Below are 72,089 nucleotides of genomic sequence, written 5' to 3'. Positions count from 1 at the left end.
ATATATATATATATATATATATATATATATATATATATATATAATGGAGTTATGCTGTGTTTATGGTGTTATGCTGTGTTATGGCGTTATGCTGTGTTTATGGAGTTATGCTGTGTTATGGCGTTATGCTGTGTTTATGGAGTTATGCTGTGTTATGGAGTTATGCTGTGTTATGGCGTTATGTTGTGTTTATGGAGTTATGTTGTGTTATGGCGTTATGCTGTGTTTATGGAGTTATGCTGTGTTATGGAGTTATGCTGTGTTATGGCGTTATGCTGTGTTTATAGAGTTATGCTGTGTTATGGCGCCAAAGATGGGGTGGCGACCATGTTCACCGAGTCCCATAATGGGCCGGGTATGATATATGATATTGACATGCATGATTTATGTTTCAAAAGGGCAAGTGTTTTGATATTCTGAACATTGTACTTGTCTTCTATACTTCCTATTTCGGCTATGATTCTTTTACTGTATTTCATGCTTTATATACTCAGTACATATTCCGTACTAACCCCCTTTCTTCAGGGGGGGGGGGGGGCTGTGTTTCATGCCCGCAGGTACAGATAGTCAGTTTGGTGACCCTTCAGCATAGGACTTCTACTCAGTTGTCTTGGAGAGCTCCGTTGTTCCAGAGTTTAGAATTTTGGTACAGATATTATGATATATATATATATATGTATGTTTATCCAAGGGTACGACGGGGCCCTGTCCCGTCATATTTCACTGTTAGTACTCTTAGAGGTCTGTAGACATATGTGTGGGTTGTGTATAAGTTTTGTTCAGCTGTGTCTACACGGTGTGCTATGATATGATGTCCGTCTGTAGTGGCAGCCTTGCCGGCTTGCATATGACATGATATTGATGTGTAGTGGCAGCCTTGTCGGCTTGCGTATCATTTTATGATTTGATCAATTGTGACTCCTCAGGAGAAAATTTATCTAAATATACATATATGATGACGCTATGAACTTTCGGAGTTCTTTTGTAAAGTTCCATATTGCTCGTAGTTTCAGTTTGACTATATCTGATAGGTATGTATACGGGTGTCCAGGTCGGGCACTAGTCATGGCCTACGGGGTTGGGTCGTGACAAAAGTGGTATCAGAGCAGTTCATCCTCGGAGTGTCTACAGACCGTGTCTAGTAGAGTCTTGTTTATCGGTGTGTTGTGCACCACATCTATAAACAGGAAGCTACAGGACATTAAGGATGTTACCTTTCTTTCATATCTAAGATCGTGCGATAGAGCCCAGCCATAGGAAATGAAATTCTTTATACTAACCTTTGATTTCAGCTGAAGAACTACATCAGCAGAAGAAAGCGACCGATGATATTGGAAGTTACAAAGTACACAGGTAAGTAACAGTGCGAAAGAGGCATGTCGTATAAGGTAAGAATATTGAAATATGATTGAATGTAAAGTTGGAGGATGAAAGAAAAGGTGGATAGGAAAGTATAACAGAACAGACCATTAAAGGACCAGGTACGTCTCGAGGTGCGATATGTGAGGTAAGTCCCTACACCTTTATACTTTTTACTGGAAAGTAGGAGCCCTGTGTGGCTATGATTCGCTTTGATATATATGTATATATGTTGGCCCTGTGAGGCATGGTTGGTATTTCCTGCGTGCAAGTTTTGGGATAGTAAGAAGTATAGAGGAAACTCTGCCCAAATTTTCCCAGAAATAGGAAAAAGGGAGAGAATGAGATATAAGTTCATAATATGTCTTGAAAATCGATACCGATGGGGTAAATTTGATATGTTGGACTAAAGCTTTAAGAGATACCCTCCATGTTATCCGTAAAGGGCACCATTCTTATCTGGAAAATGTTATTTCGAAAAAGCATATATGAGCAACAAAGTTTGGAATTCATTTGGACGGACCAGGATATGTTCCAACCACATTTTGCACTAAGAAGTCCTGTGGTGCTTGTTGGATTCTAGTTTTCTTCTGGTGGTGGTTGGAGAATGCTTCATAGTAACATTTTATTAGTTCTTAATCAACTAATTGGAGATGGAATTTGTGGAAGGAAAACTTAAACTTATGAGCTGTCCTGGATCATGTGTTCCACGTGTTATTGATGAAATGCTAGGATGATTCGCAAGGGCTTGTGATACTAGGGGATGATTTATAAAAAGGTGGCAACTCATAACAGAACATTTTATTAAGGTTTCGAGTGAACCGATCAGTAGGGATAAATTACGACGAGTTTATAGTTGAAAGGAGTAATAGTATGATTGAGATAAAAGTACGGAGGAGGAAGAGTTATGACGAATTATGAAGGTATTGATAAGACAGCATGTGAGATATTAAGGGTAAGATCGATCAGAAAGGGTAATGGGTTTAGTACTCCTAGTCCACAGAGTGTAATTAAAACATAGTAAGAATCGTGAATAAGAGCAAGAAGTGTTACGTTATAGGATGGATTACGAACAGGATGTAATGTGAGTACCATAAGGATTGTAATAGAGATGAGTAAAGCCTAGCAAGGAAGTAACTAAAGGATATGATGTGATTAGTATGAAACGGAAAAGAAAATGTAGAATGAATATGAAAGACTTACAGAGTCCTATGGGGAAATTTCAGAATAGAGATCAAATGGTAACGAAAGTGAAAGCGAGCGCAGGAAGAGAAGGGGATAATAGAAGGAAGAAGAAAAGAAGAAAGCGAGTGGGATTACAGTGCAGCGATGTGTTATGACGAGTATAGCTAAGAAAACGAGTAATATAAGCGACAGAATTGTGAAAGACCAACCTAAAGGAAGATGAGCAACGAGACAGAATGAATGCCAGGAAGGACCGGTACGATAAGAACAAATAGGTCATACAGGTTTAAAAAGAGAAGGATTTCAGTTTGAATATACAGGGAAAGGAACAAAAACCAAAGATAGCAGAGCCACTCACTGATAACCCGAGCTGTGCATCATCGCCATCGGAGATCTTTCACAGGTCGGCGGCAAGGAGAGGGGGAACACCTCCAAGGAAGAGAGAGAGCCGAAAATTTAGGGCACAAATTTCATTTAGGAAATTGCTAATTTTGTTTCGTTTTTGTTTCTTTTTTTGTTTTGCATTTAGGTTGGGCTCGTTTTTTGGCCTGACCTTTTGTTTCTTTGGGCTTTCATTTATATTAAATAAAAGGCCCAACAGGGCAATCATAATTTAAAAAAAATAGAAAAAAAAAATTGGGATGAACAGAATATGTTTTGAAAATGAGAAAGGGGTTATGTAGAAATAGTGTTTATCGAAGGATACAGGAGTAGCATGAGATTCCTCGTGCACAAAATAAAAGATGGACATAGACTGGAGAAATGAAAGGAATACTAAAGGAAGCACCCAAGGCAGACGTAATAGATTGAGTACGAATAAAAAAATAAAAATAAAAGAGAAATATATAGCTACGAACTTAAAGGTGTATACGACAACAAGGTGATAAGATAAGACCATTATTAAGACGAACTTGATTCAATTTTGAATAAGTTAGAAGTTGGTACCGGGTACACAACAAGGGTAAAAGAGCATAAGGCATATAAAAGTGCTATATGTATACGACTTCACCTCGGGAATAGTGAAATCCTTAAAGGATAGGGACTGTAGGTTGAGGAACAAATGATGTATTGTAAATTCATTAGAGGAACCAGATGATACAAGTTGGGATAAAGATAATTTTACAAAAAGGACTTTGGACACTTATCATCGGAATATAAGTGCTACCAATTTGGGAATTTGGAATGACTACAGGAACTAATTAATTATTGATTGGAGTAAGTGGAATGTGGCCTTGGATGAGTTGCTGCATTGATTGCATTACTCAAGTACAGATTATCAGATAAGATTTTATACTATATATAGAATGGTTCTCGTCACTTTGTGATTTTGTTAAAGTCTCGTACGAGGATAATCAAAGTTATACATTATAAAGAAAGGACATGGATATGATACAGTATACCAAGTGAATTGGAAAAGAGTAAGATGAATTTGAGATTGAAAATGGGGACATAGAGCAGAATATAAACAAATAATGGTATAAGTACAACCCCAAAGGGGGGAAGCGGGTAAGAGCAAAGTAAGTGTAAGATGGAAACGATTGACGCTACAATATATTTGATATGGATGCTTAAATTTCAAGTGAGATCCCATGTTGAAACACGTTGGTAAGATCTGAAAGCCAGCGATAAACGGATAGAAGCCAATATGGTATTTGAGACAGTGCTGAGAATTATTGGAAAAGATCTTGGATAATATGACACCAGAAGATGGGTGCTTATGAAAAGGGAGAATACGACAAGAGAATGGTAACGAATAACTTAAGAAATGTTATGACGGATAGCAATGCTATATTGGATTAGAGGTTAAGATATTGGCAACGGAGTTATTGGCTAATGATATTGTGACATATAAGTAGCAAAGGAGAAAGGATAGGAAACCTCTCCTATAGTAAGATATGAGAAAACCGAATGGTAAATAGAGGAAGGGAAAGGAGTATGGAGAAATAGACAGCAAGTGAGTGTTAGTACAATAAGATATGTAGAGTAGAATAAACCAGGAGAAGGAAAGACTATGACTAAGATTGCATGCACTTTGTACGAATTGTACAAGAAGAGTTATGCAACCTACGAATATTTGTATGCTAAGAATGAGACCAAGCGAATACTTGATACGAAGAGTAAGAATTCAGTAACAACAATGCGGTTGCGATGTTTTGGATACATCAAGGAAAGGTCTAAGATGGTTTGAGGCAAAACTACGGAGAGATAATTACTACTGAGGGCAAAAGACATAGTTGAGCCTTGATATCAATTGAAAGATATAAGAGAAGAATATAGGGTCTACATAAAGACTAGCGAGGCGACGATAAGGTATTTTCCGGGCGGATTTGAGCACCTACACATACTCGTGTAAAGATTGCAATAGGATGCATGATAGGAGAATTAAAAGCAAATTTGAGTAAAGGGGCAATTGAAGAGTTTGAGTCAAAAATAGAGAAACGACACGAGATAATATGCCTAAAGTATTGACAGTTAGGGTAAAGGAAATTACGAAATGATTTAACCGAGACAATCAGAACAAACGGGTTACTGGTTACTGGATGACAGTAAAGTTATGATATGAGGGGACCCTAGCGTTATTTGATAACCAACCCTAAAGATCTAGATCAAGAAGTGAAAACGAGTGATAGTTAAAGACCTTCAAATGAAAGTCAGAAAGTGACACATAAGGCTGAGGATTCCAGAATACGGGCTGACACAAAGTATTGACAGTTAGGGTAAAGGAAATTACGAAATGATTTAACCGAGACAATCAGAACAAACGGGTTACTGGTTACTGGATGACAGTAAAGTTATGATATGAGGGGACCCTAGCGTTATTTGATAACCAACCCTAAAGATCGAGATCAAGAAGTGAAAACGAGTGATAGTTAAAGACCTTCAAATGAAAGTCAGAAAGTGACACATAAGGCTGAGGATTCCAGAATACGGACTGTCACAGCGGAGTAAAGCAAGGATATTAGAGTACAAAAATGATACCCTCTGGGAAATTTCGTTTTACTCGTAGAACCTGTGAAGGGTCTACAGGTTACCAGAGGCATCCAATACTCCAGGGATATTAATGTCTAATGAATCGATGGAGGATGTCTGCGCGTCACAACATCATGTTTAAAGATAAGAAGGTAAAGTGAAGTGAATGATACATCATCTTAAAGGAGTGAGTATAGAAAGAAAAAGCGTCGAGTTATGACTACGTGCACCATGAGTACAAGTCTGAAACAATCAGTGACAATACAACTGAATAGTATGCAGACAAGAAAGACAGTAACACTTCAGCAGAACAGCTCGAAATACAGCTGACAACCAACTATGAAATAAAGAGAAGAGCAAAGATAACGACGTGGAATAATTACCTCGGGAAGCAACAGAAAGAGGAGATATTACAGGAATGACTATGTAATGACCTGGAATGCGTTATAATGAATTAAAGAGAATCGACAAACGGAAGAGGTATGTGAAGGGCATAATTAACTAAGAGAACACTTGAGAAAGTATTGGGAATTCAGAATCAGTCCAACATTCGAGGACGAATGTTCTAAAGGGGGGAAGGATGTTATACCCCGTATTTTCATACGTCGAATTATTCGCAAGCAAATCGACTCAAGTTAAAGACAGGATTATTTCCGGACATGAAATAGGAACCTTCAATTTTCAATTTTAATTAAGCACATAAATTGTTTATAAATTTTATTTAGTGTAAAAATATTATTTGAGATTAGGAATTAATTAATTGTGATTAGATTACTAAATGATAATTAGTGATTAATTAAATTAATTAAGCTTAATTATTAAAGTGGGCCCCACCCGAAATTAATTATTTAAATATATATATATATATATAAATAAATAAAATATGTTCAAGAAAGTGGAACAATGACTCACAAGGGGGGGGGGGGGACACGTGTCCCCCTAGGATCAAGCATATATATACATGAGATTTAGTGAATAAGTTTCATTTTTACAACTTTTTCACAAAAAATTCAAAAAAACAAAGAGAAAGGAAATCAGCCATGGCTGCTCTCGGCCAGCCATGGTGGTGAAAAAAGATTGTTATCTTTGAATATTTGGATCAAATTCAAGTGAATTACAAGTTCAAGGATGTTATATCCCGTATGTTGGCATACTCGGAAAATTCGAAATAAATTTGATTTGTAAGCAATAAGGCTATATTTGATTTTTATTCAATATATATGTCTTGTGTATGAAAAATATTGACGCGAAATTATCGAGGGAGGCTAAGGGCAAAATTGAAATTTCGGAAATTAGTTTCGTGAATTATAAAATGTGGCTCATAAGCAATTGGGCTCAAAAAAAAAATTAGAAGGAGAGGCCCAAGAGCATAGGGTGGCCGGCCATAAGATGAATGGCCCAAGCCCATTTAAAATTAATTCATTTGACCAATTTATAAAAGATGACTAAGTCTTCAACCCATAGAAAATTCAAGAAACTTGAAGAACAAAAAGACCACCCCAATTTCGGCCAAAGAAGGAGAAAAAGGAAGATCATAAATCTTGTCCAAAAAATTATTTCTTCATGTATTTCCACTAATTTGATGGCCATCTTCAACATGGTATGATTGTTGGAAGGAGAGAATCACTCTTTGGAATAAAATCCCAACCTTAGTTAAGGGGAGAAGTTGTGAAGAAAGGTAAGATTTCATCTCCTTTTATATGTTATGAAGGTTTGTTTATGTTGTAATATGTGGAAATGAGTAGAAATCATAGAAATATGGAAGTTTGCAAAGTGGGTATGCATATGAACATGTGGTCGTGTGTGTGTGTTAATGTATAGACAATGTGAGTTGAATTTCATGTTGTAATCTAGTTGTGGTTATGGTGGAATTTGTATTGGAAATGAAAGTTGAATGAAATTGGTTGAAGTTGGAAATATAAGGTATGGTCGTGTGGTATGTGGAAGTTGAAATGGAAATGAATTAATTTTGTTTAATATGTTAGTTGTGTTGTTGTGATCATTATAATGCAAATGATGGTTAAATGGTTTAAGTTGGTATAGAAATGGAATGTAGAAGGATAGGTCATCTTAGTATAATTTTATGATATTATGGAAATGAAGTTGTTAAGGTGCAAGTTGGGATGGTTGTTGATGAAAATTAGAAGATGGAAACATGTTATGAATAAGTATGTTAAGATTAGAAGTTTTGAATGAATTATGGCTTTGGTGGAAAGTTGTATATTTTGTATATCTTGTGAATATATTGTGGAAATGATATGAAATGTTTCCGAATTATATTGTAATGATCTTGATTAGTAATGAATATGATCATGTTGGTATTGATTTGAAAATGCGAAGTCGGATTGAAAGCTATTGCATTATGTTGGAAAGAAGTTTAGTTGTGACATATTGTAATTTATTGTGATTGTTGTTGTTGTTGGTGTTGTTGTTGGGTTGTTGTTGAATTATTTTGGCCGAGTTGAATTCTCGGGGTGTCGTATTTATAGGGGAAGTGCTACCGAAATTTCGGTAGACAAGTACTAATTCAAGATTGGATGCCAAAAGCCTTATAGTAACATTTGGTAAATGTGACCATTTGTAGGTTTAGGACGAAACGATGTTTGAGGTTTGGCGAGCGTAAAAAGGCAAGTTTCCCACTTATTCTAAATACTTTACTGAGTCTCTGTAAAAGTATGAAATTTTGTGTTGCAGTCAGTTTCCCACTATTCCCGCGTTGCCTCTTGTTGTACTGTTGCCTTAATTTCGAACAATATAAAATGAAACGTTTCAACTATCTTTCTAACTACTAAAGGAAAATTGTTTTAATGATTCCCTTGATCCTTGTAAACTATTTTGGAATATGAAAACGACCCAAGAAGGATTATTTTCCCGTAACTCATTATGATATCCGACATACGCTTACCATGATCCTGTCCGACTACATCATTACGATTTGACACGCGATATGCCCTTTTTGATATAAGTACTTCGATATAAGCATTCCGACATAAGTATGCGGATACGAGTATTTTGTTTGAGTAATTTGTTACGAATGTTCTGATAGTACGTCTGATTATTAGGATGAGTCTTATAATATATTTTGATATGCAAAAATAATTCCAGAGGTTTTGTTTCGACACAATCTATCGTGCTATCCAAAAGGTATACGTACATTATAACTACCGTTCGATTCCTTCGAATTGATCTGTCGTATGGATTTGCTTTGAAATGTCCGTAACTTTCACATACTAACTCCGATACGAGTAATTTGACATAAGTATTCTGATATAAGTATTTCGACACAAGTATTTTGACATAAATGTTCTGATATAAGCATTCTGTTTAAATAACCTGCTATGAACATTCTGATGGCACGTTCGATCATTCTATCGAGTCTCGATTTATGTGCATTTAGTTACTCACTATTCTGCTCGTGCATGTGCTATGTTCCCTTTCACCGGATCCCGGGCCGGTATGTATCGTGCGGATGGGTCGCCGAGTCCCTTGTCAGGGGCCGGGTTCCATACATGAATTCCGAAGTATGATGTGTCCAGTTCCAGGGTACTGTGGTATATGTCCGTCCCCGGTTACCGTGTATATGATACGAAGTATGATGTGTCCGGTTCCCCGGCGTGTGATATGTCCCCGGGGTTACCGTGGTTATGATATGATGTGTTATGTGACGGAGATGTTCGGAGATATGAAATCTTCTGAGATATGATATGTGGTGACGCCAAAGGCAGGAGTGGCGACCACGTTCCTGTGCCCTATGCATGACTCTGATATTTTGGTAAGCTAATCACTTCCTATATCTCCTCTGACCTATGATGCCGGTATACAAGATCCGTGTCTGAAAAACAAACATTTTAACATTCTGGGTCTGTACTTCTTCTGACACGTGACTCCAGCTTATATGACCCGATATTTCGGGCCCGCATTATCTGACATCCGAAATCTGTATACACGATTTGTGATCTGGAAATAGCGCCTTGGAAATTATGGATTATATATTTATTTCTGTACTATTGCCCCACTTATGGTTTTATTTTCTGTACTCCATGCTTTACATACTCGGTACACATTCCGTACTGACCCCCTTTCTTCGGGGGCTGCGTTTTCATGCCGCGCAGGTACAGACGACAGGTTTGCTGATCCGCCCGCTTAGGATCTTATTCTGCTATTTTGGAGCGCTCTTTTATCCAGAGCCTATATTTTGGTACAGTCTTCTGCTATTGTATATATGTATATTATTCAGGGGTACGACGGGGCCCTGTCCCGTCATATGATTCTGTTATGTTCTGTAGAGGTCTGTAGACATACATGTGGGTTCTGTATATGTTTTGAATTGTTACGATCTGTGATGGCCTTATCGGCTTCCACGTGCCATATCTGTTCATCTGCGATATCTAGCAGCGCCAATAGATTTTTATATTTAAATATTCTGCTTGTATGCTGGTTTGGGTTATTGGGTACGTTTGGGTGTCCAGCACGGGCACTAGTCACGGCCTACGGGGTTGGGTCGTGACAGAAGTGGTATCAGAGCGGTCCGTCCTCGGAATGTCTACAGACCGTGTCTAGTAGAGTCTTGTTTATCGGTGTGTTGTGCACCACACCTATAAACAGGAGGCTACAGGGCATTTAGGATACTACCCTTCTTTCTGTCCTAGATCGTGCGATAGAGCTGTGTTATCAGGATGACTCCTCCCTAACGAAATGTTATAATTGCAGTTATGCCTCCAAAAAAGGCGACAGCGGCCCAAAAGGCCAAGTCAGCAGCTGTGGGAGAGACTAGTCGGGCCCAGAGGACTACCAGGGCCCATGCACATATTGCTCCTGAGATTTTGCCCAAGACAGAGGGCTCTTCTACACCGCCACACTTAGAGGAGATTGGAGCAGCAGCAGCTGCAGATCGGGGGGCGGCTCCACCGCCAGCTCCCGAGATTCCAGTACCTGAGCCTCCAGCCCCACGGCCAGGGACTGAGGATCAGGCTATGAGAGAGGCGGCCCAGTTGCTGACCAGACTTGTGGCGGGACAGGTTCAGGGCCACGGATTGAGAGGGGATCGGGCAGACAGACGTGATAGTTCGAGAGCTCGTGAGTTCCTGACCTGTGGTCCTCCAGAGTTCTTCGGGACAAAGCCCGAGGAGGATCCCGAGGAGTTTATCAGGAAGATGCGGCGCACGTTATACTTGATTAAGGCTTCTGCGACAGAGTCAGTCGAGTTGGCTTCGTACCGGTTGTATGATGTAGCAGCTAATTGGTACGAGTCTTGGGAGTTGGCCAGAGGCGACGACGCTCCCCCAGCAGTCTGGGATGAGTTTTCTGAGGCTTTTCTTAGCCATTTTCTGCCTCCGGAGCTACGGCGGGCTAGGGCCGACAGATTTTTGCTATTGAGACAGAATGGTAGGAAGGTCCGGGAGTATAGCCTGGAGTTTGACTCATTGGCTAGGTATGCACCTGCTATGGTAGCTACTATGACTGATAGGATGCACCGGTATATCGTGGGACTGGACGATTATTTGGTCGACAGTTGTTTGGTGTTGGCCGCTCAGTCCGGTATGGATATTGCCCGTATACAGGCACACGCCCAGGGTATGGAGGACCGGCATAGGGGACAGCAGCCCGATAGGAGCCAGGATCGGAGACGGCCCAAGAGGGCAAGATCAGCTGGCTAGCAGACCGTCTTGGCAGCCGGCACAGAGCGCACCTCCACAGTTTACAGGCCGGAGATTTGATAGCCCAGGGTACTCAGAAGCAGGCCAGAACTCCATGGCTTCGAGTTCGTGAGTAAATGGGAGTTTCAGTCAGATGGGGCCATCCATACCTCGGTGTCCTCATTGCAGGAGGCGTCACCCTGGTGAGTGTCATCGTGCCACTGGCGCCTGTTTTACTTGTGGCTGTCAAGGCCATACGATGAGGGAGTGTCCGTATAGGGGCGGTCCAGGTGGTTCAGCCCAGCTCACTGGTTCAGCTGTTGGCTCATCTTCCCCTTCTGCAGCCATACGCCCTACGGGGAAGGGTATGTCGACACCAGCGAGCCGCGGCAGAGGTCGTGGCGGAGCTCCCAGTTTCAGCGGTCCTTCAAACCGCGTATATTCTTTGGCTCACCGACAGGACCCAGAGGCGTCACCAGACATGGTTACAGGTATACTGTCAATCGTTTTCTGAAATATATATATGCACTGGTTGATCCAGATTCTGCTTTATCATATATTTTTTCCCCGATTGCTAGTAAAACGGAGATAAGGCCCAAATCGATAGAACTGTCTAAAGTAATTGTATACGCAGATAAAAAGTGAATGTTGAAAATCAAAAAGGCTAACGTAGTAGTTACATCATCAGGAAAATAAAGGGCCCTCTCTGTATCAGAGTAGGACCCGCTGCGAGAACCTTTCAAAAATTGTTAGGACCCCGAGCTGCCTCAAATTAGGTGACAAAGCTCGTGCGGGGTAGTGAACGCGATTATATCAGCACTAATGTAGCAAAATTCACTAAAGTTCCGGGGTTAAGCGTGCTAGAGCCAGAGAAATTCTGGGATGGGTGACCCCCTGGGAAATGTACTGAAATTTTCATAAATGTAGATATAAGAGCCAAATAGGGAGTTAGGATGATCCAAAGGAAATTAGAATATGCGGAGCGACTAGAAACCCTAGAGCGGTCGGGTATATTAAGGTAGAATAGGCCGATGGGAAAGAGGACCGAGCAACGTAACTTTGAGATGAGAGTAAGTTTGAATAAGCGTTTGGGGAATGATTTGTAAGCGAAATGGTAGTAAATGTATATGTATGTATATGACACCCCATTTATGAGTGTATCGATCGGCAGGTGGGCCCCGGTAGTCAGTGTTGCGATATACGGAAGACATTGACTGAACGAAATTTAGGAGACAAGCGAAAGACGTGGTACAGATATTACAAAGTAGAATGATACCAGTTCCACCACTAGCTAAGGCTGGAAAAATTCTAGTACAACGATGTTCGGGAATAAAAATGAAGCAAGTACGTAAAGGGGAATAGTAATTGTACCATTTGGAACACTCTGAAGGGAGGGCAAAGACCTCCTCGAAATATCATGAGACCCCATAAGGTTAGCTGAACATTCGAGGACGAATGTTCTAAAGGGGGGGGGGGGGGGGGAGGATGTTATATCCCGTATGTTGGCATACTCGGAAAATTCGAAATAAATTTGATTTGTAAGCAATAAGGCTATATTTGATTTTATTCAATATATATGTCTTGTGTATGAAAAATATTGACACGGAAATATTGAGGGAGGCTAAGGGCAAAATTGAAATTTCGGAAATTAGTTTCGTGAATTATAAAATGTGGCTCATAAGCAATTGGGCTAAAAAAAAAATTAGAAGGAGAGGCCCAAGAGCATAGGGTGGCCGGCCATAAGATGAATGGCCCAAGCCCATTTAAAATTAATTCATTTGACCAATTTATAAAAGATGACTAAGTCTTCAACCCATAGAAAATTCAAGAAACTTGAAGAACAAAAAGACCACCCCAATTTCGGCCAAAGAAGGAGAAAAAGGAAGATCATAAATCTTGTCCAAAAAATTATTTCTTCATGTATTTCCACTAATTTGAAGGCCCTCTTCAACATGGTATGATTGTTGGAAGGAGAGAATCACTCTTTGGAATAAAATCCCAACCTTAGTTAAGGGGAGAAGTTGTGAAGAAAGGTAAGATTTCATCTCCTTTTATATGTTATGAAGGTTTGTTTATGTTGTAATATGTGGAAATGAGTAGAAATCATAGAAATATGGAAGTTTGCAAAGTGGGTATGCATATGAACATGTGGCCGTGTGTGTGTGTTAATGTATAGACAATGTGAGTTGAATTTCATGTTGTAATCTAGTTGTGGTTATGGTGGAATTTGTATTGGAAATGAAATTGGTTGAAGTTGGAAATATAGGGTATGGCCGTGTGGTATGTGGAAGTTGAAATGGAAATGAATTAATTTTGTTTAATATGTTAGTTGTGTTGTTGTGATCATTATAATGCAAATGATGGTTAAATGGTTTAAGTTGGTATAGAAATGGAATGTAGAAGGATAGGTCATCTTAGTATAATTTTATGATATTATGGAAATGAAGTTGTTAAGGTGCAAGTTGGGATGGTTGTTGATGAAAATTAGAAGATGGAAACATGTTATGAATAAGTATGTTAAGATTAGAAGTTTTGAATGAAGTATGGCTTTGGTGGAAAGTTGTATATTTTGTATATCTTGTGAATATATTGTGGAAATGATATGAAATGTTTCCGAATTATATTGTAATCATCTTGATTAGTAATGAATATAATCATGTTTGTATTGATTTGAAAATGCGAAGTCGGAATGAAAGCTATTGCATTATGTTGGAAAGAAGTTTAGTTGTGACATATTGTAATTTATTGTGATTGTTGTTGTTGTTGGTGTTGTTGTTGGGTTGTTGTTGAATTATTTTGGCCGAGTTGAATTCTCGGGGTGTCGTATTTATAGGGGAGGTGCTGCCGAAATTTCGGTAGACAAGTACTAATTCAAGATTGGATGCCAAAAGCCTTATAGTAACATTTGGTAAATGTGACCATTTGTAGGTTTCGGACGAAACGATGTTTGAGGTTTGGCGAGCGTAAAAAGGCAAGAAAGGTATGTAAAGCTCCACCTTTCTTTCTCTTGGCATGTCCTAGATGTATTAGGTTTGAATTTGGACCTCGGGGACTACTCTACTCTTCGGAATCCGCGACTAAATTTGCCCCTTTTTCCATTCAGTGGAATTGAACTAATTATGTTGCAATTGGCTAGGAAATTTTTCGAAATACCTAGAACTTGTGTAAACAAAATCCGATTACCTTAAAACCCTCATAAGCGACTCCATAAAGTTTCTTACACATAATTTGTGTTGGCCACCTCGATTGGCCCGAGGTGGGCCCACTATTTCCGATTCCACCCTTATTGCAATTTGTAACTTGACTTCAAGCGATTTTAAAAGGAAACATTTTAACTACTAATGATACTTATTCTAAATACTTTACTGAGTCTCTGTAAAAGTATGAAATTTTGTGTTGCAGTCAGTTTCCCACTATTCCCGCGTTGCCTCTTGTTGTACTGTTGCCTTAATTTCGAACAATATAAAATGAAACGTTTCAACTATCTTTCTAACTACTAAAGGAAAATTGTTTTAATGATTCCCTTGAGCCTTGTAAACTATTTTGGAATATGAAAACGACCCAAGAAGGATTATTTTCCCGTAACTCATTATGATATCCGACATACGCTTACCGTGATCCTGTCCGACTACATCATTACGATTTGACACGCGATATGCCCTTTTTGATATAAGTACTTCGATATAAGCATTCCGACATAAGTATGCGGATACAAGTATTTTGTTTGAGTAATTTGTTACGAATGTTCTGATAGTACGTCTGATTATTAGGATGAGTCTTATAATATATTTTGATATGCAAAAATAATTCCAGAGGTTTTGTTTCGACACAATCTATCGTGCTATCCAAAAGGTATACGTACATTATAACTACCGTTCGATTCCTTCGAATTGATCTGTCGTATGGATTTGCTTTGAAATGTCCGTAACTTTCACATACTAACTCCGATACGAGTAATTTGACATAAGTATTCTGATATGAGTATTTCGACACAAGTATTTTGACATAAATGTTCTGATATAAGCATTCTGTTTAAATAACCTGCTATGAACATTCTGATGGAACGTTCGATCATTCTATCGAGTCTCGATTTATGTGCATTTAGTTACTCACTATTCTGCTCGTGCATGTGCTATGTTCCCTTTCACCGGATCCCGGGCCGGTATGTATCGTGCGGATGGGTCGCCGAGTCCCTTGTCAGGGGCCGGGTTCCATACATGAATTCCGAAGTATGATGTGTCCGGTTCCGGGGTACTGTGGTATATGTCCGTCCCCGGTTACCGTGTATATGATACGAAGTATGATGTGTCCGGTTCCCCGGCGTGTGATATGTCCCCGGGGTTACCGTGGTTATGATATGATGTGTTATCTGACGGAGATGTTCGGAGATATAAAATCTTCTGAGATATGATATGTGGTGACGCCAAAGGCAGGAGTGGCGACCACGATCCTGTGCCCTATGCATGACTCTGATATGTTGGTAAGCTAATCACTTCCTATATCTCCTCTGACCTATGATGCCGGTATACAAGATCCGTGTCTGAAAAACAAACATTTTAACATTCTGGGTCTGTACTTCTTCTGACACGTGACTCCAGCTTATATGACCCGATATTTCGGGCCCGCATTATCTGACATCCGAAATCTGTATACACGATTCGTGATCTGGAAATAGCGCCTTGGAAATTTTGGATTATATATTTATTTCTGTACTATTGCCCCAGTTATGGTTTTATTTTCTGTACTCCATGCTTTACATACTCGGTACACATTCCGTACTGACCCCCTTTCTTCGGGGGCTGTGTTTTCATGCCGCGCAGGTACAGACGACAGGTTTGCTGATCCGCCCACTTAGGATCTTATTCTGCTATTTTGGAGCGCTCTTTTATCCAGAGCCTATATTTTGGTACAGTCTTCTGCTATTGTATATATGTATATTATTCAGGGGTACGACGGGGCCCTGTCCCGTCTTATGATTCTGGTATGTTCTGTAGAGGTCTGTAGACATACATGTGGGTTCTGTATATGTTTTGAATTGTTACGATCTGTGATGGCCTTATCGTCTTCCACGTGCCATATCTGTTCATCTGCGATATCTAGCAGCGCCAATTGATTTTTATATTTAAATATTCTGCTTATATGCTGGTTTGGGTTATTGGGTACGTTTGGGTGTCCAGCACGGGCACTAGTCACGGCCTACGGGGTTGGGTCGTGACAAAGGAGGTGATAGCAACATTGGATATTGAATCGAGGAAGAAGAAATTGCGAAATTGGAGCAATTAAGAGTAGAAATTCCTCCGAAAAAATTAAGGTAAGATTTTCTTGTTCTATGGTGTAATTGTGTTAATAGTATTGTAATGGAGCTAATAAAATTGGGTTGGACGAAATTGGAAGTAAGAAAATGTATGAAATTGTTATTTTGTGAAATCGTGGGTTGAAATGGATTTAGAATTGTTATGGGCTGAGTTGTGAGAATTTTATGTGTATATCGTTGTTGTTGGTATTTCTGTGTTGACAGGAGGATAATTAGAAATTCAGGTTAGGCGAATATATAGGGGAAATGCTGCCCGATTTTTGTTAAGTCCTTGAATAATGAGAAAAACCCTAAACGAGGAATATAAGTTAAAAGAATAAGTTCTATAAGCGATGGCCTACGGATTTACGAACTAGAGAATATAGTTACTAACGATAACTTTACTCTTATATTAAATAGGCTAAAAGAGCGACGAGGCGAATGGATTTACGAATAGTCGCTAACAGGTATGTAAAGCTGTCTCTTCTTTCTCTTGGCATGTCTTAGATTTAAGTGATGAATGATATGAGCTTTGGGGTAATTCTATTCATAAGTTTCGAGTGTTATTCATGATTCTTATTCACTTCTTGATGTTAGAACTCTTAAGTGATTGAGCCTCCCTCTTCAATTTCCTATACGTTGGATAGTAGTCGATATATATAAGCTCCTATTCTTAGAAACTCTACGATAACTGATGTCCTTGACTTCTATAAGCTATTTCATATTATGTTGACATGTGTCTGTGATTCCTAAGGTTCTTTCGAAATTATTTATGATGACATTCGAGGGATATTTGATATGATTGTCGTTATTGATACTCAGGTGTTAACCCCTTCTTCTTATTCTGTTTGAGTCTTGATAATGTTTTAAATTGCATATGGTTGCTCACTACTCTGCTCGTGCATACCTCAATATGTCTTTCACCGAGTCCCGGGCCGAGTATGTTATCGTGCACAGTTTCACTGCATTGTTCACCGAGTCCCTCACTAGAGGGCCGGGTACGGTATATATATATATATATATATATATATATATATATATATATATGATGGAGTTATGCTGTGTTTATGGAGTTATGCTGTGTTATGGCGCCAAAGACGGGGTGGCGACCATGTTCACCGAGTCCCATAATGGGCCGGGTATGATATATGATATTGACATGCATGATTTATGTTTCAAAAGGGCAAGTGTTTTGATATTCTGAACATTGTACTTGTCTTCTTTACTCCCTATTTCGGCTATGATTCTTTTACTGTATTTCATGCTTTATATACTCAGTACATATTCCGTACTGACCCCCTTTCTTCGGGGGGGGGGGGGGGGGGGGGGGGGGGGGCTGCGTTTCATGCCCGCAGGTACAGATAGTAAGTTTGGTGACCCTTCAGCATAGGATTTCTACTCAGCATATGTATGTTTATCCAGGGGTACGACGGGGCCCTGTCCCGTCATATTTCACTATTAGTACTCTTAGAGGTCTGTAGGCATATGTGTGGGTTGTGTATAAGTTCTGTTCAGCTGTGTCTACACGATGTGCTATGATATGATGTCCGTCTGTAGTGGCAGCCTTGCCGGCTTGCATATGACATGATATTGATGTGTAGTGGCAGCCTTGTCGGCTTGCGTATCATTTTATGATTTGATCAGTTGTGACTCCTCAGGAGACAATTTATCTGAATATACATATATGATGACGCTATGAACTTTCAGAGTTCTTTTGTAAAGTTCCATATTGTTCGTAGTTTCAGTTTGACTATATCTAATAGGTATGTATACGGGTGTCCAGGTCGGGCACTAGTCATGGCCTACGGGGCTGGGTCGTGACAAGAGGCATTGTCAGTTATACTGATTTATGCAAATACTTACATATACCTGTTCATACAAATCTATGCAGACCGTCAGTTTGGCTTTTGAGTTTCAGATTCCGGTTATGATTCTTATGCTTATACTTATGTTACTCTTATGCCTTACACACTCAGTACATTATTCGTACTGACTCCCCTATTGTTCGGGGGGCTGCGTTCATGCCTGCAGGTTCAGGTAGATAGACAGGCGGTCCAGCAGTGGTTAGTGCGCTCTATTTGATCTGGAGCTGCAGTCTATTTTGATATGCCATTATCTTGAGGTGTATATGCATATGGGTATGACGGGCCCTGTCCCGTTCTTTCTACAGCTTTATTCCAGTAGAGGTCTGTAGATAGTTGTATGTATTCGACAGATGATGTAGCCTTGTCGGCTTCTATTCTTTTGTGTACAGCATGTGGCGGCCTGGTCGGCTTGCACTATTCTTTCAACATGTATATATATATATATGATTGTACAGAGTTTATGATGTTATCTTTTCATGAGTCAGTATAAGTTCAGTTTGAGTTATGTATGGGCCCTTGTTTTCTAGGTACGAGTATAGGGGTGTTTGGTCACTAGAGATCAGGCACTCATCATGGCTCATCGGTTTGGGTCGTGACAAATACCTTACAAGCAATCAACAACTCAAGTAAATCTCCAACCGAGGAATCAATCAGGGAATGTGCTATGCAGTGATATGAAATGCAATGCAAGTGAAATGCCATGCAATACAATGCAATGCCCCCCAGGCCACCTCTCTGAACCGTACACATATGCTAAGGGCAATACCTCAAAGTCATGACCCATGGGGGACTTGCGAAGTCCATGCACCCACACAGAAGATCATTGCCACTTGGGCCCACACAGATGGCCCACACAGATTTTCATTATTGCCATTGACACTTGGGCCCACACAGATTATAATTATTGCCGTTGTAACCATGCATGCATGTGGATAGATGATATTTAAATGCATGGATTAATTTCAACTACATCTCAAATAATGTAACCAATAAATGAATATCATGAATGCCGAACTCAACCAAGTCATCAATATGTAATCATTCTCTTTTCATGAGATAAGTGAGATATCAAAGACAAACGATTCAATTAGTAATCACAACCTATCAACAAGTATGGCGGCAAACCCACATAACAACATCCTACCAAACTAATTGATTTATCACCACCACCATGCCCAAAGTCCTATCATGATTTTCCCGTCAATAACTCCCATCTACATACTTTTCTCTAACCGGAGTCTAAACATGTGTCAGTTGTAACCTACCTTGAAGGCCGAACAGGTGCCACAAACCTCAAGCCAACACCTTTCCCTTTCGGAGAGCCTCAGAACGATCCAAGTCTATCAAATACACATTCTACGTTATCACACGAATCTATGGACACCCATATTGCCATACTTCTAAACAAAACCCAAAAAGTGACCTCGAGCCCATAAGGACAAAATTGGAATTTTAAGCTAGGAACATGCTTCCCAAAATTTAATAGTCAATATCCTAAGTCTCATGAAAATCTAACACCAATAGAGCCTCCAATTTCATTAATTATCAAAACTCCCAAATTATGGGAAAACCTTTAATCTCATAACAAGAATCTTGAGTTGAATAGGAAATTGAAGCTTAGGAATAGTTTACCCATTGATTTGTACGTCTAAATCCACAAGATAGATTCAATAGGCGTAAATCTAAATAATCTCATGGAAATACACATTCTTAACTAGTTGTGTTTAAAACCTAAGTCTTCTACGACCAAATCATAAAAAGGATGATAAATAATGCAAGGAATCATTAGTAATTACTAAAATTAAGCTTAGAATCTTACCCACAAGAAGAAACTTGAAGAACCCCTCCCAAATCTCTCAGAACCGATGTGTAAAACCCATAATATGTGAATGGGAAATAAGACAACCCATAATATGTGAATCGGAAATAAGACTCGAATTGGGAACTTTTATGGACTGGATTCAGCGATCCTCGCAGGTGCGACACATTTTTCCCAGATGCGCAGGTGTGAGCCTCACTTATAACCCGCTTGTTCGCTGGTGCAGAAGACCACCTACAGGTGCGACTTCGCACCTGAGCTAGCAGGTGCGTCCCCAAGCCCTTCTGACCAAATCTCGCACCTGCGAACAAACTCACGCAGGGGCTCGCAGGTGCGGTGCACTAGAAACCTGAAATTAAATAACTTCTGAAGATTCGATCCAACACCTAAAACTCCTCCGAGACCTCCCAGATACAAACCAAATATGAAGACTTATCATAAAACATGCTACGAACTCACTCGCACACTCAGATTTCCTAAAAGAGGCCACCTTGGCCCTGTGTCGACCCAAGTCAACTCCAAACCAACTAAAACCAATATTCCCAACCAATGACCAAAACACAAACGGACACCTCGGGACCCAAATCAAAAAGTTCAGCTAAGTCAAAATTCACCATCCAGACCTAACAAAACTATCAGAATTTGATTACGAACGTAATTACCCAAAGTTCAACTACTGGTAAACTCTTTTTCACTTATTCAACTTAGAAATCTTTAAAACCTCAAAACTAACAAAGACTCGCCCGATTTCCTCAGGAACCGTACCACCTATCCCTGCAAGTTATGAATATAGAAAAGAGACTACGGGAAGGGAATTTCGGGAAGAAGAAGTCAGAAGGCTCAAAATAACCAAACTGGTCATTACATAAGATACCAATTAAATAATCATTCGTCCTCAAACAATAGGGAAGAGTTCGAAAGTTGATGGCAACCAAGGAATCTCTATTATAACCTCATAAAAGCCTCCATAGGCAAGAGATACGCCAAAAGTACAGCTTTTTCGCCTTATCAATCAAAAATTCCTTTAACTTAACTCGATGACCCAAATTTCCAATTTTCTATACCCAAATTTTCTCCCACCGATGATCCCCACATATTTCAACTGGCTCCACTTGAATTCCCTTATTTTGATTATAACCACACCTCCGAACGCGATCGATTGGTTCTATAACTATCACTTTAATCACCACATTCCTTAAACTGTAGCTGCAAACTATTGTCCCAACTGTAGCGATAAAATATTCTAATAATACTAGTCCTTGTTTCACACATTCTAAGGCCGTCCTTTACACCAAGGTTCCTTAGAAACACATAGACTCACGCAAGAAGTCAAACTCATGACTTCACCTCGCCAGAAAAGAATTATTGCTTTATCTGAGAAATTTCTAAGCAATTTCATCCAAAACCTGATCTTACCCCAAGCCGACTGCGGTAATTCCAACCTCGTTAGTTTCGTTTCATCGAGTTGAATCTACTAAGTCAAAACCCATCATCTAGTTCCTCTTAAATCTTCAAACAATATACTGTGCTTATTACCCTAATGATTACCTTGCCGTGCCCAATCCGTAGAAATCATCTGATCATCCCAAAGACTTCCCATAACCATTTGTATCTCCTCAAGTCATCACCCAGTACCGACATAAACCATTATGACTATCCGAATAGCTGTCCTAGATAAAATATCATCAAGTCCACTTGCAAATTTCGATAAAGATTGGTAAACCTGCCCTACCTCAATTCCGAACTGAAGTGCATCGAATCCTTGAATGTGATTTACTAGAATAACCATAAGTGCTACTGGTAATATAAACATAGGCCACCCGAATCTAATTGAACAATCCTGATCCGGACCAAAATGCACAAACCCCTAAATCATTGATAATCACCTGAGCTGGTTCCAAACCTTCACGAAACTAATCATAGTCCTTTCACGCATCTGTGGTGACCGATTCTAATCCTTTTCTCATAAACAGACACTCCTGAGAGCCCACAAATTACATAGGAAGCCCTCCATACACATATGGTAACCTCTTCCATCTCTTCTCTCATGAAAGATCAATCCTGTGCCGTCACCCCGACTCCAAAGGCTGAATACTTTCTAGGTCATCGACTTAGTACTGAAGTACCATACCTAACGAATGGAATCTTCATGTTCCTCAACTCAAACCCGATACGCACTCCTGATACCTCTATGAAATATAAACCCGTCAAATCCCCCGTGTACTTTACCTTACCTCGTTCGCAATTTCGAACACTTGACGCAAGGCCTGCAGCCTTGTATACTACACCCTCAACAATAGAATCTCTATTCGTAATAGCTCACTACGCTCTTAGCAGTCCCAACATATCACCCTCCCAATCTATGTACCATACCCTGCGCAATTACTCTCGAGTCTTTAATATCCGAAATACTCACCCATGCTATCTAGTTAACAACACTTCAACATAATCTACTACCACGAACAGCCTCACCTCAAAAGTATAACTTTAACCTTCAAATAGAACAAATTTCCAAGATTTACCCTAATTAGTCCACTCTAGATCATTTATTCAATAACGCCATGAATTTACCCATCTAGGTACGATGCAAGCCATATTTTCATCAACCTTAACAAGTTAGTGTTCCGAATTTGATTCTTACTCGTCGCTGATCCCGAAACCTCACGGAACTCCATCATAACACTTAGTAAAATCCTGTACACTTCCCTCTTAAAGCGAACTTAAAAATCACACCGCATTTGAATGATGCAAAACAATGCCACCGTAATCTACACCTAACCCAAATAATCCCGTTGCTTCAACTCCAAGTCCTTTCCTTTTCCGAGAATGTACCTTACTCCCTCCGATTCTAGAACAACCATGCAATTATCTTCATCCTTAAATTTCCATATTACGCTCCAAACCACATTCACCGTTATCGACTGAACCTTCACTCAAACCCGCACTAGAGTGTATCGTACTATCATAAGTCTTGTAAAATAGTTGAGCCAATCCTAGAGATAATAGTATGTCCCACACTCGTCAACTGAGAGTTCCCTTACTTCACTCGACTTCAAATTGATTACCTCTCTAAATCCAGCTCATCACATACAATTCTTCATGAAGTCTCTCCACTACAAAATACCGACCAACTCTGGTTATTCCAATAAGAGTTAATCATTCTCGATGCAATACCCCAAACTACCATAGGATGATCCTTAATTACAGTACACACAATCTTACTAACGTCCTCATATCCTCCAAAATTTTATACTTGTTTTCAGATATCAACGCCTATACTATTCCATTTCTGAATTGTTGACTTGCCATTGATACAGTTGCGCCACAAAATTGTCATACTAAACCTTGACGATGCTGAAACTTTCCCATTCCAAGCACACCTCGAGCAAACCCTTCTTGTTAAGCCATAATTTCGCTCCCTCGACTTTCAAGCAACTGATCGTTGAAGATATGATAGTTGTGTAACCCTCCATATTATCACTCCTATTTTCATGGAATATCACCGAACAAAAGAGTCTTAATCACAACCCTACTCGATTGAGTTTCAAATCATAGCTGAAAAATAAACTTGGTTGTGCGACCGTATCATAGTGACACATCTCATAACATACCACGCGGCATCATATCAAGCCACTCGCGCAAAAATTCAAGGACGTGCTCCCATCATCAGTGAGGGAATATGACAAGAAAGTTCAGATACTAATTTGAATTGATGAGACACCGATTTGAATAAATTAGCACGAAAGGAAGGAAAGAATATAAGTTTCCAAAATGTCATATAACCTCTTGAGGATGTGCACAGACGTCTATGTGCCATTCTGCAAGACTCTACTAGACATTGCTCTTGTACTCGTGAGACCGGTGAACCTATAGCTTTGATACCAACTTGTCACGAGTTATTTCGCTAGTCATGAGGGAACCTACACTATCCCCCCTGGTAGGCGAACCCTTCCCGTCACGACCCAAATCGCAATTATGATGGCACTTATACTAACCCGCCTGATAGCGAAGCATCCCCTTAATCAGCACTTATTCAATTTACAAATTAGGCATAATACCACAAACAACATTTAATATGTCTTAACATACCAAAAATACTAAAAGTGCAGAATACTAAGTCAAATACATCTCCCAAGGATTTGAAGTCACAGTACAAGAACGACTAATCCAATACAAGTCTAGAATTATAATAATAGTCTGAACATAAAAGAGCACTGTCTAATGGATAGAGTAATAGAAAATAATAAACGAGATCTAGGGCTGCAGGCTGGAAGGTGGCTCACCCTCTGATCTCAAGCAAGAATCCTCAGGGTTAAACTTGGGGCCTCAAAGAAGATCCCGTCTCAAACTCTGCACTCAGAAAAAGTGCAGCAAGAGTAGTATCAGTACAACACACGTACTGGTAAGCACCATATGCCGACTAAGATTAAATAAATCATACGAAACACAGAATTTGACAAGTAAACAGATAAGGCAGTCAACAAAAATAGCAGATGCAGCGTATCCCAAATCATTAAGTCATAGCCTAGGTTACGCTTCTATTCCACAAGTCTGCCAAGTTTTAAGAAATGCAGCAACCATAGGCAACAACATAAGTACCACCACTCAAGAAACTGATAATATAATATATGATGCGATGAGAGAGATGCAATGCAAATGAGATGCCATGCCGTACAATGGAATGGCCAATACCTCGAACCTATACTCACATTCTATAAGCATTTGTCGCTTCTATAGTCATGACCCATGAGGGACCCGCGAAGTCCATGTACTAATCACCCTGGACGAAAATAGGCCGTGACTCTACCACTATATCCGATATAGACCTCAGACTATAAGAATAATCATGTGTTACTTTCATCCTTCTCTTTCTTTTCTTTTTGAATCCGTTTTCATAACTCTTTAATCACGAATGAATGTATGAATGCAAGAATAAGGAATCACATGTAATCAATGCCAATAAATATGATATGGAATTCACCAACACCATAAAGACAATTCAATCCTTGTATGAATTATCAAACTACCATGGAAACGTATCAGATAATCAATCCCAATCACAACAAAAGAAGCAACACATCCCGTATCACCACAACCACGTAGTCAAGTACACCATATGTCAATAATTTCATAAAGTATGGCGGTAAGCCCACATAATTAGAAAATATATCAACCTAGTGGATTTAACACCACAACCATGCCCGAAGGCCTATCATGCATTCCCCATGAATAACTACATATCGCATGCAATTCTCTAATCAAAGACTAAGAAGATAAGACGTAACCTACCTCAAAGCCGAACACGAGCCTCAAACTCCTCAAATCTAGGCCTTTCCCTTGAGGATTGCCTCTGAACGCTTAAAGTCTAACAATTAAATGATCTACATTAGACTATGAATCTAACAATATATGTATTGCTATGCTTTCGAAAAAAAACCCAGAATAACCCCAAAGTGACCTCGGGCCCACAATGGTAAAATAGGAAATTATAAGTTGGAAAAGGTCAAAATGAAGTTCAAGAAGTCCAATACTAATCATCAACACCAAGTAGTCCCTAATTAGCATTAATTTCACCAATAATAGAAAAATCCAAATTTCCATAATACAAACACTAGCAATTAGAAGAGATTCAAGTTAGCAACCTAATTGCCCAATGATTAGAAGCTTAGAAATTAAGAAACCTTTCTACAAACTCAGGGAAATAGAGAAGAAGTCATAAAGGAATAACTTAGGATTTCTACCCACCTTCCCCCAACTTACCAAATGAAAAATAGCATGCATTCCAATCCTAAATCATAAATAAATTGCAAGAGAGTGTAGAGGAACTTACCCCAAGATGTAATCACCCAAAAGCTCTCCACTTTCACCCACAACACTCTCTAAGATAAGAATTTGGTGAATAGGAGGAATGGTTCGAAGATGGGAAATAAGAAAGGTTTTCTGATCAGTGATCTTCGCATCTGCAGACACCTTGTCCGCAGATTCTAACTCGCCTCCGCTAAGAGATCTTCGCATTTACGGAGTCACTTACCACGTCAACCTTTCGTGTCTGTAGGACAAGTCTCGCGTAGGCGAACTCGCAGAAGCGGAGACAATGCCCGCAGAAGCGGGACATCAGAAACTAGCAGAATTCTGGTGTTTCACTAAGTCCAACCCAAAACTCGACACTCATCTGAGACTCCTTCGATACAAACAAAATATGTATCAATATAAAAACATGATACGAAATCACTCATGACCTTGGAATTTCCAACGGAGGTCATTTTGACGCTGTCAACCCCCAAAATCCACAAAGTCAAGTTTCCAACCAAGGACCCAAAATGCTCCCGAGTGCCTCGGAAACCAGAACAATCACCCCACCAAGTCATAAAAGACTCTTCGAACCTAATGGAAACGATAGAATTCCCAAAAAGGTTCGTTTACCCAAAATTAAACTATTGGTCAACATTTTTTCACTTTAAGCCTCTAATTTCCTCAAAAACTAATCTGGATCACCTAGAGAACCCCGCTACCCATCCCCGCGAGTCAAACATGCTCTAACGGAGCTAGGGGAAGGGTCAACAGGGGTAAAAGGGTAAAAAAGTCTAAACTACCAAACAATCGTTACACTTCACTTAATCACATAATTAAAAAGGAAAACATACAGAAATGGATACAACAGTTATATTAAAAGACTTACTTTATACGTATAAAGGTGCAGAATATTTAAAAGTATTACAACTTCAAAACCTGGTTTCAACTTGTACAAGAGCTTTTAAGTGAATACGAATTTGAATACTAAAGTTATAAGTCTAAGTACTGGAATAAGATACTGTCTATAGGAAAGGGAAAGACAAAATAATATGGGCAGAGATCCAGGGTTGAAGGTCCGGCTAGTAGCTCACGACAAGTCTCTGATGAATATCCTCGCGATCAATCACGAGGTCTCGAACAATAACCTGGATCAACTCTGCACTCCATAATGAGTGCAACAAGAGCAGTATGAGCACAACACTAGTAGTCGTAGGCATCATAGGCCGACAACGATTAGATAATCCATATAAATAGGAAGAGATCAACAAGTAGAGTAGATGAGCAGTCAAGTACAGTCACTAAAGCATATTCGAGTAAGAATTCACAGTAATAATAATCACAACAAATCTCAATATTCTCAGATCATAGGTCTAGCCGAAACCTCTAATCCTCGAGTCCGTCAAGTTTCTAAGTAAATACCTGAGAAACAATCTACGACTCAAGTAAATCTCCAACCGAGGAATCAATTATGGAATGTGCCATGCAATGAAATGCAATGCCCCCAGAGTATCACACCCCAAGCTCAGAGGGGCATGGCCAGCATCCGGTGCCATACTCAGCCGGAGCGAACCATACTAAGATTCAATCTCTAGGATAACTCTCGAATTAGACCGACAAGGTCTACCTGCAACAGAAAATACCAATAGGGCCGACAAGGCCACACAAGAACTATCCATAACACTTAGTCGTCAAGACTACACAAAATATAAGCCAAAACATATATATACATCTGCTATGCCGACCGATGAAGTCGTCATTCGTCCGATGACACCAAAATAAGTACATAAAAGGCCAGCAAGGAGAGGAGTCTACTAGTTATAGGACACGTCTACAAGCCTCTACTAAGTACAACTCTATATCATAGTCGGGACAGAGACCCGACCTGCCCATCGCCTATATACATATCAAAAGAAGGCTCTGAGTAGACCTGGCAGTTCCACGAAGAATGGAGCTGTTATCCCCGTATATTTATACGTCGAATTATTTGCAAGCAAATCGACTCAAGTTAAAGGCGGAATTATTTTCGGACAAGGAATAGAAACTTTTAATTTTCAATTTTAATTAGTACATAAATTGATTATAAATTTGATTTGGTATAGAAATATTATTGAGACTAGGGACTAATTAATTGTGATTAGATTATTAAGTAAGGATTAATGATTTATTAAAATTAATTAATTTAATTAATGGAAGTGGGCCCCACCCGAAAAATTAAAAAAAAATTAAAAAAAAATATTAATGGGCTGCCACGTGGCACCAAATAGGCTGCCACATGGCAGCAAGTGGACAAGGTTAGTGGCACTAACGTGTCATTGTAAAGAGAACCGTATATAAATGTTGAATAATGAATCAACAAATTATTCATTCTATGCATTCTTTTATTGCAACTTAGAAAACATTCTCTAATAATTTCCATGGCTGCTCGACCAGCAAGGGATGGAAATATATATATATATATATATATATATATATATATATATATATATATATATATATATATATATATATATTGTTGCCATGTTGATTAAGTTCAAGTGGTTTGCAAGTTCAACGAGGTGACAGCGACATTGGATATTGAATTGAGGAAAAAGAAATTGCGAAATTGGAGCAATTAAGAGTAGGAATTCCTCCGGGAAAATTAAGGTAATATTTTCTTGTCTTATGATGTAATTGTGTTGATAGTGTTGTAATGGAGTTATTAAAATTGGATTGGACAAAATTGGAATTAAGAAAATGCATGAAATCGATGTTATAGGAAATTGTGGATTGAAATAGATTAAGAGAAGTTGTTGGGTTGTTAGAATTGTTATGGGCTGAATTGTGAGAATTTTATGTGTATATCGTTGTTGTTGGTATTTCTGTGTTGACATGAGAATAATTGGAAATTCGGGCTAGGCGAATTTATAGGGGAAATGCTGCCCGATTTTTGTTAAGTCCTTGAATAGTGAACAACCCTAAACAAGAAGTATAAGTTAAAGAATGAGTTCTATAAGTGACGGCCTACGGATTTGTGAACTAGAAAGTATAGTTACTAGCGATAACGTTACTCTTATATTAAATAGGCTAAAAGAGCGACGAGGCGAACGGATTTATGAATAGTCGTCAACAGGTATGTGAAGCTGTCCCTTCTTTCTTTTGGCATGTCTTAGATTTAAGTGATGAATGATATGAACTTTGGGGTAATTCCATTCATAAGCTTTGAGTGATATTTATGATTCTTATTCACTTCTTGATGTTACACTTCTCAAGTGATTGAGCCTCCCTCTTCAGTTTTCTGTACGTTGGTTAATAGTCGATATATATCCGTTCCTATTCTTAGGAACTCTATGATAACTAGTGACTAGACTTCTATAAGGTGTTTCATACTATAGTGACATATGACTATGATCCTTAAGTCTTTATGATATACTTATGATGACATTCAAGGGATGTTTGATATGTTCTGAGTGACATTCGAAAGGTATTTGATACGACTATTGTCCTGATTTTCAAATGGTAATTCGTGTTGATCATTCTATTGTGTCTTTGAAAATGTTTTTAAATTTCATATAGTTTCTCACTACTCTGCTCGTGCATGCCTCAATATATCTTTCACCGAGTCCCGGGCCGGGTATGTTATCGTGCACAGTTTCACTGCATTGTTCACCGAGTCCCTCACTAGAGAGCCGGGTACGGTATATATATTTATATGATGATATGATGACATGTTATGGCGGCCAGGAGGGCATATGATGACTTTATTCACCGAGGCCCTCACTAGAGGGCCGGGTACGGTATATATGTATATGATATATGATATTGACATGCATGATTTATGTTTTAAAGGCAAGCATATTGGTATTCTGGTTATTGTACTCGTTTTCTGTACTCCTTATTTCAGTTATGATCCTGTTTACTGTATTTCATGCTTTACATGCTCAGTACATATTTCGTACTGACCCCCTTTCTTCGGGGGGCTGCGTTTCATGTCCGCAGGTGCAGATACTCGCTTTGGTGATCCGCCGGCTTAGGACTCCCTTTCTGCTGTCTTGGAGAGCTCCGTTGTTCCGGAGTTTAGACTTTTGGTATAGATCTTATGATATATATATATGTTTGTTTATCTAGGGGTACGGAGGGGCCCGTCATATTTCGCTATCAATACTCTTAGAGGTCTGTAGACATATGTGTGGGTTGTGTATAAGTTCTGTTCAGCTATGTCCATACGATGTGCTATGATATGATGTCCGTCTGTAGTGGCAACCTTGCTGGCTTGCATATGACATGATATTGATGTGTAGTGGCAGCCTTGTCGGCTTGCGTATCATTTTATGATTTGCTCAGTTGTGACTCCTCAGGAGACAGTTTATCTGAATATACATATATGATGACGCTATGAACTTTCGGAGTTCTTTTGTAAAGTTCCATATTGTTCGTAGTTTCAGTTTGACTATATCTAATAGGTATGTGTACGGGTGTCCAGGTCGGGCACTAGTCATGGCCTATGGGGTTTGGTCGTGACAAAAGTGGTATCAGAGCAGTTCATCCTCGGAGTGTCTACAGACCGTGTCTAGTAGAGTCTTGTTTATCGGTGTGTTGTGCACCACATCTATAAACAGGAAGCTACAGGACATTTAGGATGTTATCTTTCCTTCTTATCCTAGATCGTACGATAGAGCCCAGTCGTAGGAAATGAAATTCCTTATACTAACCTTTGATTTCAGCTGAAAAACGACTTCGACAGAAGGAAGCGACTGATGATGTTGGAAGTTACAAAGTACACAGGTAAGTAACGGTGCGAAAGAGGCATGTCGGATACGGTAAGAATATTGAGGTATGATCGACATGTAAAGTTGAAGAATGAAAGGGGAGGTAGATCGGAAGGTATAACGGGATAGATCGTTAAAGGATCTGGTACGTCTCGAGGTGCGATATGTGAGGTAAGTTCCGACACATTTATACTTTTTATTGGAAATTGGGGGCCCTGTGTGGCTATGGTACGATATGATATATGCGAATATATGTTGGCCCTGTGAGGCATTGTTGGTATTTGCTGCGTGCAGGTTTTGGGATAGTAAGAAATACAGAGGAAACTCTGCCCAAATTTTCCCAGAAATAGAAAAGGGAAAAGAATATGATATAAGTTCATAATATGTCTTGAAAGTTGATACCGATAGGGTAAAGTTATTATGTTGGACTAAAGCTTTAAGAGATACCCCCACGTCATCCATAAGAGACACCATTCTTACTTGGGAAATTTTATTTCGAAGAAGCGTATATGAGCAGGAAAGTTTGGGAATTCATTTGAACGGACCAGAATACTCTCGAACCACATTTTTGCCTTAGGAGAAGCTTACGTCGAAGGGGAAAAACGTCTGGCAATTAAGTTTCACCTTATTGGGAGAATACAAGGCATACAACAAGTAGTTTATGAACTAAATAATTCGTTCACGACTCAAGAATAAACCCGGAAGTAAACCATGTGAATCAAGCACTAGAAGTCCTGTGGTGCTTGTCGGATTCTAATTTCCTTCTGATGGTGGTTGGAGAATGCTTCATAGTAACATTTTATTAGTTCTTACCAACTAATTGGAGATGGAATTTGTGAAAGGAAAGCTCAAACTTGTGAGCTGTCATGGATCAGGTGTTCCATATGTTATTGATGAAATACTAGGATAATTTGGAAGGGCTTGTGATAATAAGGGATGATTTAGAAAGAGGTCGCAACTCGTAACAGAACATTTTATTGAGGTATCAGGTGAACTGATAAGTAGGGATAAACTACGACGAGTTTACAGTTAAAAGGAGTAATAGTATGATTGAGATAAAAGTACCGAGGAGGAAGAATTATGACGAATCATGAAGGTATTGATAAGAAAGCTTGTGAGATATTAAGGATAAGATTGATTAGAAAGGGTGAAGGGTTAAGTACGCCTAGTCCATAGAGTGTAATCAAAACATAGTAAGAATCGTGAAGGAGGTTAAGAAGTGTTACGTTATAGGATGGATTACGAACAAGGTGTAATATGAATACCATAAAGATTGTTATAGAAATAAGTAAAGCCTAGCAAGGAGGTAACTAAAGAATACGATGTGATTAGTGTGAAACGGAAAAGCAAATGTAGAACGAATAAGGAAGACTAACAAAGTTCTACAGGGAAAGTTCAGAATGGAGATCAAGTGGTAACGAAAGTGAAAGCGAGCACAGGAAGAGAAGGAGTTAATTGAAAGAAGAAGATAAGAAGAAAGCGACTGGGATTACAGTGTAGCGATGTGTTATGACATGTATAGCTTGGGAAACGAGTAAAATAAGTGACAAAATTGTGAAAGACCAACCTAAAGAAAGGTGAGCAACGAGACACAATGAATGCCAGAAATGAGGTATGATAAGAATATGTAGGGATGAACAGAATACACTATGAAAATGAGAGAGGGGTTATGCAGGAGTAGTGTTTTCTGAAGGATACATGAGTATCATGAGATTCCTCGTGCACAAAATAAAAGATGGACACAGATTGGAGAAATGACAGGAATACTAAAGGAAGCACTCAAGACAGACGTAATTAATTGAGTATGAGTGTAGGAAAAAAAGGGAAATATATAGCTACAAACTTAAGGTGTAGTACGACGAAAAAGTGATGAGACAAGACCACTATTAAAACAAATTTGATATGATTTTGAGTAAGTTAGAAGTTAGCGTTGGGTATACAAAAACGATGAAGGAGCATGAGGCATAAAGGAGTACTACGTGTATGTGACTTCACCTCGGAAATGGTGAAATCCTTAAAAGACAAGGATTGTGGATTTGCGAAACAACTGGTGTATTGTGAATTTACTAGAAGAAACAGATGATATCCGTTGGGATAAAAATGGTGTTATGGGAAAGCTTAGGACACTTATCATTAGAATATACGTGCTACCGAATGGAGAATTTGAAAGGACTATAAGCACTAGCTAATCACTGATCGGAATAAATGGAATGTGGCTTTGGATAAATTGCCACATTAATTATATTACTCAAGTACCAACCATCAGATGAGATTTTGTACTATATATCGAGAGTTCTCATCGCCTCGTGATTGTGTTGGAGTTTCATACATGGGTAATCTAAATCATAGATGATATAAAGGAAGACATGGATATGGTGCAGTATACCAAATGTATTGGAAAAGGATCATATGAATTTGAAAATTGGAAATGGGGACATAGAGTAGAATATAAACAGATAATGATGTAGGTACACCCTAAGGGGGGAAGCGGAAGAGATAAATGCAGGTGTACGATGGAATCAACTGACACTGCAACACGTTTAATGTGACTACTTAAACGTTAAGTGAGATTCCTTGCTGAAACAAGTTAGTGGGATCTGAAAGCCAGCAATAAACGGATAGAAGCCAAGAGTGTATTTGAGACAGTGCTGAGAATAATTGGTAAAGACCTTGGATAATATGACATCAAAACGTGGATGCTTATAAAAAGGAAAAATACGACAAGAGAATGGTAACAAGTAACTTAAAAGATATTATAAGGAGCAAGGCTATACTGGATTAGAGGTTAAGGTGTTGGCAACAGAGTTATTGGCTAATGATATTATGACACATAAGTAGCAAAGGAAAAAGGGGGTAGGAAATCTCTCTTATAGTAGGATATGAGAAAACCAAATGGTAAATAGGGGAAGGGAAAGGAGTATGGCGAAATAGACAGCAAGTGAGTGTTAGTACAATAAGATATGTAGAGCAGAATAATCCAGGAGAAGGAAAGACTATGACTAAGATTGGATGCACTTTGTACAAATTGTACAAGAATAGTTATGTGACCTACGAATATTTGTATGCTAAGGATGAGACCAAGGGAGCACTTGAAAAGAAGAGTAAGAATTCAGTAACAACAATGCGGTTGCAATATTTTGGGTACACCAAAGAAAGGTGTAAGATGGTTTGAGGCAAAACTACAGAGATGAAATTAGTACTGACAGCAAAAGCCATAGTTGAGCCTTGACATCAATTGAAAGGGATAAGAGAAGAATATAGGGTCTGCATAGAGACTAGTATGGCGACGCTAAGATACATTTTCTGGGCTGACTTAAGCACCTACACATACTCGTGTAAAGATTGCAATAGGATGCGTGATAGGAGAACTAAGAGTAAACTTGAGTAACGAGGCAATAAAGAGTTTGAGTCAAAAATAGAGAAACGACACGAGATAATATGCCTAACGTTGCCAGTTAGGGTAAAGGAAATTACGAAATTAGTTAACCGAGACAAATAGGACAAGCAGGTTATTGGTTATTGGATGATAGTAAAGCTATAATATGAGGGGACCCTAGCGCTATTTGATAGCCAACCCTAAAGATCGGGATCAATAAGTTGAAGACCTTTAAAAGAAAGTCAGAAAGTGACACATGATGCTGAGGATTTCAGAATACGGACAGTCACAGCGGAGTAAAGCAAAGATATTGGAGTACAAAAATGTTACCCCCTGGGAAATTTCGTTTTACTCGTAAAACCTGCGAAGGGTCTACAGGTTACCAGAGGCATGCGATACTTCAGGGGTATTAAAGTCTAATGAACCGACGTGGGACGTCTGTGCGTTATAAAAATCATATTTAAAGATTGAGAAGTAAGATGAAGGAAACGGTATCTTAAGGGAATAACTATAGGAGAAGAAGGAGTCAAGTTAAGACTAAGCGCACAAGGAAGGAAGTAAGATTTCGACGGAAGATCTCGCAATACAACTGACAACGGACTACGAAGTAAGAGGAGAGTAAAGACAATGACGTGGAATTATTACCTCGGAAAGCAACAGAAAGAGGAGATATTACAGGAATGACTATGTAGAGGCCTGGAATGCGTTATAATGAATTATAGCAAACCGACAAACGAAAGAGGTATGTGAAGGGTATAATTAATTAAGAGGACACTTAAGAGAATATTGGGAATTCAGGATCAGTTTAACATTCGAGGAATAATGTTCTAAAGGGGGGAAGAATGTTATACCCCGTATATTTATACGTCGAATTATTGGTAAGCAAATCGACTCAAGTTAAAGGCGGAATTATTTTCGGACAAGGAATAGAAACTTTTAATTTTAAATTTTAATTAGTACATAAATTGTTTATAAATTTTATTTGGCATAGAAATATTATTGGAGACTAGGGACTAATTAATTGTGATTAGATTATTAAGTAAGGATTAATGATTTATTAAAATTAATTAATTTAATTAATGGAAGTGGGCCCCACCCGAAAAATAAACATAAATAAATAAAATATTAATGGGCTGCCACGTGGCACCAATTAGGCTGACACGTGGCAGCAAGTGGACAAGGTTAGTGGCACTAACGTGTCATTGTAAAGAGAACCTTATATAAATGTTGAATAATGATTCAACAAATTATTCATTCTATGCATTCTTTTATTGCAACTTAGAAAAAATTCTCCGATAATTTCCATGGCTACTCGGCCAGCAAGGGATCGAACAAAAAAATATATTGTTGCCATGTTGATTAAGTTCAAGTGGTTTGCAAGTTCAACGAGGTGATAGCAACATTGGATATTGAATTGAGGAAGAAGAAATTGCGAAATTGGAGCAATTAAGAGTAGAAATTCCTCCGAGAAAATTAAGGTAAGATTTTCTTGTCTTATGATGTAATCGTGTTGATAGTGTTGTAATGGAGTTATTAAAATTGGATTGGACAAAATTGGAATTAAGAAAATGCATGAAATCGATGTTATAGGAAATTGTGGATTGAAATGGATTAAGAGAAGTTGTTGGGTTGTTAGAATTGTTATGGGCTGAATTGTGAGAATTTTATGTGTATATCGTTGTTGTTGGTATTTCTATGTTGACAGGTGAATAATTGGAAATTCGGGTTAGGCGAATATATAGGGAAAATGCTGCCCGATTTCCGTTAAGTCCTTGAATAGTGAACAACCCTAAACGAGAAGTATAAGTTAAAGAATGAGTTTGTCACGACCCAGCCCCGTGGGCCGCGACTGGCACCCTACCTGGGTACCCAGACCGAATCACATATAAATTTTCAAATCCAAACTGATTTCCGAATTTTACGAAATCATATCAAACATAATTTATATCAAAATATGTCTTAAGCGGTCGCGCCAAATCAAAATACCATATCAAATACAAACTGAGCGGCAGAATAGACATCGCCGGTCAAAGTGCAAACATAAGCATAAGGGCCATTTGGGGCCAGCATAACAAACATACCGCTTTAAGACCAGAAAACGAAATCAAACCAACATATACAGGACCCTTACCCCACATATATGACTACAGGCCTCTACGAATTCAAAACAAAGACATATGGCGAGACAGGGCCCCGCCGTACCCAAATAGTCAGATATACCAAATATATACAAAGCAAAAGGAGTCTGTACCAAAAGTGGACTCCGGATCAAAGGGGAGTACTCTGGAATAGCAAAGGGGGGAGCCTACTGTGGAGGATCGCCAATATCTGCACCTGCGGCCATGAAACGCAGCCCCCGAAGAAAGGGGGTCAGTACGAAATATGTACTGAGTATGTAAAGCACGGAGTACAGAAATATGGATCAAAACTGACAGCAAATCAGATAACAAAATGGAATACAAATCGGTATGTCAAAATCCGTATCAAAATCATATACGTATATACAATGCAAACGAAATCATGCAACCGCTTAGGAACGTGGTCGCCACTCCGACGCTGGCGCCACACACAGCATAACACCAGAAGGTTTCAAATCTCCGTACATCCCCGAACACAAACATAATCAGAGGTGAGCGTATCGCATCACGAGCCATATCACAGCATAACTCCAAACGGAACCCGGCCCTATGGCGAAGCCTCGGGAACCGTAACACAGCATACGGCCGAATTATTATAAGGCGCACGAATCATAACCGGCCCGGGAACCGGTGAACGAAGTCATAATAAGGCACGAGCGGAGTCATGAGCAAACAAATGCAAATCATACTTCAAAATAGTCTTTCAAAACATAATAGTTTTACAAATCGTTCCATAGCACAAAATAAGCGAATACTTAGTCGATACAAAGATCCGTTTCACAAAAGTTTCCAAAATGGTACGTATGGCTCAAACGTAACTTAGCACATCATAATATTCAAAACATATCTCATAGGAGGGAATTCCAGAATCGAAAGTATCATATCAAACTTTATTCACAAAGATAGCCCAATAAGGCAAATAGGGCGTATCGGGGTTAGCGGGCCCACCTCGAGTCAAATTGAGGTGGCGAACATATTTTCTGAACATTTATAGGCCAAAGGGTCATACATAATCATTTCTAAGTTACCCGACCACATTTCGATAGGTTTCGGACGAGTGGTGGCATTCTAGCCAAAATAGAGCCCTTAGGCTTCAATTGAATTGAATGAATAGCAACTTTTCTGTGGGTCGGATTTCGAGGAGCAGAAATGCTCCGGAAGTTCCAATATTCGCCTATCACACTAAGACATGCCAAACGAAGGAGTGGGAAGCTTTACATACCTTACAGACGTCGTATGCTCTCCCAAAAGTCAAGTCCCGTTTCGTCTGAAATCTGCAAATGGTCAAAGTTACCAATTGAGATTCTTAGGCTTAAAATGCCTTTAACTTCATTTTTGCCTACCGAAATTTCGGCAGCATTTCCCCTATAAATCTAACATCCTCGAGACTTAGCTCGGCTCAAAATACATCAATACAACAGCCCACACATCATCAAACAACACAAGTAATAATCAAACCACTTTAGCTTCAAAGTTCTACTTTGTTACCTAAGTTGGCAACTTTCATTCAAACTTTCAAAACTCCAATTCTACATCTACATAATTGTATTCATTTCCGCATTCAAACTTATACAATCACATCCTAACTACAATCCAAGCCATACACGAAATTGCCCCAAAATCCATTACTTTCCATAATTCTTCAAAACATCAAAATTTCACGACGAACATTCTAACTCACGTCGTTTCATTCCGAATTCATTAACATCATTATAAATTCATATTTAAAGTCTCTAGCACCCTAAATATACAATGATATACATAATGATACCGAAGGTATACACTTTCCGATAATGTCCGAAATCATTTTCCAATGCCCATTTAATTCACTAACCAATCATTTACGTCCTAAATGTTATAACGACGCCACAAACCAACTAAACAAGATAAGATTCCCATACCTTTGCACTACATATAACTCACGGCCAACATACAATATACACACACACCCACGGCTTTCTATTTACATCCAAGTTACGGGATTCTCGTCTATTTCCAATCCTTACCATATTCATATCAATTCTATAACATTAAAGGGGCAAAATTCTTACCTTTTCTTGAAAACCCGACTTGTCGCAAACGAGGTTCTTGTGCCAAACTAATTATACCCCGTTGAAGAGGGCCTTGAGTACTTCACAACTATGTAGAAATTAGGATTTTTGGATCAACAACAAAGCTTGGGAAATTTTTTTTTCTTTTCTTTTCTAAGTCACGGTCGAACCCCTTATTTCTTGGTGTTCTTGAATTTTGATCTTTCTTCTAGATAATTACCACTACAATGTGATATATATCTTCATTAAGGTGGACTTGGGCCATGGCCGGCCATCCCTTGAATTGGGCTTCAATCCACTTCCAAATTTTTCTTGGCCCAATTGGTTAAAGTCCCGTTTTGTAATTCCCGAAACTAATTTTCGAAATTCCAAATTTATCCTCGGCCTTCCCCGATGTCTTAACATTTAAGATTCCATAACCAAAATAGTCATATTCACCAAAAAAAAAAAATATATCCTTATAACACATAAATCGTAATTATTTCTCGCTTTCCAATTATACGAAAACACGGGACATAACAGAGTTCTATAAGTGACGGCCTGCGGATTTGTGAACTAGAAAGTATAGTTACTAACGATAACGTTACTCTTATATTAAATAGGCTAAAAGAGCGACGAGGCGAACGGATTTACGAATAGTCGTCAACAGGTATGTGAAGCTGTCCCTTCTTTCTTTTGGCATGTCTTAGATTTAAGTGATGAATGATATGAAATTTGGGGTAATTCCATTCATAAGCTTTGAGTGATATTTATGATTCTTATACACTTCTTGATGTTACACTTCTCAAGTGATTGAGCCTCCCTCTTCAGTTTTCTGTATGTTGGTTAATAGTCGATATATATCCGTTCCTATTCTTACGAACTCTATGATAATTAGTGACTGGACTTCTATAAGGTGTTTCATACTATAGTGACATATGACTATGATCCTTAAGGCTTTATGATATACTTATGATGACATTCAAGGGATGTTTGATATGTTCCGAGTGACATTCGAAAGGTATTTGATACGACTATTGTCCTGATTTTCAAATGGTAATTCGTGTTGATCATTCTATTGAGTCTTTGAAAATGTTTTTAAATTGCATATAGTTTCTCATTACTCTGCTCGTGCATGCCTCAATATGTCTTTCACCGAGTCCCGGGCCGGGTATGTTATCGTGCACAGTTTCATTGCATTGTTCACCGAGTCCCTCACTAGAGGGCCGGGTACGGTATATATATGTATATGATGATATGATGACATGATATGGCGGCCAGGAGGGCATATGATGACTTTATTCACCGCGACCCTCACTAGAGGGCCAGGTACGGTATATATGTATATGATATATGATATTGACATGCATGATTTATGTTTTAAAGGCAAGCATATTGGTATTCTGGTTATTGTACTCATTTTCTGTACTCCTTATTTCAGTTATGATCCTGTTTACTGTATTTCATGCTTTACATGCTCAGAATATATTCCGTACTGACCCCCTTTCTTCGGGGGGATGCGTTTCATGCCCGCAGGTGCAGATACTCGCTTTGGTGATCCGCCGGCTTAGGACTCCCTTTCTGCTGTCTTGGAGAGCTCCGTTGTTCCGGAGTTTAGACTTTTGGTACAGATCTTATGATATATATATATATATATATGTATGTTTATCCAGGGGTACGGCGGGGCCGGTCATATTTCGCTATCGATACTCTTAGATGTCTGTAGACATATGTGTGGGTTGTGTATAAGTTCTGTTCAGCTGTGTCCATACGATGTGCTATGATATGATGTCCGTCTGTAGTGGCAGCCTTGCTGGCTTGCATATGACATGATATTGATGTGTAGTGGCAGCCTTGTCGGCTTGCGTATCATTTTATGATTTGCTCAGTTGTGACTCCTCAGGAGACAGTTTATCTGAATATACATATATGATGACGTTATGAACTTTCGGAGTTCTTTTGTAAAGTTCCATATTGTTCGTAGTTTCAGTTTGACTATATCTAATAGGTATGTGTACGGGTGTCCAGGTCGGGCACTAGTCATGGCCTATGGGGTTGGGTCGTGATAGGAGCTCACCAGTCAGCTGATCTCTCGTCTCGTATACTGAGGAGGTCTATCTAGCTGTCTATCAGAACCTGCAGGAATGAATACAGCGCCCCCGGCAAAAGGGATGTCAGTACAAATAATGTACTGAGCATGTAAGGCAAGATAATAACCGAAATAAAATAACAAGTTGTACTATATATACATCACGAAAGGATCTGGAGGTTCTCTACCTGGGTTGCGGATAGATAACTCCATGACTTGTAGGCCAGGTATAACTAACTCCATGACCCGTAAGTCAGGTATGCGCAACTCCGTGACCCGTCGGTCCGACAACAACTCCACGACTCGTAGGCCAGGCTATACATACATATAATGATAACTCGAAGGCAACATAATAGCCTATAAGCAACATATACACTAGTTATACATACTGTCATTCTATCATCTTATATAGCTCAACTATTCTTATACTCGTTCTTAACTAGAGAGCAGTATTACAATAAGGTCATGGTAACCCACGTACAATCTTCGTGAATAGCACATCTTCCATTAACTTAGTGAATACTAATATATGATGTATATCAAATGATAACTCCTTTCTATAAAGAATCGGGCAGCATTCCCCCTACTTTTATCACTTCCTCAACTCAACATAAAGAACCACAACATCAACAACAACATACACAAGCTATATTCCAAGAATTTTAGGCACAACAACTCAAGAATACACTCTAAATCAGTCCACATAGCAACAACAACAACTTATACAATTTCCCGCCATTAATTCCGTATGTCTCATCCCACAATTTAGCTATGACCTGGCGAACTTTAAATATATCTAAGAGAGGAGAATTATTACCTTATATTCCATGAACTATTCTTCTTCCACCTTACGTCACTTTGGAGAAAACTCGAATTTCACTTAAATGGAAGAAACGTTATTGCTCATCTCGTTTTAAAAACCAAAATGTTATGCTAAAACAAAAAAGAACTAAATTGTTGCTGTATACGTTCTTGGATAATACTTTAGAATAAGAAAGTCAAGAAAAAATAAAAAGAAGTGTGTTGTATTCCTTTCTTACACTCCAAAAATGCCAAGGAAGTAAAATAGTAGTTCAAATGATCTTTACTTTGCTTTACATGGGTAAGCCACCTAGGTTAGCACTTATACATTCATCCTTACGACTTGCCACAACCCTTTATGCATGCATTTATAATTTATACCACAATCGGCCCACTAATCAAGGGCCTTGTGAAGGCTAAACAAAATAATAGTTATCCACTTAATCTGAACATATACCATAATTAATTCCTTAGTCTCCCGCTTTTTTCCAACATTTAACCAATTATCCACATAATTAATTCCTTTTTCTCAATTCACTCAATATTGTTCACTTCTAACACACTTCATATACTCATTTTCATAATCATGTGACATAGCAGTAGTCCATAGCCTCATTTTTGGTTACTAATGTCATTTCACTCGCATGCCTTCCTACGCATGAAAACACGGGATGTAACGTCCTTTCCCCCTTAGAAACATTCGTCCTCGAATGTTAACTTATAGAAGGTTTATAGAAATTTTGGCAGAGCCTCATCTATAAATTTTCCTCCACCAACCTGCCACGCAACAAGCCAACAAGGCCACACTACAGAGGGCTATATCAAGTAATGATATCCATGGCCTCAGACGACCAATGTGAAAACTGGGAACATATTACATACCTGTAGTTCGTATCTCTTCGGAAAGTGAGAACAAGTGTGGGTATCTAAGCTTCATATCTTCCTCAGCTTCCAGGTCATTTCCTCGACGTTCTTGTTTCTCCAGAGCACTTTAATTGAAGCCATGTCATTAGTGGGAAATCGCCGCACTTGCCTATCTAGTATAGCTACAGGTGTTTCTTTATAAGACAACTGCTCAGTGACTAGTAAATCCTCAAATGGTACCGCTCTAGCAGAATCTCCGATGCACTTATGCAACATTGATACATGAAACGCTGGATGGACAGACTCCAGATCGGGGGGCAAGTCTAACTCGTATGCGACTTGACCCACCCTACGCACAATCTGATCGGGGCCAATGTACCTAGGGCTGAGCTTGCCCTTCTTGCCAAACCTCATAACTCTTTTCATTAGCGACACCCTCAGGAATACCCAATCATCAACCTGGAACTTTAGATTTCGTCGACAATTATCTACATAAGACTTTTGGCGACTCTGTGCAGCTGACAGTCTCTCCTAGATGATATTAACTTTTTCTAAGGCTTGTTAGACCAATTCGGGTCCCAATAACTGTGGTTCTCCAGCCTCCAACCATCCTAAAGGTAATCTACACTTCCGTCCATAAAGAGCTTCGTATGGGGCCATCTGGATATTGGAGTGATAACTATTATTATAAGAAAATTCTATCAATGGTAGGTGGTCATCCCAGCTGCCCCTGAAGTCTATAACTCATGCTCATAACATATCTTCGAGCATGTGAATAGTGCGTTCGGCCTGCCCGTCTGTCTGTGGGTGGAATGCGGTACTAAGATTCACTTGCGTCCCCATTCCCTTCTGGAAGGATTCCCAGAAATTGGCTGTAAACTGAGCGCCTCTATTCGAAATAATAGACACTGGTACTCCATGAAGCCGCACAATTTCATTAATATACAATTTAGCATAATCCTCAGTGGTATAAGTGGTCCGAACGGGTAAGAAGTGTGCTGACTTTGTGAGTCTGTCTACGATCACCCATATGGAATCAAATTTACGGTGTGAGAAAGGCAACCCTGTAATGAAATCCATGTTTATGGCTTCCCACTTCCAAGTCGGAAGTTCGATATTTTGCAGTAAGCCACTAGCCCTCTAATGTTCGGCCTTCACCTGCTGGAAATTTGGACACTGGGCTACGAACTCTACAATTTCGTTTTTCATGCCATTCCACCAATAAATTCCTTTAATATCGTGATACATTTTGGTGTAGCCCGTGTGAATAGAATATCGAGAATGGTGTGCCTCTGCCATAACCTGTTGGCGTAGCCCCACAACGTCCGGTACACATAAGCGACCTCGATATCTCAGGACCCCATCTCCTGTAATCTCAAATGGCAACTTTTCCTTTAGCGGTGCAGTGTTCTTGTATTCTACCAACACTGGATCTATGTACTGACGTGTTTTCACTTCTACTACTAGAGATGTTGCTGTGTTTTGGATAATAACTCCTGAATCACCGGAGTCCACTAGTCGGACTCCTAAGCTGGCTAACTGGTAAAGCTCATAGGTCAACTCCCTTTTCTCGACTGGTAAATACGATAGACTACCCATGGATCATCGGCTAAGGGCATCAGCTACCACATTTGCTTTCCCTGGATGGTACAGAATATCAACATCATAATCGTTCAATAATTCTTACCATCGTCTCTGCCGCAAGTTCAATTCTTTCTGCTTAAATATATATTGAAGGCTTTTATGATCTGTAAAGATTTCAGCATGGACACCACATAAGTAGTGCCTCCAGATCTTAAGCATATGAATCACTGCTGCTAGTTCCAGATCGTGGGTTTGGGTAATTCTTCTCATGCTTCCTCAACTGCCTGGAAGCATAGGCAATCACCTTGCCATGCTGCATCAACACATAACCTAACCCGATGCCCAAAGCGTCATAATACACCTTATAATCCTCTGTCCCCTCAGGGAGTGTCAGAACTGGTGTTGTCGTCAGCCTATCTTTCAAATCCTGAAAATTTCATTCGCATGAATCTGTCCACTGAAACTTAGCTATCTTGTGAGTCAGCTTTGTTAGCGGTGCTAATAAAGAAGCAAAGCCCTCTACGAACCTCCGATAATAATCTGCCAAACCCAGGAAACTGTGTACCTCAGTTGATGTCGTGGGTCTAGGCCAAGTTTTCACTGCTTTAATCTTCTGAGTGTCAACCTTGATACCCTTAGCTGATACAACATGGCCTAGGAAGGCCGCAGAGTCTAACCAGAACTCACAATTAGAAAATTTCGCGTACAACCTCTGTTTCTGTAGGACACCAAGTACTGCCCGCAAGTGGTCAACATGCTCAGCCTCCGATCGTGAATAGACCAGAATATCATCAATAAACACTATTATGAACATATCTAAAAAGGGCTTGAATACACCGTTCATCAAGTCCATGAATACCGCAGGGGCATTAGTCAACCCAAAAGACATCTTAAGAAACTCAAAGTGACCATATCTGGTCCTGAAAGCTTTCTTCGGAATATCTTCCTTCCTGACTTTAACCTGATGATAACTAGATGTCAGATCAATCTTCGAGAAATACTTGGCACCTTGCAACTGATCAAATAAGTCGTCAATCCTCGGGAGTGGGTATTTATTCTTTATCGTCACTTCATTCAGCTGCCTATAATCAATACACATTCGTAACGATCTGTCTTTCTTTCTTACAAATAACACTGGTGCTCCCCATGGTGAAGAGCTAGGCCTAATAAAGCGCTTCTCAAGTAAATCTTTCAACTGCTCCTTTAATTCCTTCAAATCAGCAGAAGCCATTCGATATGGGGGAATAGATATTGGTTGCGTATCTGGTAGCATGTCTATAGAGAAATCAATCTCTTGATTTGGCGGAATACCGGGAAGCTCATCTGGAAACACATCTGTAAATTAATTAACCAATGGAACTGAATGAAGAGTGGGCATTTCTGCCTCTGTATCACGAACTCGGACAATGTGATAAATATATCCCTCTCTTAATCATCTTTCGCGCTTTAAGGTAGGAAATAAACCTGCCCTTCAGGGATGCTGTGTTGCCTTTCCACTCCAGAACTGGTTCCCCTGGGAAGTGGAATGTGACAACCTTTGTCCAGCACCCAACGTTAGCATAAAAAATATGCCAACCAATCCATACCCATAATAACATCAAAGTCTACCATCTGCAACTCTATAAGATCTGCTATGGTTTGACGATTACAAACTACTATATAACAACCTCAATAGATTTTTCTAGCTATAACTTGTTCACCGACTGGTGTAGACACATAAAATGGTTCACTTAACAATTTTGGTATTACACTAAACTTCCTCGCAACTAATGGAGTGACATATGATAAATTGGATCCCGAGTCTATCAATGCATAAACGCTATGAGAATAAACTGTCAAGGTACCTGTCACAACATCTGGTGATGACTCCAAATCTTGACGACCTGCTAAGGCATAGAGGCGGTTCTAAGTGCCACCTGAACTAGAATCCCCGCCTCTGACCCTACCTCGGCCAGGTGATGGCTGAGATCCGCGCCCTGAAGGACATACTGATGCGGATGATCCTGCTACAGAATCTGTCAGCCATGCCATGCTACCTTGTCCCCTCTACGAATAGTGTCACATAAAGTGATCTGGGCTACCACAGCTAATGCAAGCATTTGACCCAAACTGACAACATCGACGATGCGCTCTACAACAATTACCACATGCCTGTGGCGCTGGTCTGCTCCATCCTGAACTCTTCTGCTGATGTGACCCTGACATACGGGAGCTCTCCCCTGGTCCAGATGGGATATTACAGTCAGACCTGTATCCCTGGAACTGAGATGGTGGCGGCCTGGGTGGCCTGCCTTGATAGCGAGATCTGAAGTTACTTGGAATTCACCTTAGTGACCCGCTGGTCTGGCCCTCTTATGCTGCTCTCTTTCGACTCTCTCGGTAACCCACTGCTGGCGCTTACGGTCCTCTAAGTTCTGAACAAATGCCTGAATCTGAGAAATCTCCATATTATCATTCAGTGCTACTGTGGAACAAGCCTCAACATAGTCTGGGTGCAGACCCAAAACAAACTTATGGATCCTATCCCGCTCTGTGTCAAACAAAGCTGGGGCATATCTGGCCAGGGAGTTGAACCGCAAACAATAATCTCGGACATTGGAATTACCCTGCTCCAAATTCAGAAACTGAGCTACTCAGGCCTCCCGTACTTCCTTCGGCAAATAATGATCTATAAAAGCCTCTGAAAACTTGGACCAATCAACTGGGGGTGCATCGGTACCCTGGACCGCTCGCAACTCTCGTACTATAAAACTGCTATATCCCCAAGTCTAAAAGCTACTAGCTCCACTGTCTCAGTCTCTTTAGCATACATGACTCTGAAAACCCGGTGGAGCTGATCAACAAAGCGCTGCGAGTCCTCATCCTGCTTAACCCCAGTATACTCCGGTGGATCTAGTGTAAAAAACTCTCGAACCCTCGAACTGTCGGGTCCCTTTGAAGATACTGCACCAGCTGGAGCCCTCGGCTACCTCTGAGCTACCACTAATTGAGTCAATAAATGTACTGCACTCCTAATGTCCTGATCAGAGGGTACTGGAGGTGCTGCCTCTCTCAGAATCTCCTCAGGTGGTGGAGGACTCGGTGAAGACTGAGAAGGGGTAATACTCTGGGCCTTAGACTGGGCCCCATCCTCAGGGGATGCCCTGTTGGGTCCCTCACCTACTGGCGTAGTCTTTTTCGCTACTGGCATCTCTGTATTCAAACACAATAGGTAAGTTAACTCACAACCCCTATAACTCGGCACTATAGCACGAATCAGACCTGAAAGAAGTGCAACTGACATCCTAAATGCCCTGTAGCTTCTTGCTTATATAATATGGTGCACAACACATATATAAACTAGACCCTACTAGACACGACTTGTAGACTCCCTAGGACAGACCTGCTCTGATACTAAGTTTGTCACACCCTAAGCCCGGAGGCGAATGGCCGCCACCCGGTGCCATACTCAGCCCGAGCGAACCATACTGAGTTTGAATCTCTAGGATAGCTCTCGAGTTAGATCAGCAAGGTCTACCTATAACAGAAGATACCAATAGGGCCGACAAGGCCACACAAGAACTATTCATAAAACTTAGTCATCAAGACTACACGAAATATAAGCTAAACATATATATACATCTGCTATGCCGACCGACGAAGTCGTCATCCGTCCGACAGCACCAAAATAAGTACATAAAAGGCCAGCAAGGCCAGGACTCTACTACTTACAGGACACGTCTACAAGCTTCTACTGAGTGCACAACTGTATCATAGTCGGGACAGAACCCCGACCTATAAATCGCATATATACATAGCAAAAGAAGGCTCTGAGTAGACCTGGCAACTCCAAGAAGAATGGAGCTCACTAGTCAGCTGATCTCTTGTCTCGTCTACTGAGGAGGTCTATCTGGCTGTCTATCAGAACCTGCAGGCATGAATATAGTGCCCCCGGCAAAAGGAACGTTAGTACGAATAATGTACTTAGTATGCAAGGCAAGATAACAACTGAAATAAAATAACAAGTTGTACTCTGGATATATCAAGAAAGGATCTAGAGGTTCTCTACCTGGGTTTCCTCTCATCTGAGGCAAGATATCACAACTCTATAGATATAACTCCGTGACCCGAGGGTCAAACATAGATAACTCCATGACTCGTAGGCCAGGTATAACCAACTTCATGACCCGTAGGTTAGGTATGCGCAACTCCGTGACACGTCGATCCGGCAACAACTCCACGACCCGTAGGCCAGGCTATACATACATATAATGATAACTCGAATGAAACATAATAGCGTATAAGCAACATATACACTAGTTACACCTTCTGTCATTCTATCATCTTATATAGCTAGACTATTCTTATACTCGTTCTTAACTAGAGAGCAATATTATAATAAGGTCATGGTAACCCAAGTACAATCTTCGTGAATAGCACATCCTTGTGCGAATAGTCAAAGGTGGCTCAATCGTAGGAGTCATGCCAATGAAAACAAGAAGCAACCTTAACATACCTTTTGTCGCCAATACGCAATCACTAACGAATTCGTCTCAATTAGCACTTCAACCTAAACAATGACAATACGTCCATTAACTTAGTGAATATTAATATATGATGTATATCAAATGATAACTCCTTTTTATAAAGAATCAGGCAGCATTCCCCCTACTTTTATCACTTTCTCAACTCAACATGAAGAACCACAACATCAACAACAACATACACAAGCTATATTCCAAGAATTTCAGGCACAACATCTCAAGAATACACTCTAAATCAGTCCACATAGCAACAACAACAACTTATACGATTTCCTGCCATTAATTCCGTATCTCTCATCCCACAATTTAGCTATGACCTGGCGAACTTTAAATATATCTAAGAGATTACCTTATATTCCAAGAACTATTCTTCTTCCACCTTACTTCACTTCAGAGAAAACCCGAAGTTCACATAAACGGAAGAAACGTTATTGCCATCTGGTCTTAATAACCAAAATGTTATGCTAAAATGAAAAAGAACTAAATTGTTGGCGTATACGTTCTTGGCTAATACTTTAGAATAAGAAAGTCAAGAAAAAATAGAAAGAAGTGTGTTGTATTCCTTTCTTACACTCCAAAAATGCCAAGGAAGTAAAATAGAAGTTCAAATTATCTTTACTATGCTTTACACGTGAAAGCCACCTAGGTTAGCACATATACATTCCTCCTTACAACTTGCCACAAACCTTTGTGCATGCATTTATAATTTATTCCACAATCGGTCCACTAATTAAGAGCCACGTGAAGACTAAACAAAATAATAGTTATCCACTTAATCCGAACTTATACCATAATTAATTCCTTACTCTCCCACTTTATTCCAACATTTAACCAATTATCCACATAATTAATTCCTTTTTCTCAATTCACTGAATATTGATCACTTCTAACACACTTCATATACTTATTTTCAGAATCATATGACATAGCACTAGTCCATAGCCTCATTTTTGGTTACCAATGTCATTTAACTCGCATGCTTTCCAACGCATGAAAACACGGCATGTAACATCCAGGCCATCTCTCCGAACCGTACACACATGCTAAAGGCAATGCCTCAAGGTCATGACCCATGGGGGACCCGCGAAGTCCATGTACCCACAGAGAAGATCATTGCCACTTGAGCCCACATAGATGATCATTATTGCCATTGCCACTTGGGCCCACATAGATGGCCACACAGATTGTCATTATTGCTATTGCCACTTAGGCCCACACTGATTTTCATTATTGCCACTGCCATTTGGGACCACACAGATGGCTGACATAGATTATCATTATTTCCATCGTAACCTTGAATGCATGTGGATGGATGATAAGTAAATGCATAGATTAATTTCAACCACATCTCAAATCATATAACCAATAAATGAATATCATTAATGCCGAACTCAACCAAGTCATCAATATGTAATCCTTCACTTTTCATGAGAAAAGTGAGATATCAAAGACAAACGATTCAATCAGTAATCACAACCTATCAACAAGTATGGCGGCAAGCCCACAAAGAACATCCATACCAAACTAGTGGATTTATCACCATGTCCGAAGGCCTATCATGCTTTTCCCGTGAATAACTACCATCTACATACTTTTCTCTAGCCGGAGTCTAAACATAAGTAAGCTGAATAGGTGCCACGAACCTCAAGCCAACACCTTTCCGTTTTGAAGAGCCTCAGAACAATCCAAGTCTATCAAATGCACATTCTATGTTAGCACACGCATCTATGGACACCCATATTGCCATACTTCTAAACAAAACCCGAAAACACAACCCAAAAAGTGACCCCGGACCTATAAGGGAAAAAATGGAATTTTAAGCTAGTAACATGCTTCCCATAATTTAAATAGTCAACATTCTAAGTTTCATGAAAATCTACCCCCAATAGAGCCTCCAATTTCATTAACTATCAAAACCCCCAAATTATGGAAAAATCCTTATTCTCATTGCAAGAATCTTGAGTTGAATAGGAAATTCAAGCTTACAAATAGTTTATCCATTGATTTGTACGTCTAAATCCCCAAGATAGATTCAATATCCTAAATCTAAACACTAATCTCATGAAAACGCACATTCTTAACAAGTTGGGCTTAAACCCTAAGGTCTTATTTGGTACGAGGGATAAGGATAAATAGTCCATGTATTATATTTGAGATTATTTTATCCCATGTTTGGTTGGGATAAACTCGCGGTATAACTAATCCCAGGGTTAGTATCCCGGGATTGTAGTGTTATTTTATCCCAGTGAGAGGGTGAAATAACTAATCATGGGACAACTAATCCAGGATAAGTTATCCTGGGATAACATGTTCCTAACCAAATGACCCCTAATTCTTCTACCCCCAAATCATGAAAAGGATGATAAACAATGAAAGCTCATGAGGTCAATAAAGTAGGTTGGGAGCCATGAGGCCTCTAGTTCAAATTTCAGCAGAGAAAACAAAATACAAGGTAATTTATTCCCATCTATCCAAGCCTTGGTAGACAGAGTTACATGGAGGTGGAAGGTATCCAGAGGAATTAGTCTAGGTGCACACAAGCTAGTCCGAACACCATGGTTATAAAATATAATGAAAGCTCGTGTTTCAAAGATGGCGTTGGATGGAAAAACTACTGTTGATATATGTAGTAGGTTTACAAAGGAAAAATATGTAGATGCAAAAATAGGAAAGGGAGCCAATGATGATAGAGTATGTATCGATATACTAGAGAGAGAGTTGGGTAGGAACCCAAAGGTTATAGATGCATTCTTTTTTCTGCACTGTTGGTGTTATCTACTGATAGAACTGTTCTAGTGGAAAACAGAGATACATTTCTTGCTATGAAATATTGGTTTTCCCTATCTTTTCCTAAAGAGTTCTTCCACTTATCTAAGAACTACCTGTTCTGCTCCGTTTTCAGTTTTTGCTGTGTTTGTTTTGAATGAATGTTTGTTTAATCAAAACTCAAATTAAAATTCATTTAAGAGCAATTTTTTATTTTATGATCGGGATGGCGGAACGAAGCAAAGATTAATTTATGTATTTTGAGATATGAGAAATTATAAGTTACTCTACAAATGAAATAGGGATTGAACGAGTAAATATTCGCATGTGAATTCTTTTTATTGCAAAATTTATGGAAAAGTGCCAAAATACTCTTAAACTAATAAAAATAGATCACTTTTAGCCTCTATTAAATTTTAGTACCAATTAAGTTCTTGTTGTCTAAATTTTGGATCATAATTTCGCTAAAAACTAATAGACTCCACATCATTTGAAAACTGACATAAAATAATATTTTTTGACTAAGTTGGACAACCAGGTGACAAAATATTAATCTCATCCACCCTGCTTCCCTTTCCTACCTAGCTTTTCTTCCTTCTCTAGCCACGTTTTCCTTCACTCTTTTGCTATGAGAGACTTAAAATGCTTCCACAAATATCATAAAGAAAAATTTTAAACAAAATCTACAAACATAATGAAGCAAAAAAGTTTGGATGCTTGGTGAAATAGAAGTATTATCATATTGATCTTCTTCATCCAAACCTATCTCATCCCCACTAAGCTTTCTACCTCTCTAGTCCATATCATCCGTTTTGGAGGAACCATAAAAGGGAATAGTCATCATATTGTGCCAACTTTTACTAAGGATCACATGTCAATAAAACTCCCTCTATTTCACAGCTTCCTCTTTTAAACAGGAGTCTTCAACCTCTTCTAAATCATGAGAATATCTCTACCAGTTCTCTTCCTTCAACTGGTAATGTTTGTACTTCCAACTCTGCTTCAATTTCAGACCAAGTACTCCCGCCGAATGACCTATAGTATCCACTTCAGATCCCTTCTCTCTCCCTTCTTTTGAATGAGATATTTCAAACCCTACTTCTTCCACATGCAAACTCATCATATGATTACTTGTTCTAAAATAGTCACTCAAACCACGCTTCCCTTCAGGAATTTTCTTTCATCTTGAGTTTAATGCTTATATCCAAGTGAGTTAACGTTGATTGATATTTGATTAAAATTGATAGCTTAAGAAGAATAATCTTGTATTAAATGTAATTGATTAGGAATTGATTGTGTAATATTAGGAATTCATTGTGTAATATTGTTTTTCCTTATTTTGTCTTAAGACTCATTGTATAAGTAACCATTCTCATGGGCTATATATTCATCAAGAAACACAAAGAAGCTTTCTCTTCTTGAAATCTTCATGGTATCAGAGCCATTGGTACCTTTTCTGAGGTGAATTATCTCCCTCGCAGCACTAGGGTTCTGTTTTTATCAAAGAGTTCAAGTTTTCTCTCTCTTAGTGGTTTTCCACAACACAAACTCCTTTCAATCACTTTATTTGGATTTTTTTTCTTTATTGGAGTAATTTTAACATTCCAAGCATATACCTTACTAGCTTTGTCTTTTTTTTTTGTCACCAGAATTAGAGTTCAGGCTTGGCAGCTACTTTTTTTGGCCAGATCTCCAACTTTCTGGTGAATTTTTCTAGAATTTTTTTTTAGATCTTGAGTTGCATGCTTGTTCCGATCATTTTCTTGCAATTTTTGTGCCATCAGCAACTGTTCCGATTTTTCTGCAACTTTTGCGATAACTTGTTGTAGATATGCTTCTTTGTGTGGTTCTCTGTGTCATCTCCGATGACTCTTTCAATAGCCGATTCAAGTTTGGTATTCTTTTCAGATTATAAATATTTTTTTGGATTAATAGATGTCTCCTCATGGGGCATATGAAGGAAGCGAACAATAGTTCTCTTGCACAAATCAGTGCTGTGAAAATAGATAGGGCTAGTACATACGTATCTTGCTTAGTCAAGGTCTTGCTTGCTCTTTATTAGATCTAAGAAATTAATTGGCTCTATCACTGGAGAAAAGAAAGCACCTGCTGTGACAGACTTTAGCTATAGTCAATGGGATTCTGTTAATTCCCTTGCGATTACATGACTTCTGAACACTATGTATCCTCGAATCTCTAAGCAATATATATTGCTTGATACTATTGAATTTTTTTGAATTCAACTAGGTGTGCTACTCTTGCAAAAGGATGATGCCCAGGACTTTGAGATTGGAAATAAAAGCTATGCCACTAACCAAGGTGAATTGACTATTACTGATTATTATTCGGAGCTAAGTGGGCTATGGCAGGAGGTTATCTATTATTAGAATCTCCAAACGAAATGTACCGATGATGCAGTTCTGTTTCAACAACTGGTTGAAAAGGAAAGTGTCTATGATTTTCTGGCCGGCTTGGACCAAGAATATTACTAGATTAGGATTTAAGTTCTCGGTAAAAATCCTATTCCTTCTCTTGAGGATTCATATTCATATGTTCAACAGGAAGAGAGCCGATGTGGAGTCATGCTTTATTCTGCACCAACTGAGAAGTCGGAGTTAGTTGTGTCTCATTAGCAACCTAGGGCAATCACATCTTCTAATAAAGATCACCAGCACTGTGATTAGTATGGTAGATCAAATCATACTAGAGAGACATGCTGGAAAGTATATAGCAGACTGCCTAGAGGTCCTGGGGGCAAGCGTGTAGGTCTATCAAGGGGTCAGAATAATATTGCAGAAATTGTGGAGACATCCAGGGACACTACTTCTAGAGAGACTTCATCTTCGGGTGAAGTTCAACATCAGTGCCTCCTTCTAAAAATACTTGACTCTTGTAGTTCTACTAGGTCCAATTATGTGCAGTCATGTACCACTTTTAATGATCAGCTTTATTCTTGGATTATTGATTTTGTTAGGAATAGACACATGATAGGCTCTTCTAAAGGCTTCCAAAGCTGCTCTCCTAGTCCGAAAGGGATTATGATAGAATAGTCAACTGCTCCCTAGCCCTATCTCTGGAACTGTTTCATTCATTTGTACACCTAATATTACCTTATAATCCGTTCTTCATTTACCTAAGTTTCCCTTAACCTATTATCTATTCGCTCCATCACCAATGAACTAAACTGTAGTGCCGAGTTGTTCCCTGGACCTTCAAACAAGGAAGATCATTAGCAGTGGTATATTGCATGATGGCTTATATTTGATCGATGAAACTCAAGACTCTGGCTAGGCCTTTTTTTGGAGGAAATAAGGATGTCAATTGAAAAATAATACAGTGGCATAGATGATTTGGGCACCCATAATTTTTTTGATTTAAATAAGTTATATCTTAATCTGTTTTCTAGAACTAATTTTGAATATTTGTCTTGTGATGCTTGTGACTATATCAGGCACACTAAAAACTCTTATCCTTTGAGTGGTAGTAAAAGTACAGTTCAATTTTCGACTATTCATTCTAATGTGTGCGGTCCTATCCAAACACTTTCTTTGTCTGGTGATTGATGGTTTGTCAGTTTCATTGATTGTTGCACTAGAATGACATGGGTATATCTATTAAAAGCCAAAAGTGAAATTTTCTCCTTTTTTCAGTCATTTGATAAGATGATTTTTTACTCAGTTTAAGGCTAAAATAGTGATCTTTCGAACTGACAATGGCACAAAATACATGGATAAAACTTTTGGAGCTTACTTGGAGTCTTTTCGGGTAATCCATGAAACTAGTTGTCCTTATACTAGTGCACAAAATAGTATTATTAAAAGAAAAAATAGGCATTTGTTAGAAGTAGTAAGATTCCTTTTTTTTTACCATGAATCAGTCGAAGCCTTACTTGGGGGATGCAAGCTGCCTACCTTCTTAATAGACTGCCACTTAAAACCCTCAAAATTTGGAGTCCCTTGGAAGCTTTAAAGGGTAAGAATGACTATACTATTCCTCCAAAAGTATTTGGGTGTGTTTGCTTTCTTCACTCTAGGAACTATGGGAAACTTGATCCTACAACTTTAAAATATGTCTTTATTGGGTATTCTCCAACACAAAAAGGGTACAATTGCTATTACCCTCCTTATAGGAGATCCTTTGTCAGTATGGATGTTATCTTTCGAGAATTTGAGCCATATTTCAGTATTACCCATCCCCTCTTTAGGAGGAGAATTATAAGATAGAGGAGATGATTTTTCCTAGTTACACTGTTGAATCTACTTCCACAAGCGAAATTGAAATTGGAGAAAGAATTTAGGGGGAGACTGTTGGACGTTTGGATAAGCCTGATTTGATAATTTACACAAGGAGAAATAAAACAGAAGAAGCCAGCATGCAATCTACCGAAGCCGAACTTTCTTCTTCTGGTGAGTTATCTACATTTCTTAATGAGTTAGATTTGCCTATTGCTTACAAGAAGGGAGTCAGATCTTACACAAAACACCCATTATCTAACTTTTTACCTATAATTATTTTTATCCCTCCAATAAATCCTTTGCCTTGTCTACTTATTCTATGTCTATTCCTTAGAATTACAGGGAAGCTATTACAAATTCTAAATGGAAGCAAGCTATCATTGAAGAAATGAAGGCCTTGTCAAAGAATGAGACTTGGGAACTTGTTGGATCACCACCTGATAAAAAGTTGGTTGGCTGTAAATGGGTCTTCACTGTAAAACATAAAGCTGATAGTTCAATTGGAAGATTCAAAGCAAGATTGGTGGCCAGGGGATTACTCAAACTTATGGAATGGACTATCAACAACCATTTGCCCCTTTTGAAAAAATGAACACTATTAAATTCTTTTGTCTTGTGCAACTAATTTTGATTGGGACTTACAACAATTTGATGTGGAATGCATTTCTTCATGGAGACTTAGAAGAAGAGGTGTACATGGAGATCCCTCCTGGATTTGGTACTGGACATAGTCAAGGAAAGGTATGTAGACTGAAGAAAGCTTTATAAGGACTGAAGTAATCTCCTTGAGCATGGTTTGATAGATTTTGCAAAGCAATAATCTCCTTTGGTTACCAACAAAGCGATGCGGACCACACCCTCTTCATAAGACATCAAAAGGGTGAACTCACTCTTCGCATACTTTACATTGATGATATAATAGTGACAGGATATGACAAAGAGGAAGTGAAATGATTGAGGAAGTTGTTGGCACAGGAATTTGAGATCAACGATCATGAAAAAATGTAGTATTTCTTGGGAATTGAGGTTGTTAGATCAAAAAGAGGAATCTTTTTTACTCAAAGGAAGTATATTTTGATCCTCTTGAAAGAAACTAGTATAGCGGGTTGCAAACCAGCAGAATCACCCATTGAAAGTAACCACAAATTACAGAGCTGATTTGGAAAGTCAGTTGATAAGGAGAGATACCAGATACCGGTTGGAAGACTCATTTATATCTCTCACACTAGACCAGACATAGCATATTATGTCAGCCTGGTGAGTCAGTGCATGCATATCCCCGAGATCCTCATATGCAAGTTGTCTTTCACATATCGTGGTATATGAATTCTGCTCCAGGGAAACATTTACTTCTCCAGATATGGTCACCTCCAAATATGTGACGATCCGTTTGGCCGTTACCACGGTGGATAACATAGAATTATCCAATTATTTAAACCCTATTTCGGGATTTGACCCCATTTTTCTCAAAACCTTAAATCTCAGCCGCCACCTGGGACATTTGGAAAGCTAATATCATGGTTTCTTGGAGAAGGTAACCCCTTTATCTCATTTACTTCATCTCTCTTCCATTTAATATTCCATTTCACTAGAGTTCATCTTCCAAGCTAATAAAAATGGAGGTTCTTAACATTTCAAGTCTAAGATGATAAAATAGAATCTCTAAGCTTAAAACTGGACATTCTTGGAAGAATCCTTTAAGTTCTTAAATTAGAAGGATTGGGCCACCTCTAATTTCTAAATTTTCCTCTATTTTGTAAATGTGTTTAACCTTAGTTCTTGAAATTGGGATTTCCTAAGGAAAGAGGTATAATTTATGACTTCTGTGACTTAGTTAACAATAAAACCTGGATTTTTAGTTCATGGAAACCAAGCAAATATAGTTTTGAATAAATTCCAATCTTTTCCTTGCAAAACCTGAAGTTTGAATAAATTCCTAGAATATTGACTCTTGTTCTTCGGGGTTCTTTGATATTTCAAGAATCTCCATTGCGGGTCACGGTTTGGAAATAAGAAGTTGAAGATCAGCGGGATGTTCGTAGCACCTGCTTAGCATCGAGGTTCGTTACGGTTTACTTGATAGACTCCGAGTAGTAATTCATAATCATGCAATTAGAAAGTGATGGATAAAGTATACCTGGATCGACGAATAAGGAGTTGGGATGAATATTCTAGGTTTTAAATTGTACTTAGGATTGTAGTTCGAATAAGGAATTTATGGAGACATCATGTGTACCTTCGGGTATGAAGTTGGGAAGAAATTCTTAGGTTGGTACTGTTGAGTATGGCTTGTCGCCTTGTTGTGTTTTATGTGGTATTGTGGCTTTACGTGTTTGGGCTTGTGGCCTGTTAGTACCCTAGGAATTATCCTTAGTGATTATTATAGAAAATGGAGGATTCTATGCATTATGGGAGAGTAGTTGGATGGAGAGTAAAGTTATGATAGGGATATTGTGATTGTTGTTGTGATAGGTGTCCATGTGTGGCACGAGCATTCATTCATTTATCCATGCTGACATTGTTATCATGCATTCATTCAGTCATACTTACTTTGGGATCGAGTTGCGCGCTGTAACACTTTCTTGGATCGGGTTGCACGTACCGCAACACTAATTGAGATCGGGTTGCACGTTCCACAACACTGACTATTGGATAGGGCTGTACGATCCGTAACAAGTACCTGGACATAGCGGTCCCTTATGGGTCATGACTGTTGAGGCGATGAGATATTCTGCCCAGAGCGTGTGTGTATCATTGCATTTACATTGCATTAATCTTATATTTACTTACGACATTATTTTGGACTTGTTGGTTGATCTTTGGTGATGCGTGTACTTAATAGTGGTTCTTGAGATTGTGTTTCGGATATATGAGGGATCATAGTAAGATGTTGATATTTGTTACTGTTTGTATATGTTGGACTGTAATTGGTTTGCGGTGATTACTCTGGCTTTTTAGTGGTTCTGGGAAGGTAGACCAGATTTGGGAATTTGACTTAGGTTTATACTATGGGGTGGTGTGGGAAGTGTGACCTTAATGTATCCTGACTTAGTATAATTGATTTATTGAGTGTGGCGTTATAGCTAGAGTTGTTCTAGAAGCACTAGTGGTACGCATTTGGGAGCTTGAGCTTTGTATCTTATGCCATAATGTTAGTAGTCGACTTAGTGTTGGATTATGGAAGCATAGGTGAGGTATTGTCGGTGTGCGCTAGATGGCGGGCGAGGCCCAATTATGTTGAAACTTATCCTACCATAGTTCGTTTGGGTAGCTGCTTCTTAGTAAGTATATGTGGAATCGAAATGGTGATGGGGTTGACCTAGTTGGGTGCTTCTCGTGAGTAGGCGATGATGGATTTCTATTTTCCTTTTTTCTACTTTGTTTAATTGCTTATTATCTAATTTATTGCCTACCATACTTATCGATTGCTGCTTTTTGCTTTTGTGTTTTTTTAATCGTTGTCGGCCTATGATACTTACCAGTACAAGTATTGTACTGATACTGCACTTGCTACACTTTTTGGGGGGTGTAGATCTATTTCAGCTTGTGTTCGTGGAATTCTAGCTCGCGGATTGGTCTGTACTATCTCGAAGACTCTGTTATCTCACTCCAATAGGATTGGTCCATTTAATTTTTTTATTGTGTTTCACTCTAGTTCTAGTCTATACCAGATTTTAGGAAACGTTGTAATGTCTTGTATACACTTTTACATTTATGAATAAAAATGGTTTGTTGATGAATTTATTTAAATTCGTTCCTTAAATGTGTTAATTTTTTAGGGAAGGGTTTGCCTACCTGGTGGGAATAAGTAGGTGCCAACACGGACCCTATTTTGGGTTGTGACAAGTTGGTATCAGAGCCCTAGTTTACCGGTCTCACAAGTACAGGAGAAGTGTCTAGTAGAGTCTCGTGGAATGGTACGTAGACGTCCGTTCCCATCCATGGGAGGCTATAAGGAATTTAGGAAGTCCTCCCTTCTTTTCTTCCTAACGTGCCACTTCAGAGGTTTGAATCCCTAAGATGTGTCAAATTGGTATCTAGTCTATTCCAATTGGTATCTCGATTATTGACATTATATGTCGTGTTCTGTTCGTGTATGAAAAGTGATTTGATAAATTCCTAGTGTTGCGAAAGGTCTTGTGGGCATCAGAAAATGCCACTGCTACAGTTATCGCTGCAGCGGATCATTGGTCCACCATAGCGGGTCCGCCAAAGCTTCTTTGTGTCCGCTACAGCGGTCCCCTTTAATAACTTGATTGCTGCCATGGCTTACGAACTACAGCTATAGCCGGTACATGCCCGCTACAATGCACCCTCAAATATGGCCCATACCGCCATAGCGCACGGACCTTCAGCTATAGCGCTACCGCCACAACGGTATTTTCGTCCGCTACAGCGGTAAACACACCAGTTGATTAGTGCATTCTGCCTTAATCTGTCCAACCTATTTTAACTTAGCAAAAATTCAGAAAACAGATTCCAAAACACAACCATCCGATAAACATAAAGCCCAACGCGGGCAAAAGTCATCAAAACATCCAAACCACCAAAAACAAACAAGAAAAAGCAAAAAAATATTGTCTAAACATCCAGGAAAGCCAAAAACCAAATGAAAAGATTGTTTGAAACATAAGGCCTACAAGGGCAACATCATTATCATAAAAAGTGGAAACACACTCCTACTCTTCCATCCTGCTAGTTTCCTCATCGCCAATATCATTTGAGCCGCCACCTCCTCTACTATCAGCACCATCCTCGAACTCGTCCAGGAAAGAGTAGTGCTAAGGGTCATCTCTGTCCTCCACTGGAAGCCTCGCACCCAGCTGCATCATCGTGAACAAGCCCTTAAATCCCCTCCACACTCTAACCCCCAGCTTGCCCTGTGCCTTACCCCTTTTTTTCTCCTTGTCCAAACCCTCCTGAAGCTTATTAATATGATCTCTGTGGCCCTTGGCCATAGTAGAGTACACAGCTTGGAGAGCATCCACCTGGGTATTCATCTCCCCCTGGGTCTTCAAATACTGCTGCATCTCTTCCCCGGTGAAATAGCTAGCGGTAGAGGCAGAAGGGCCAGCCCCAGAACCAGTAGTCAGTAGCGTCTTCACCACATCCACCTTGGCACCCAATACCTAGAATGGGCCCTGAACTGGAGGTGCTCCAGAATCATCTCCCTGGCTCTCACTAGCCCCAACAATGGACTGCAGTCCCCTCTTGTAGTGATGAACAAGCGTACCATGAGCCCTCACCAACAAGTGGATGAAATGAGATATCCGAATCCGCCCACTCATCTGTCCTCCTCAGGGGAACCTCAGCCTTCACGCACAAGTCAGTGATAAGCAAAGGGAACATTAAACTCGGACCTTCTCCTGGCTCAGACACGAACTCCCTCCACTCCTGAACAATATATTGACCCACGTTATCATGGATACCATCAATAATACAGGCACTCATGAGAGCCCCTATATATGTGACAGCAGAGGTGTTTCCAGAAGAGCACACTCGTCGGGATATCAGATTTAGCCACCTCCTCACCTCAGCAGTGAAGTGATGGTTAGTGATTCCAGTCTTCTTGTTGGCCCGATGAACCTTGCTCCTTTTCTCCTCTGGCATAAGCTTGGAGACCAACCAAGCCCATTTCCCTCCGCATCCCTTCCCTCTAACTCAGACACCGGGTGGTTGTCTAACCTGTAATGAGCATTACTAGCCTCATGCCCAATCTTCACTATCGAGCCCCTAATCACAATCGTTGGATTGGGAGAAGAAAAAGCAACTGTCTTCAGCAGGGCGTAAAACTTTGGCACTAAAAACTCCTTCGCCTTGCCGGGATCTTCTACTAGTTTGTCCCACTTCATAGCATGCAGTCGGTTATAGAAGTCCGGGGCACGAACATACACCTTATCCATATCAAAGACTATCTCTGGCAATAAAATCTTAGGCATGTGCTCCAGATAACGCCGATGACTTCCTTCAGCCAAAAATCAAACACTGTCCGAAACTTGAACGAATTAATCCATGCCTTGAAAAAAAGGGGATACCTTCAATAAGAACAAACGTTTTGTCAACAACTCTCCAAGAACTATCAACAATTTGTTTTGTACGAACCAAATAACTTTAGAAAACATAACCTCGCATTCGACAACCCAAGTTTTTGGCAAAATTAAAAAATCTGAGGAGGCCTGCGCTACAGCGGCAGTGGTTACTGCCACAGCAGACACGCCACGACGGGTGAAGGCCCCGCCATAGTGGCCTGACCTCTTTTCTCTCCTAACCGCCCCAGCGTGCACAAGGTGCGCCATGGATAGATCGCCCTAACGGTCACAATGACCGCTATAGCAGCTCGTCATCCCCAACAGCCAACCCCAAAAATTTTCTCCAAATATTTGGACCCAAATCGAAATATTTCTCACTGATCGAGCCCTAAACAAGCATGAAAGTCTACTAAACCCCACAAGGAGTGATTTCTAACAACAAAACAGCCCAAATTTTTAACTATTCAAATCCCAAAAATCGAGAAAAACTTGTTTCATATTTTGATGGTTAAGGCCTCAAAATCTGTATAATCTAAGGTATTACATAGTGATAGCACCATTTCGACGTTAATCAAAGTTCCATTCGCGTCCTACACCCTCCCCACCAACCCATGACCTAACCCCTACAACTTTAATTTTAACTCAAATTTTACAAAGATGGAGCATACTCAGTCCTAAATTTCAGCAATATACTTGTCTAACATGATTAGGAGCGATTACGTACCTTAAATGTATGATTTGAAAGAGATTGCACCTTGAGATGGAAGCCTCCTTGCCAAAGAAACTTTTCTTACTCTTTCTAAATGTTGGGTGGTCTAATGGGTAGTGTAGGGTATAAGTTAGCAAATGGGGGTGTAATATTTGAGTGAGTGGAGGACTGGGAAATATTATTGGAAGAGGAAAAGGGAATTTTTTTCGGGTAGTAGGAGTTAAAGTGGGAATGGGAAAGGTGGAAAGTCAACTTAAATATCTAACTAACCCGATGACCGCCATGACGGTTTCCTTGCTGTGCCAGCGGGTGCGCTGCAACGATTAGTCAAGCCACCACAGCGAGCCATCCCCTTTTCTCCCGAACCACTATAGCGTCATCCTGGCTGCGCCAGCGCCACCTAGTCATAGCTATGGAAGGGGCTCCTGAATTCTTTCATTATTGTTTTTATTTTATTTTATCTTTCATTTTGCTTATGGAAATTATTTAAGACACAATACGGTTAAATTAGAATGCTTCCTTAATCGATACCTCATAGTGTATCGATAAAATGCGTTTGTGCACGGGCATTTCCAACTCGTTGATTCTGACAGTTCAAATGTGGGCAAAGATTTGAGACGTTGGTTGGGTACTATGGTGTAATGTTGCCCCTGGAAAATCCTCGTTCCGTGTTAAATTCGATTTTGTTAAATTCCTCCCCATCCCATGTCGTTCGAGGACAAACGGTTATTTAATTGGTATCTGATGTAACGACCCATTTGGCCATTACCGTCCTCGAGTTTCGCATCCCAAAACGTCTTTTGATTAGTGCAACTTAGTCACGCGGGAAAATTGTCCTATCAAATTAACCCAGAACCATGTTGGAGAGATTTAAAATCGTAAAGGGCCACTAGGCCCAGTAAGGGGCCATAGTGGCTAATGGACAGCCATGGCGCTACCGCCACAGCCGCCTTCCAAACCGCCATAGCGGTGAGTCAGCTTTTGCATAGGACCACCACAGCCACAACCACCATCCAAACTGCCATAGTGGTGGATCAACTTTTGCATAGGACCGCCATAGAATTCTACTATTGTTTAAACCCTATTTCGAGATTTGACCACATTTTTCTCAAAACGTTAAATCTCAGCCGCCAACCTGGGACATTTGGAGAGCTAATCTCATGGTTGTAACCCCTTTATCTCATTTACTTTATCTCTCTTCCATTTAATATTCCATTTCACTGGAGTTCATCTTCCAAGCTAATAAAAATGGAGGTTCTTAACTTTTCTAGTCTAAGATGATAAAATGGAATCTCTAAGCTTAAAACTGGACATTCTTGGAAGAATCCTTTAAGTTCTTAAATTAGAAGCATTGGCCCACCTCGAATTTCTAAATTTTCCTCTATTTTGTAAATGGGTTTAACCTTAATTCTTGAAATTGGGATTTCCTAAGGAAAGGGGTATAATTTATGACTTCTGTGACTTAGTTAACAGTCAAACCCGGAATTTTAGTTCATGGAAACCAAGCAAATATAGTTGTGAATAAATTCCAATCTTGTCCTTGCAAAACTCGAAGCTTGAATAAATTCCTAGGATATTGACTCTTGTTCTTTGGAGTTCCTTGATATTTCAAGACTCTCCGTTGCAGGTCACGGTTTGGAAATGCGAAGTTGAAGATCAGCGGGATGTTCGTAGCACCTGTTCGACCTCGAGGTTCGTTACGGTTTACTTGATAGACTCCGATTAGTAATTCATAATTATGCAATTAGAAAGTGATGGAGAAAGCATGCCTGGGTCAACGAATAAGGGGTTGGGATGAATATTCTAGGTTGGAAATTATACTTAGGATTGTAGTTCGAATAAGGAATTTATAGAGACATCGTGTCCACCTTCGGGTATGAAGTTGGGACGAAATTCTTAGGTTGGTACAGTTGAGTATAGCTTGTCACCTTGTTGTGTTTTATGTGGTATTGTGGCTTTACGTGTTCGAGCTTATGGCCTATTAGTACCCTAGGAATCATCCTTAGTGATTATTATATGAAATGGAGCATTCTATGCATTATGGGAGACTAGTTGGACGGAGAATAAAGTTATGATAGGGACATTGTGATTGTTGTTGTGATAGGTGTCCATGTGTGGAACGAACATTCATTCATTTATCCATACTATCATTGTTATCATATAGTCACTCATTCATACAAACTTTGGGATCGGGTTGCACATACCGCAACACTAATTGGGATCTGGTTGCACGTTCCGTAACACTGACTATTGGATCGGGTTGTGCGTTCCGCGACAGGTACATAGACATAGTGGTCCCCTATGGGTCATGACTGTCGAGACGATGAGATATTCTGCTCGGAGCGTGTGTGTATCATTGCATTTGAATTGCATTCATCTCATATTTACTTACGGCATTGTTTTGAACTCATTGGTTGATCTTTGTTGATACGTGTACTTGATAGTGGTTCTTGAGATATTGTATTGGCCTTATGAGGGATCACAGGTGAGATAATAGTATTTGTTACTGTTTGTATATGTTGGACTGTAATTGGTTTTGGGCGATTACGCTGGCTTATTAGTGGTTCTGGGAAGGTAGACCGGACTTGGGAATTCGAGTTAGGTTTATACTATGGGGTGGTGTGGAAAGTGTGACCTTAAGTGTCTCCTGACTTAGCATAATTAATTGATTGAGTGTGGCGGTATAACTAGAGTTGTTCTAGAAGCACTAGTGGTATGCGTTTGGGAGCTTAAGCTATGTATCTTATGCCTTAACGTTAGTAGTCGACTTAGTGTTAGATTATAGAAGCGTAGGTGAGGTAGTGTCGACGTACGCTAGATGGCGAGCGAGCCTTACTCTTGGTATGGGCCCGATTGTGTTGTAACTTATACCATGGTAAGTTTGGGTAGTTGCTTTGGAACTTGTCCTGCCATGGTTAGTTTGGGTAGTTGCTTTCTAGTGAGTATAGGTGGATCGGAATGGTGTTGGGGTTGACCTAGTTGGTTGCTTCTCCTGAGTAGGTGATGGTGGAGTTCTCTTTTCCCTTTTTCTACTTTGTTTAATTGCTTATTGTCTAATTTACTGCCTACCATACTTATCCATTGCTACTTATTGCTTTTGTGTTTTTCTAATCATTGTTGGCCTATGATACTTACTAGTATGAGTGTTGTACTGATACTGTACTTGCTACACTCTTTTGAGGGTGTAGATCTGTTTCAGGTTGTGTTCGTGGAATTCTAGCTCGCGGATTGGTCTGTACTATCTCAAAGACTCTGTTATCTCACTCCAACAGGATTGTCCCATTTAATTGTTTTATTGTGTTTCACTCTAGTTCTAGTCATGTCTTAGAAGCTCTTGTACTAGTCTAGAACAAATTTTGGGAAGCGTTGTAATGTATTGTATGCACTTTTACATTTATGAATAAAAATGGCTTGTTGATGAATATATTTAAATTAGTTCCTTAAATGTGTTAATTGGTGAGGGAAGGGTTCGCCTACTAGGTGGGACTAAGTAGGTGCTCGCACGAACACGATTTTGGGTTTTGACAAAATAGAACACGGATTGATATGGATATCTAGATGATCAAAGATCTACATCCGGTTAGTCTATACTCATAGGAAAAAGCCTTGTCACATGTAGAAACAAGAAGCAAAGTGTATTTTGTAGATCAAGTGTGGAATCTGAATATACATGTGGTCCAAGGTGTTGTCAATAAGGCTGCAATCAGTAGAGCTCAATATCCAGTCCATCATGACCGAACAAAGAATATTGAAATTGATCGACACTTCATCACAGAAAAAGTTACGAGTGGCGTCTTGAGTTTGTTTCATGTGTTATCGGAAAAGCAGCTAGCTTTATCAAACACCTCAACAAACAGAATTTTCATACACTGGTTTGTAAGTTGGGCATAGTCTACATCTTTTCACCAACTTGAGAGGGAGTGTTGATTGATATTAGATGATATTGTATTAAATGTAATTGGTTAGGAATTGATTGTGTAATATTGCTTTTCTGTATTTAGTCTTAGGACTCATTGTATAACTACCCATTCTCATGGGTTGTATATTCATCAAGAAATAAAAAGAAGCTTTTTCTTCTTCTTGAAATCTTCAATTAGCAAAAAATTGTGAGAGCTCCTGCACTATAGTTATCCATGTAGAGTAGTCTTGAGATTTGATCTTGAAAGTAGCATCAAATTAGTTATGCACGTCAGACTGCAATTTGTAAGCAGATGCTAAGCTCCCTCTCAGTGTTAAAAATTTAGTTGGCAAGGCGAGCTCGGTTTCACTTGCATATCACTATTGGATCAACTAAATAAAAACTAAAAAGAGAAGTATTGTTGGTCATTGTCACTACCCAAGTTCTAAGCCATGAAGGCACTAACCCCCACCTAGTAAGCGATCCATCCAAAACCAATTTAGCAATTAGAGGTAATTAAGAAATGTGTATAGTAAAGTAAGCAACTTTTAAAGTCATAAACTAAGTCTCATAATAAAATAGGAGGAAGATATAACCTGCATGAGTTTTATAGGTGAATACATTTCATACATATATCGTATACTTATATAACATAGTACAGGCATCATCATAGCATATATTTATCATCGCATCATCATCATCATCGTTCACTCGCGTCTGGGTAACCATCATAAGCAGCCCGCTTTAGCGGTGACATGTCCGGCCATTTAGGCACGGTGGAATCATAAGCAGCCCGCTTTAGCGATGACATGTCCGGCCATCTAGGCACGATGTAATCATAAGTAGCCCGCATTAGCGGAGACATGTCCGGCCATCTAGGAACGGTGGAATCGTATCGTCATATACCCATCTTAACTCAACATTTTCATACATGGCATAGGAATATTATAAACTTACATTATTGATCATCGCATAAACATATCATGACTTAGCATCATTATACATTTATCGTTAAAAACATACATTAGAACTTGCAGGCAACTATGGCTATGTCAGGGTGACATAAGGTCGTGAACCCTCGATTCCATTATGGAGCATTTATAAGTATTTTGCCTCACCTTGAAGGAAATAACATATAAGGTGAGTGTATACAATAAACGTCATCATTAACTATATAGGATCATCATGTCATGAACTCTAGAATCTTTAGACTTAATCTCATCATCATCATTGTTAGGCTAATAATATATCTCTTACCTCATATAGCTATTCATAAACATAGACTCTTAACTTTCCGGGATATAGAGGATTCATGGAGAAGAAGGAAAAATCATGTGATCGGATTCATGCCATAGAAAGAAAGGACTAGCCTCACATACCTTTTTTGTTTAACTAATCTATCGCTTGCTTGTTCTCCTTCAATGCCCACGTTTCTACCTTCAAGAGAAGTCGCATGAACATTAGCTAACCGGTTACTTAAACGTACTTATTAAAGCTAAAGAAAATTGGGCAGCACTTCCTTTGTTTATATAACTTTTCCCATATTCTATATCAACTCCCAAACACTCCAAACAACATTCACAATATCGCAAACAACAATCATCATTCGTCCATATTACCCACATTTCGTAATTTCACTCCAATTTCCTCATAATCATGGTCATAGTTCATTATTGCATTTTCTCACATATAATACTTATTCCATGTTCAAAATTTCATTCACAACATATCCATATTCATGATTCACCCCAAACTACTACTCAACAATGACACTTTTCACACATTTATGACCCATTTTCTATATCTTTCTACAATTAAAGTGTCTTAGCTTTCCAATACCTTAAATAATATGGAATGATCATAAAACTCACCTTAGATCATGGAAGAATAAGCCTTGGGTGGAACTTCTCTTCTTGCACCAAAACCCTAGATCACTTCCCTTGAGATTTCTAGGTGTAGATGAATTTTTATTAGGTTTCATACGCTTGATTTTGTGGGTTTGATGTAGTTGACCATGGTTTTCTCTTGGATTCTTGTAGTTGAAGAGTGGAGAGAATTCTAGTGTGTTGTAGAGAGAAGGGGAGTGAAATGGGAAATGAAATGAAATGAACTTGGGTCCCTTATTAATACACAAAAATCTGACCTGCCAAGGATATACGGACCAATATACGGTCCGTATCTTTTATACGGGCCATATGTATGGTCGTATGTTTGGTCTAGTGAACTTTTCCCCTCTTAGCTAAATATACGGCCAGTATGTTGGGCCGTATAATGCCCAACTGCTTTGATTTCGTTCTCGTCGACTCGTTTGATCTCCAATCCTTATGGAACCTTCTTAACACTTGTTTAACACTTCAATACCAATATAAAGGACGTTATTACTCTTCTCCAAAGCATCATTAAATCATCATTGACTCGTTACTCATAATTCTTTTTGATACACAACGTATGTCGTGCCTTCCTTGACAACTTTCTTCCCTCACCTCCAATGTCTTTAAAATTTCGATTAGGATCATCAAACGCTATTTCTTACTTATCAAAACATCACATAAGTCGTACTCTTCGTCAGTCTATTCAGTGTGCATGAACGGAGAATTTTCCGAGGTGTAACAGTTCGATAGGGAATGTTGAACATTCAATAATGTCTAGCTTGATGAAGTTGTTGATTAAGATATTGTGGGTGTTGCTATTGATATTGGAGTTATTTATTATGTGAAGGAAGTCATCGAAATAAAGGAAGATGTTACCCAATTTCTGTTAGCTTTAGTTTAAGCCTAAGTATGTCTTCGATTATCTAATTTTAGTTCGAACTTCCTTGAAGGTAGAAACGTGAGTATTGGAGAGAAGCATTCAAGTGATAGAGTTAGCGAATCACAACGGTAAGTAAGGCTAGTCCCTTCATTTCTAAGGCATGACTCCTATGATATTATTTTCCTAATTCTCCATGACTTTCTTACATTCCGAAGAATATGAGTCAATGTTATATAGAGCCTCTTATGAGATAAAAATAAATAAATAAGAGATATGTTCTGAATACGATAAAGGTAATGATGAACCTAAGTCTAGAGATTCTAAAGCCTATGATACGATATTCTCACGATGTTCATCCTATGAATACGATATGACGTTTTATGAAGCTAATGATCCTTGTACGATTCCTTGATGTATTCATTGTTGCTAAACCAACCTTATAATGCTAGTTTTTTTCAAGGTGAGGTGTGATGGTTACGATTACTCCATAATGGAATCGGGGATTCTCGACCTTACGTCACCCCGATATGGTTACAAATTATCTTTGAATTCTAATTCATGATTTATGATAAGTATGTGATGATGATGATTACACCATGCCTAGATGGCCGGACATGTCACTGCGAAGGCGGGCTTCACACGATTACACCGTGCCTAGACGGCCGGACATGTCACCGCGAAGGCGGGCTGCATATGATTACACCGTGCCTAGAGGGCTGGACATGACACTACTAGTGGGCGGCGTGCGATGATTAACCGGACGCGAGTTAACGACGATGGTACATGTGACATGTTTATATATGTGAGATGTATAAAACGTCTTTACTTTTAAAAAGCTAATCAGGTTATATTCTCGTCTTATGCTTCATGTTTTCTTTATTGTGTCAGTATCATTCATGTCTTACATACTCAGTACAATGTTCGTACTGACGTCTTTTCTTTTTGGACGTTGTGTCCATGCCCACAAGTAGACAGGGAGGCAACCTAGATTCATAGGTGTTGATCAGTAGACATACAGGAGCACTCCATTATTCCGGAGGTGCTGTTTGATCTACATCATTTTGTATTTATATTTTGGGCCCGACGGGGTCCTGTCTCGTCTTTATGTCTAGTACTCTAGTAGAGGCTCGAAGATACGTACGTGTGAGTTGTTGGTGTCCCATGACGATGTCAGTATATCATTTTTGCTAACCGTACAGGCTTATGTATATTTATGTATAGCCTTGGGGTATTTATATATGTATGTGTTCAGGTTGAGTAAGATGATTAGTAATATGAGCGATGCTCGGTAGTTAGCTCTGGGTACCCGTCATGGCCCCTAGTCGGGTCGTGACAATTTTAAACTAGTTCTTGAACATACATGACCCTACCACAGTTCAGACATACCCTACACAGTTGTCATTAGTAGCATTTTTTTAGGTTTGCTCTAAATTTAAGCATGGTTCTAATTATGTCATAATAGTTTTACAAAAAAAAAAAAAAAAGGCTTGATGCTAATCTTCAATAACCCATTATTAATTTACTGAAACATTTGATCCAACAAATCATGTACCAATCAACAAATGCATTAATACATTAAACATATAATTGTGGATCAGACAAGGGCATAAACTAAGCCTAATAGAACAACATTCAATCATGGATTAAACCAAACCAAAGCATAACTAAGCTAATGGCATAATGAAGACTAAATTACCAACTAAACAACAGAACTAAATAAGCAGTAAAAACTCAGAACTAAAACCAGAAGCTAACATACCTAAACACACATAACCATACAAGGAAATGAAAGCATAAAGCTAAATAAAGGCAAAAGGAAGTAAGTTTACCTTTTTGGGGTACAGCTTTGAACGAGAATGGACTTGAATGAACTCCTTCTTCTCCTCAAACCAACAACTCGGCCATAAACAAGCAAGAACACAATTAGAACTTTAAAATTTGACTTAGTAGAATAACTAAAGGTCTAAAAAATTAGAAACCCTAGGTAATTCGGTCATTTTGAGTATAGTGGTATTTCAATATGCTCCAAGTTGTTAAAATAGTGGAGACTAGGGTTCTTTATATAGAACCCCCCAAATTCTCAAACCCTAGTTTACAACCGATGTGGGAGTATAGTAAATCTAAGATTTGCTTCTCTCAACACCACATCTAATGGTTAGGAAAAAAACATACAAACAAATTAACGGTCAGATTTGACCCAATCAAAGTCAATCCGAATGGTTCCTTATGAACCAAAGAAAAATCGATATTCAAACGCATGCAAACAAAAAACCATTAAGGATTTTCAAAGCTTTTGACTGTTGATTCGCAGAAAAATAAAGAGGAAAGAGATTTATACTGCGTTTGGAGTGGCCTTTGGGTGGTAATAGGTGAGAAATGGCAGAGCATTTAATGCTCTTGCCATTCTCGGCCAACCTCATGATTTTAGAAGCTAGGTGGGCCCTCGTCTTTGCTAAATCCAGCATAGATGATGAGGAGAGAGAAGTGAGAGGCAGGCGGCGGCTAGGGTATTTAGAAACCCTAAGAGAGAAATGTAAGGGGTGTGTCTGGCATGAAATGAAATGAGGAAAAAGGGTATTATTCCATTTAGAAAGCAAATTGGGTCGGGTCGCGGTCTTAATGGCCCGGGCCTGGCTGAATTAAAAGAGAGGGAAAGGGGATAATCCAATATATATGTATACATGTGTATGTGTATACACAGGTGTATATCCATTTATATATTTATATAGGGGGTAGACATGCGATACTTAACAATTAGCCAAATTTGCAATAATGTCCATTAATTGAACGTTTCAATTATAACCAGATTATAACTAATTGACCAATTAAAGCTAATTTTGCGAAAACGACCTTAACTGACTTAAATCATGAAATTGATTATGCCAATTATGGCCGCACCTAATTCAGTCAACCAATTGAAGGCTGATTTTGTAAAAATGACTTTAATTGACTTGAACCAATGAATTTGGCTATTTCAATTAAGGCCATAATTAGACAACCAACTAATCATTTCAATTGTAGCCAATATTAGCCATGCAGTAAACAATTCATGGAATTTAACCCAATTAAACACTCGATTAATTATGATTAATTCTAATAAATTGTATAGATGCATGTGCAAAAAATAAAAATAATGAATTGATGGTAAAATTATTAATTCATTTAATTAATCAAATTCCTTGAATTAAACAGAGTAAACTACTCGCTAATTGATAGTTCCAACAATTAAATAAATATTTGTTTTACATTGCTTTCTTGATTAAAATTAGCTAATGTTTCCATATTTAATTATAAAATATATAAGTTATTTCCTAAAATGATTTAATAATATAATAGAGGTTATTTTGCGAAATAGAATGGCAAACATTATCCAATAATTTAATAAAATTATTTTGATTTGTAGAAAATACTGTTTCACTCTGTTTGATATCCAAAGACTCATGGTAATTAAAATAAATTACGGGAGCTCAAAAATTAGGTGTCAACAACTGCCCCTTCGGCGTTCGGGGATGGCAAGGCCATCCTTGAGCAACGAAATTTGACTAGCCCTGATTTTTTACTGACCCAACTCATACTACGTCTCAGTTTTATGCAATTTTCAAATACGTGGCCGGACCTTGGTTTCTGGGTT

At 39.2% G+C, this 72,089-nt stretch overlaps 1 long non-coding RNA gene across 1 annotated transcript; it reads right to left on the bottom strand.

Annotated features, from left to right (window-relative positions):
• Positions 1-36,019: 36,019 nt before the first annotated feature.
• On the bottom strand, positions 36,020-71,810 carry LOC132605126 (uncharacterized). The gene is made up of 5 exons (XR_009569048.1): positions 70,288-71,810; positions 48,043-48,096; positions 47,596-47,782; positions 47,367-47,454; positions 36,020-36,375 (listed from the first exon to the last, which is right to left on the bottom strand). It is a non-coding gene; the product is annotated as an uncharacterized LOC132605126 (long non-coding RNA).
• Between the last annotated feature and the right edge of the window lie 279 nt (positions 71,811-72,089).

The sequence above is a fragment of the Lycium barbarum genome, chromosome 8, assembly GCF_019175385.1.
Source record: "Lycium barbarum isolate Lr01 chromosome 8, ASM1917538v2, whole genome shotgun sequence".
In the NCBI taxonomy this organism is placed as follows: domain Eukaryota; kingdom Viridiplantae; phylum Streptophyta; class Magnoliopsida; order Solanales; family Solanaceae; genus Lycium; species Lycium barbarum.
The sequence above is the reverse complement of the archived record's forward strand: the minus strand, read 5'-3'. Positions and strand labels throughout refer to the sequence as shown.